The sequence below is a fragment of the Stegostoma tigrinum genome, unplaced genomic scaffold (assembly GCF_030684315.1).
Source record: "Stegostoma tigrinum isolate sSteTig4 unplaced genomic scaffold, sSteTig4.hap1 scaffold_104, whole genome shotgun sequence".
Taxonomy (NCBI): Eukaryota; Metazoa; Chordata; class Chondrichthyes; order Orectolobiformes; family Stegostomatidae; genus Stegostoma; species Stegostoma tigrinum.
In genome coordinates this window covers 796446-857500 of record NW_026728056.1, presented here as the reverse complement: position 1 = coordinate 857500, position 61055 = coordinate 796446, and the positions used below count along the sequence as shown (strand labels likewise).

General features: G+C 48.0%; 1 protein-coding gene across 4 annotated transcripts; it reads right to left on the bottom strand.

Moving 5' to 3' along the window:
- Positions 1-17908: 17908 nt before the first annotated feature.
- Positions 17909-40909, bottom strand: LOC132207578 (utrophin-like). 4 transcript variants are annotated; one of them, XR_009443592.1, is made up of 4 exons: positions 32565-32637; positions 26505-26773; positions 20548-21771; positions 17909-20438 (listed from the first exon to the last, which is right to left on the bottom strand). XR_009443592.1 is itself a non-coding variant. In XM_059643534.1 (3 exons), the coding sequence occupies exons 1-3, from the start codon at positions 34503-34505 to the stop codon at positions 21625-21627; spliced, it is 459 nt and encodes a 152-aa protein (XP_059499517.1). In that variant the 5' UTR covers positions 34506-34520; the 3' UTR covers positions 17909-21624. The 4 variants fall into 4 exon arrangements, 2 of the variants coding, with proteins under 2 accessions (XP_059499517.1, XP_059499516.1); XR_009443593.1 differs by lacking the exon at positions 32565-32637 and adding an exon at positions 40750-40909 and having other exon boundaries at positions 17909-21771; XM_059643534.1 differs by lacking the exon at positions 32565-32637 and adding an exon at positions 34463-34520 and having other exon boundaries at positions 17909-21771.
- Between the last annotated feature and the right edge of the window lie 20146 nt (positions 40910-61055).

The following is a 61055-nucleotide window of genomic DNA, read 5'->3' as shown; positions in this document are numbered from 1 at the left end:
TAACCTACACATCACTAAACACCTTGGGAAATTTAGCATGGCCAATCCACCGACCTTGCACATCTTTTGACTGTGGGAGGAAACTCGAGCACCCGGAGAAAACCCATGCAGGCACATGGAGAATGTGCAAACTCCACACAGAAAGTCATCAAAGGGTGGAATTGAGACAGCGGTGTTAACCAGAGCCACTGTGCTCTATATGATGCGAATTCAGCTGCAAGCATTTTTTTTCAAGAAAGGAAACTTACCATTGTCACAGGATGCGAGTGCTTTCAATTTTCTATCAGCTTTGAAAACTTTATCCATATCTGCCTTCACAAGGGCAAGGTGATGGCAATGGTGTGAGACTGGTTCGTATTCAGCAGCTTGCCATGCAAAAAAAAACGGCACTTTCAAGGCTTTTTTCCCTAGGGGCATAACAGAAAGACAGGAACATGAAAAAATCCTGAAATCTTTCTCCAATTTCAATCTCAGGGGGACCATCCATTCATCAAAATCCATAACCATTTGATTCACTTTAAATCAACTATAACACTAATTTCCAAAGCTTTGAAAACTCAATGTCCTGTTTTTCGAAGATGTCTGCATGTTCCATGTAAAATCATGAATTTTCCACTGCCGACCAGGCTTATCATTCGCTCACTATGATCTCTGACTCACTCTCTCGCCCTCTTTGATTTCTGTAATACCCGCCATCCCTACCCTCAGCGACCTGTGCTCATATGCTCGAGGCTTCTCCAATTTTCTGATGTTCCTGCTAATGCTTTAAGATCCTTGCACTGAATGTCAGCAATTTTTTCCAGAAGCCTCAATGACTACTGCCCAGCAGCTCTTCCATCCATATTTATGACTATGAAGTGTTTTGAGAGGTTGGTCATGGGTCACATCAACTCCAGCCTCCCACATTCCCTTGATCCACTGCAATTCACCTGCTGATGCAGCAGATCCATGGTAGGTGCCCTCTCCTTGGCTTTACACACATCTCTGGAATGTCCAGATAACAAGGGCATTTACGTCAAGCTCCTACTTATTGACCACATCTCCACCTTCAACACCCTAATTCCAAACAAAAACATCTCCAAGATTGAGAGTAGGATCAATTTCTTATATTTTTATGCCAATTATATGGCTGAATTAATTAAGTCGATTTAATTTTCAAACAAGTCTAGGTTCCTTTTTATTTTATCAGAGTCCAAATGTAAATTTATTCACATTAAAATTATTTGTTTGTTGAAGCCATCCATCTAAGTTCTTATGACACTTACAAAACATGATGAAGCAAGGACACCCAACATGCTGTCTCGATGATAACACGGGGTCGAGCTGAATGAGCACAGCAGGCCGAGCAGCATCAGAGGAGTCAGAAAGCTGACGTTTTTGGTCTTGATCTTTCGTCAGAAAATGGACGCTAAAGAATCTGAGATAAAAGGTGTCGAGCTGGATGATGCTGCTTGGCTTGTTGTGTTCATCCAGCTCTACACTTTGTTATCTCAGATTCCCCAGCATCGGCAGTTCCCGCTATCTATGTGGGCCTCCTCCTATGTGGGCGCTCCAGTTTCCTCCCACAGTCCAAAGATGTGCAGGCTAGGTGGATTGGCCATGCTAAATTGCCCGTAGTTTTCAGGGGTGTGTGGGTTAGAGGGGGATGGGTCTGGCTGGGATGCTTCAACGGGCGGTGTGGACTTACTGGGCTGAAGGGCCTGTTTCCACGCTGTAGGTAATCTCATCTCTGAGCATGTGCCTCTATCTCAGTTCTGTCACAATTGCATTGAGACTTACCCTTCGTATTGGCCCTCTAATAATGCGGCACTTCCTCAAGACTGACCATACAGAATTGAGTCGCTGCCTCAGCATTGACCGCTTGACAACGAGCCACTGGTTCTGAATAGAGCTGCAATACCTCAGTCCTGACCCTCCATTCATGGGGCATGCCTTGAATTCTGACACCTGCATAATGAGGCACTGCCTCTGACAGCAATGCACTCCCTCAGTTCTGACCCACTCAGTACTGAAGATCTAACAGTGCTTCAAAAAAATCAGTGTTGATCCTATGAGAATGAGGCAGGCAGTCAGTGCTGAGTCTCTGATAGAGCTGCATAAAGCTCATTCCTGATGAGTTAAACATGTGCATACCCTCAATTCTGACACTGAGGCACTGCCTCAGAATGGACCATCTGACACTGATGCAATACCTCAGTTCTGACCCTCTGACAGTTCTGCAACACCTCAATCCGCACCCTTCAATCAGTAGGCACTCCCTCAATTATGAGCCCTTTGTGGGTTCGTTCTGTGGCAATACCTCATTGCTGCAGTGTCAGTGCTGAGAGCGGGCCTTTTCATTCACTCATCAGTACCTAAGGCACTGGCTAATTGTCAGCAGCTCAGTTCTGAGGCAACGTCTCTTTGACAGAGTGTCAGCACCAAGGCAGACCCTCACTGTAATGGTGTCAGAATTAAAAGATTGTCATTTAGAGGGTCTAAGAAGTGGTGTTTCAGATCAGTCAGAGGGTCTATACTGAGGCATTTCAGATCAGTCAGAGGGTGCCTCATTTTAATGCACTAAGACTTGACAGAATGCCTCATTGTCAGAGGGTCAGAACCAAGTCAGTGCCTCATTATCAGACACAGTCCAAAGAGAGGACCTTGATGTCAGTAGATCTGTTATAAGGTGATACCTCATTGAAGGATCATTCTTGAGTGTGTGCCGCATTGTTCGTGGGTCAGTACGGAAGGAGTGCCTCAAAACTGAAGAGAGCCACGTAATTAGAGATTTGGTGCTGAGGTCAGTGCCTCATTGTTACACGGTTAGTTCTGAAGCAGGCTCACATTGCTAGAGGGTTAGTTCTGAGTGAGTATATTAGTTGCACACAGTAAATACTGAGTCAGTACCTCAATGCATTGGGTTCAGAGTTGATGGAGTACAACATGATCAGAAGTTCAGTCCTGAACGATTGCAGCTCTGTCAGAGGGTCAGAACTGAGGGGGCAGTGCTTTACTGTCAGTGGATCAGTTCTGACACAGTACCTCATTGCTGGAGGGTCAGATCTGAATGAGTACCACATTGTCAGAAGGCCAGTACTCAGTCAGTGCCTCAAACAGAGAGTACCCATGCCAATAAACAGTAAATTAAATCTTAAAACACAGAGGATCCTGCAAACAAACGCTAAAACAGAGAGCCTCCTGGAAATAAACTCAAAAACACAGAATGCTCTGCAAATAAACTCAAAAACGCAGATGGCACTGTAAATAAGACACAGAGCTCATTGTTTAAAAAAAACCCTGAAACAAAGATCCAACTGAAACAAAACCATGAAATGAAGATCCTCCTGTAAATAAATGCTAAAGCCCAGAGCTCACTGGAAATAAATCCTAAACTACACTGCTCATTGTTCATAAACCCTAAAGCAGAGAGCCTTCTGTAAATAAACCTTAGAATACAGCCTTTCTATGTAAACCTTAAATCACAGAGCTCTTTGTAAATAACCCGAAAACACAGGCCTCAATGTAAATAAACTCTAAAACAGAGACCACCCCACCCGGCCAGTGTCGAAGCACTGCAACACAGAGCCCCCGGTAAATAAGCCATAAAGCACAGATCTACCCTGTAAATTAAGTCAAAAACATACAGGACAGTGTAAAACACAGAGCCCCCTACAATTGTACACTCAAATACTCAGACCCCTTTAAAATGAACTCGAACACACATCCCCCAGGAAGTAGACAGGAAAAGACAGGGCTGAATAAAGCCGAAAACACAGCGCACCTCTTCATGCACCCGAATACTGAGCCGACCTGTAAACTATCTGTAAGACAGGGCCCTTCACAAATAAACCCTAAAAGACAGAGCTCGCGATAAATAAAGAGCGCCCTGTAAATAAACTCTAAAACACTGAGTAAAAACCCAAAGAACTGCGGATGTTGCAAATCAGAAAACAAATACAAAGTTGCTGCAAAAGCTCAGCAGGTCTGGCAGCATTTGTCAGCGGAAAAACAGAGCTAACCGGTTCCGGTTCGGTGACCCTTCCACAGAACCTCCCTCAGTTCTGCTGGGCTTTTCCAGAAACTTTGTTTTTGTTCCTGATTTGCAGCATCCGCAGTTATTTCAGTTTTCAATTCACCAGGCAGTCAGGAACATCAAATGGTTGTGTATCACACATTTACCAGTCAGACTCAAACACGCCGTACTCGTTCGCTCACGTGGTCTGAGAGAACAAGGTGTTGAGCCGGATGAACACAGCAGGCCAAGCAGCAGGAAGGCTGACGGTTCGGGCCTAGACCCTTCTTCAGAAAAGTGGTCACTTGTTAATCTTGTAATCTTTGCCCCTGAATATCCTGTGGTCTGCCCTGTTTACTCATATCGGTTAGCACTCAACAAGGCTTCCGGAGGCTGGCTGGTGTGTCTTTAGTGATACAGGGCCAATCGCCTTCAAATATCCTTTTGTGTGGTTTTTGTGTGACATTATATCATAAGCCTCTTTACTGTTGCACTAAAGGTCCTCTTTCCCAATGCACCCACAGCGCTCCATGTGACCACTATCGCGCTCTCATTCATTCATAACTTTACTGGCCACTCACTAGGGTCCTCTGTTTACTGTTAGCGCATTTCATTCATTCATTCATAAAATTGCGATCTTGCCATACTTTTCACTAATAAAGGGAGACTATAAATTAAAATGTTCCTTCCACGCATTACTGCCTTTTCACAGTTTGAACTCGTGTTGCTGACAGTGTCCAAACCTGTGTCTACATCAGAGTCAATCCCTGACTATGTGTTAATTTTCTAATCTATTCAGAACAATATCTTCCCATCCATCGTGTCACCCGAAACTATGAATAATTATAATATTAATCAGCCCTCAACAAACGTCTCCCAGGACTTGAATTGCTGGCGGGACATCAAACAAGTTTCTGCTTTACCACGTCTCTGTTAGATACATATTGAATAGGGCCCGCGATCACTTTCAGAAAGTTCCTACTCTCTCTCAAAACAGCTCTTCCGTGAAATTGAGTGAGAAGAATGAGAAGGTCGGCAATAGTGAAATCTCAAGTCCCGGCCGCGGTAATCAGGCCACTGACCTTTCTGCTGTCATCAACTGATTGTCAGCCCAATCACATCACATCGGGTTGATAATCTTTCTGGTGTCGTCTAATTTTTAAAAAATAAAAAGGATCCACACCAGTCATTGCCCTATTTCAAATACCTCAGTCCTGTCCCTGTAATAGCCCTCAATCCTGACCCGATTGGCCGTCAGACAACACTGCACGTCTACGGTACTGACCCTCTGACGATGAGGTACTCTCACAATGAGATGTTATTGTATAACGTCCCATTGATTTCGATACTTCTACAAATTAAAGTCTTTCATCTGCCTACGCACAGGGATGCAGGCACTGCCCTGAAGCTTCCTGCCCAGCTAGGAATTCAGTGTAAAACTTTTGTAACTCTTTGTCTTCCCACACATCGGTATGCAGACACTGTCTTAAGCTTCCTGACTGAATACAATTAGAATTAAACTGTGTCAAATAGGGTTCGGTGGGGAACATTTGTAAAGGTGTGAAACTTCTAAAGCATGCAATTTCTGTCGCTGACAAAGGGGCCAGGGCACTGAATTTGTGATTTCAAGTTGCCAGTGTGTCTGGCTGGCTGGAACAATCTGTCCGGATAACTACTTGAAATCGCCTCATGCCATCAGCAGCCACTTCAAGAGCAATCGATACTATATCCTGTGAAAATGGGAACTGCAGATGCTGGAGAATCCAAGATAATAAAATGCGAGGCTGGACGAACACAGCAAGTCCAGCAGCATCCTGAGATGTGCTGTGTTCATCCAGCCTCACGTTTTATTATCTTCGGGACTATATCCTGGTCTTTTATGTTCTTGATATAATAATTGTTTGGTATCCTGTCTTTGTCTGTTGTAGTAATTGTTTTATGTATCATGTCATTGTAAAATGTGTAATTATTTTATGTATCATGTATTTTGTAAAGTTTGAAGAGCGGGTCTGTCCGCTGCTCGGGGAGAATTACCTGCGAGACTCCGCGCTCTGTGCCGGGTTAAGTACTGTGATTCTCCACAGCTTGTACTTGCTTGGTAATAAAAGGATTCGTGTTTTTCTAAACAGGTCAGTGTCTTGTTATTGCAACAAATCCGTGAGGGTCTCCGAAAACGAACATGACAACAGTACTGATTCTCTGACAGTGAGGTCCTCCATCAGTACTGACCCTCTGACAGTGAGGTTCTCCCTCAGTACTGACCCTCTGACAGTGAGGTTCTCCCTCAGTACTGACCCTCTGACAGTGAGGTTCTCCCTCAGTAGTGACCCTCTGACAGTGAGGTACTCCCTCAGTACTGATTCTCTGACAGTGAGGTACTCCCTCAGTACTGACCGTCTGACAGTGAGGTACTCCCTCAGTACTGATTCTCTGACAGTGAGGTACCCCCTCAGTACTGACCCTCTGACAGTGAGGTGCTCTCTCACTCCAGTACTCTCACAGTGCTGCAATAACCATCATCCAATGGTACTCCCTCAAATCTGACTCTTTGACAAAGAGGCCCTGCCTCAGAACTGACTTGCTGACTGAGGTACTAACTCAATCCGACTAATTCGCAGTGCTGCAGTGGGAGCTGTGTTTTTTCATGTTGATTTACAGTGGGCCTTCTGTTTTAGGCTTTATTAACTGGATGTCCTGTGTTTTGGGGTTTGTTTGCAGTCGCCTCTGCGAGTTTATTTGCAGGAGGCTTAGTTGAAGGGAGGATTTGCTGGGGGCACTGTGTTTCAGGATTTATTTACTTGGAGCTCTATGTTTTACACTTTATTTACAGGGACTCTGGCTTTTATGGTTTCTTTTACATTTTATTTCCTGAATGACCCTTCTTAGGATTTATTTAAAGGGGTGTCTGTGCTTGAGAGCATACTTACAGGGTTAACAAGGTGTAGAGCTGGATAAACACAGCAGGCCAAGCAGCAGCAAAGGAGCAGTAAGGCTGGCGTTTTGGGCGAGACCCTTCTTCAGAAATGGTAGGGGGAGGGGGATCTGAAATAAATAGGGAGAGGGGGGAGGCAGACAGAAAATGGATAGAGGAGAAGATTGTTGGAGAGGAGACAGACAAGCCAAAGAGGCAGGGATGGAGCCAGTAAAGGTGAATGCAGGTGGGAGTTAGGGAGGAGATAGGTCAGTCCAGGGAGGATGGACAGGCCAAGGGGGCAGGATGAGGTTAGTAGGTAGGAGATGGGGCTGGGTTTTGAGGTGGGAGGAATGACAGGTTAGGGACCCTGTACCCCACTGGTGTCAATGTGACTTGACAAACTTCAAAATCTCCCCTCCCCTGACCGCATTCCAAAACCAGCCCAGCTGGTCCCTGCCTCCCTAACCTGTCCTTCCTCCCACCTATCCCGTCCTCCCACTTAATTTCTCCTCTATCCGCCTTCTATCGGCCTCTCCTCTCTCCCTATTTATTTCACAACCCCCTTCCCCTCCCCCATTTCTGAAGAAGGCTCTCGGCCCGAAACGTCAGCTTTCCTGCTCCTCTGGTGCTGCTTTTCCTGCTGCGTTCATCCAGCTCTTCACCTTGTGACCACAGTCACAATGATCTTTAATTGTAAACTAATCTGTCATATAATTTGATCTGTTAAGGTTACAATGGTTCCCGTGCCTCCTATGGAATACACAAATGCTCTCCCTCAGCTCTGTCTCTGGGAATGCAAAGCTGCTTTCTTCCACGCTACCCTCAGAGATAACACCAGCTTTAAACCTAAGCCTAGCCTCAGCCCTAATGTTCACACTTGCATAAACATGAAGCCTAGCCTCAGCCCTAAATCTTATTTACTGGGGGCTGTGCGTTTATGGTTATGTACTTTATGTACTTGAGCTCTGTGCTTTAGGTTTTATCTAATGTGGGTTCCGTGTTTAATAAGAACCAAAAGAACTGTGGATGCTGTAAATCAGGAACAAAAACAAAGTTGCTGGAAAAGCTCAGCAGGTCTGGCAGCATCTGTGGAGGAGAAAAACGAGTTAACTTTTCAGGTCCAGCAACCCTTCCTCAGAATGGAAGGGTACCCAGGCTCGAAAAGTTAACTCATTTTACTCCTCCACAGATGCTGCCAGACCTGCTGAGCTTTTCCAGCAACTTTGTTTCTGTGTTTAATAGTTTATTTACAGAAGGTTCTGTGTTCTAGGTTTTATTTACAGGAGGTTCTGTGTTTTCGGGCTTTTTACAAGGCACTCTGTGTTTTAGGAAAATTTACGAGCGGCTCTTTGTTCTGAGTTTCTTTTTTACAGTGATCTCCGCGTCTTCGGGAATATTTACAGTGAGCTCTGATTGAGAGCTTGTTTCCAGAGGGCACTGTGTTTTAGGGTTTATTTACAGCTAGCTTTGTGTTAGGGTTTATCTACAGGGAGCTCTCTGATTGAGGGTTTGTCGGTAGTGAGATCTGTGTTTAGGGTTTATTTACAGTGAGATCTGTGTTTTTAGAGTTTATTCACAGGGCTTTCTGTATTTCATGGTTTATTTACAGGGTTTTCTGTGTCTTTGGGTTTGTTTACAGTGATCTGTGTTTTAGGGTTTATTTACAGTGAACTCAGCGTTACAGGGCTTATCTTCAGGGCCCTCTCCATTTTGGGCTGATTTACACGGTACTCTGTGTTTTAGGGCATATTTACCGGAAACTCTGTGTTTTAGGTGTACATAGATATTCGAGGGTCAGTATGGAGGGAGTGCCAGGCATCAGCCCTCACCCTAGCCTCAGCCCAAACCCTAACCTTCACCATCGGCCTAACCCTAACCAGAACAGGAAAGAGCCTAAGGGGCCAAATTGTGGGTACGCACCCTTCAATGGAAGGAGAGGGGCACCTTCTTCCCCCTCTCCCCCAACTCGACCTACACCCCCACCCCCACACCCTATCCCATCCCCCATCCCAAAACCCTATTCACACTCCCCCTCTACTTTTTATTCTAAAGAGGAATCCAAAATTAGCGGTGTGCACCCATAATCCCTATTTCTGGGGGCGCGGGGGTGCTAGATAACCCCCAGATTAGGGTTGCGCCAAAATAAATGCAGCCTCTGGCACCCTGTCGCCGTGCCCCCCAACCCCGCAACCTGACCTTTATGATAAGGGGGTGGGTGCCTTCCGCCTTTAAAGGGTTGGTTTGTCGGGAGGGCGGGGATGGGGAACCGATGCTGCCTTTCGGGGACCGAGCCGGCAGATCGCAGCAAAGATGAGCACCACCACGGGCGGGCCGCCAGGGGGCTGCAGTCAGAAGAAACATCGCATGGGCCCAAGCTGTGCCTGCCTTTTTGTAGGTTGCATGGAACAGTCCCTCTTCCGTAGTTACACTGGCCCGAAACCCACCTCTTCCTCCATAACATTAACGACTGTATCGGCGCCGCCTCGTGCTCCCACCAGGAGCTTGAACAGTTCATCCACTTCACCAACACCTTCCACTCCAACCAGAAGTTCACCTGGACTATTTCTAATACCTGTTCACCTGGACTATTTCTAATACCTGTCTCACCTTCCTGGACCTCTCTGTTCCCATCTCCGGCAACCACCTCGAAACTGATATCTATTTCACCGACTCCCACAGCTACCTAGAATACATCTCCTCCCACCCACCTTCCTGCAAAAATAACACCCCCTGTTCTCAATTCCTTCACCTCCGCCACACCTGCTCCCAGGATGAGGGCATTCCACTCCAATACATCTCAGGTTTCCGAATATTTCAAGGACCGCAAATCCTCCCCCCGACCCCCACAGTGGTCGAGAACGCCCTTGACCGCGTCTCCCACATTTCCCGTAATTCATGCCCCTTCTCTGCAAGAACAACCAAAACACAATCCTCCTCATCCTCATGTACCACGACACCAACCTCTGGATCTAACGTATCATCCTCCAACCATCATCTGCAATCCGACTCCACCAAAGACATATCTCCCTCCCCCTCCTTATCTGCTTTCTGGAGGGACCACTGTCTCTGTGACTGCCTTGTCTGCTCCGCACTCCCCTCCAGCCCCAATACACCCGGCACATTTTTCCCTGCAACTGCAAGAAGTGCTACACCTGCTCCTACACCACTCCCCTCACTCCCCATCCCAGGCCCTAGGAACACTTTCCACCTCAAGCAGATGTTCACCTGCACATCTGCCAATGTGGTATACTGCATCCACCGTTCGCGTTGTGGCATCCTCTACATTGGGGAAACCAAGTGGAGGCTTGGGGACCGCTTTGCAGAATACCTACACTTGGTTCACACTCAACAAATGCGCCTCCCAGTTGCGAACTGTTTCAACTCCCCCTCCCATTCCTCAGACGACATGTCCATCTTGAGCCTCCTGCAGTGCCACAACGATGTCACCCGAAGGTCGCAGGAACAGCATCTCATATTCCGCTTGGGAACCCTGCGGCCCAATGGTGTCAATGTGGGCTTCATAAGCTTCAAAATCTCTCCTCCCGCTACCGCATCCCAAAACCAGCCCAGCTCGCCCTTGCCTCCCTACCCTTGTCCTTCTTCCTACCTCAAGCCCCAACCTCCGTCTCCTACCTACTAACCTCATCCCGCTCCCTTGACCTGTCCATCCTCCCTGGACTGACCCAGCTCCATCCTACATCCCCATCTACACTCACCTTTACTGGCTCCATCCCCACCTCTTTGACCTGTCTGTCTCCTCTCCACCTACCTTCTCCTCTATGCATCTTCCATCCATCTCCCCGTGTCTCCCTCGTTATCTCAGAACCTCCTTCCCCTTCCCAATTTCTGAAGAAACATCTAGGCCTGAAACATCAATCTTCCTGCTCCTCTGATGCTTGACCTGCTGTGTTCATCCACCTCTACACCTTGTTATCTCAGATTCTCCAGCATCTGCTGTTCCTACTATCTCTGCTAATGCAGAAAACTTGTTTGATATCCTGCAAGCTGTTCAAGTCCTGGGAGACGGTTGCTGAGGGCTGATTAATATTATGCTTCTTCAAACGATGACACGATGGTATTGTTCTGAATAGGTTAGAAAATTAACATGTACTCAGGGATAGACACTGATGTAGAGCCACGTTTTGCAGCTGTCGGCAAAATAAAGCCGTGAGGATTAAAACTGTGAAAGGGCTGTAAATGGGGTGGAAGGAGCATTTTAATTCAGTCTCCCTTTCATAGTGAAAGAGTAGGGGTAAATGGGTGTTTATCTGGCTGGCGGTCAGTGGCTAGTAGTGTGTCTCAGGGATCAGTGTTGGGACTGCAATTGTTTACAATTGATACAGATGATTTATAGTCGGGGATGAAGTGTGGTGTGTCAACATTTGCAGATGATACTAAGATGAGCGGTAGAGCAAAGTGTGCAGAAGAACTGAAGGCCTGCAGATGGTTATACAGTCTCAGTGAGTGGGCAATGGTCTGGCAGATGGAGTTCAATGTCAATAAATGTGAGGTCATCCATTTTGATAGGAATAACAACAAAGTAGGCTATGGTTCAAATGGTAAAAAAATTGCAGCATGTTCCTGTGCAAAGTGACTTGGGTGTCGTTGTGCAGGAATCGCTAAAAGTAATATTGCAGCAGGTAATTATAAAGGCAAATAGAATTTTGTCTGTCATTGCGAGAAGGATGGAGTTTAAAAACAGGGAGGCTATGCTGCAGCTGTATAGGGTCCTGATGAAGCCTCACCTGGACTACTGTGTGCAGTTTTGGTCTCCTGACTTGAGAAGGGATATACTCTCACTGGAGGGGGCACAGAGGAGACTGACTTGGTTGATTCTAGACTTGAGAGGGTTGGAATATGAGGAGAGACTGAGTTGGCTGGGATGATACTCATTGGAATTCAGAAGACTGAGGGGAGAGCTTATAGCAACACACAAGATTATGAAGGGAATAGATAAGGTGGAGACAGGGAGGTTGTTTCCACTGGCAGGTGAAACGAGGAGGAGGCGGGTATAGCTCAAAATAAAAGGAAGCAGATGTCAGACTGAGGACAGGAGGAACTTCTTCACCCAAAGGGTTGTCAATCTGTGGAATACCCTACCCAGTGAAGCAGTTGAAACTACCTCGCTGAATGTGTTTAAGGCAAGACCAGATCATGTTATGAACATGAAAGGAATTTAGGTTGATGGTGAGCGAGTGGGTGAGTGGAGCTGAGTCTCAAAAAGATCAGCCAGGATCTTATTGAACAGCGGGGCAGTCTCGAGGGGCCGGATGGCCTACTCCTGCTTAGTTCTGATGTTTTTCTATTATAATGTTATAGAGCCTCACAGAAAAAGGATATTTTAAAGCAATTGACCCTGCATTACTGAAGACGCGCCAGCCAGAGGTTCAGAGGAAGGATCACCTGACCCAAAACGTTAACTCTTTCTTTTCCCTCACAGATGCTGTCAGACTTGCTGAGCTCTTCCAGCAACTTTGGATATTTCCCTGATTTGCAGCATCCGCAGTTCTTCCGGTTTTTACTGTGTGCTTTGGTATTTATTTACAAGGGGCTCTTTACTTACAGCCAGCTCTGTCTTTTAGGGTTTATTTGTAAGGGGCCCTGTTTTACGGATAATATACAGGTCGGCTCGATGTTGGGGTGTATTGACACGTGCTCTGTGCCTTCGGCTTTATTGAGAAGGAGCCCGGTATTTCACCTTTTACTTCCTGGGGGATATGTGTTCGTGTTCGTTTAAAGGGGTCTCTGTATTTGAGCGTATAATTACAGGGGGTGAAGTTGATATTGTAGAAGTTTGTTTAAACAGGACTCTGTGTTTTGGGGTTATTTACAGTGAAGCCCGCTTTTTACGGATGATAGACAGGTGTTTGAGGGGCTCTGTGCAGGCGGCTCCGTGTGTGAGGGCGATGAGTGCGGCTGAAGCTTGGTTTAGTTTGGGCCTGAGGCTCTGCTGAGTGCCGGATTGGGCGAGCGTGAGGGCTGAGCTTTTCCAGCAATTTTGTTTTTGTTCCTGATTTTACGGTATCCACAGTTCCTTTTAGTTTTTACTTTTTTTTAGTGTTTATCTACAGGGGGGCTCTGAATGTCAGGGTTTATAAACTGGGGTTCCTGTGTTTTAGGCTTTATTTCACGGGTGCTGTTTGTTTTAGGAGGCTCTATTGTTTAGTGTTCATTTACAGGGGCATCTGTGTTTGGGGTTTATTCACAGTGAGCTTCGTGTTTTAGGGGTAATTTAGTGGGTTCTGTGTGTTCGGACTTCGATACGGGGGCTCTGTTTTCGGGTTTAGTTAAAGGGGCCTTTTTTTAAGGAGTTATTTACAGGGCGCTTTGTGTTTTAGGGTTGAATATCAGCGACCATCTCACAATGATCACTCCCACAGATCTGACCCGCCGACAGTCCTGCAATCTGTTAGTCCTGAGCATCTAATCATGTAGCACTCCCATCAATTCTGACCCTCTGATAAAGAGGCACTTTCTCAGACCAACACAGTGACAATGCCACAATTCCTCACTTCTGACAAAGTACTAACTTCTCACAGAGGTAATTTTTCAGTATTGAGCCTCCAATAGAAATGCAATACTTCCGTACTGACCTTCTGAATGGGTTGCTCACCATTAATTCTGAACCCGTTCCAATGAAGCTCCTCCTCTGTGTTCAGTCTCTCATAATAATGCACTCTGGCTGTTCTGATCCTCTGACAATGCTGCAATTATGTATGAATTATTATCTTGTATTATCAGTACAGGACTCCCTCAATGCTTCCTCCATTACACTGAGGTCTATCGTTTATATAGGCTCCAACAAACCTGCTCTTATTTAACGGGCCAGGCATTGCTTCACTTGTACAGATTTTGTCAAGTCCTGCTGATGCTTCTGGGAGGACTTTTTCTGACACCTCAGAATTGACCCCTGACAATGTTGCACTCCCCCCTCACTTATGACCGCACCTGAGCTGCAATACCTCGGGGCTAACCTCCTAATTATGTAGCACCCATGAATTCTCAGCCCCTAAAATGAGATACTGCCTCAGTATTGACCCTCTGTTACGAATGCACTAAGTCAGAACAACCCTCCAGCAATGTGACCCTGCCTCAGAACTGACACTGAGAATGAGGCACTCCTTCAGCACTGCATCTCTAATCATTGAGACATTACATTGAGACATTCCTTGTGTACTGACCCTTTGAACAATCAGGCATTCCCTCAGTACTGACAGTCTGACGATTGTGCACTCCCTCAGGACTGGACCTCTGATAATGAGGCACTCCCGTAGTACTGACCTCTCATAGACCTGTAACACCTCAGCCCTTATGCTCTGACAGTGTTTCAATACCTCAGTACTGACCCTCTGACAACGGGTCAGTGCCTCAGAACTGCCCCCCTGACAATAAGGGAAACCGTCATACTGACCCACTGCTTCTGAGGCCCTCCCTCCACACTGACCTCCCAGTGCAAAACTATTTCAGTACTGGCCCTTGAAATGTGAACAACTTCCTTAATTCTGTCCCCCTTAAATGGCAGCACTCTCTCAGCACTGACCCTTTGACAATAACGCACTCCCACATTTTTGACCCTGTGACAATGAGGCACTCCCTAACCCCTGATGCTCAGACAGCGCTTCAATATCTCAGTACTGATACTGTCACTGCCTCAGCACGGACCACTTGACAACGAGACACTGGTTAAGAACTGACCTGCTCACAGAGCTGCAATACCTCAGTGCTGACCCTCTCATCAAGGGACACTATCTGAATTCTGACAGCTGCATAATGAGGCACTGCCTCAGCGTTCACCCTCTGACAAACTCCTGACGACCCCCTGTAAAGACTGACAGTCTCCCTGGACGTCCTATAAATACTCACAGTCTCTCCTGGACTCACAATGAACACTGACACACGCCCCAGGGACTCTTTGTAAATACCCACACACACACACACACACACACACACACACACACACACACAGGGGCACCCTGTAAATATTGACACACACACACAGGGGCACCCTGTAAATATTGACACACACACACAACCTGTGACACCCTGTAAATATTGACACACGACCTGGCAATCCCCTGTCAAGACCAACAGAGTCCCCGGGGACACACTGTGAATATTGCCACATCTGTGTGACCCCCTGGAAATACTGACAAAGCCCCTGAAATCACCTGTAAAACTGACACACTCCGTGGGACCCCCTGTAAATATTGACACAGTCTCAGCAAATCCTGAAAATAGTGACAGTCCCTGGGACCCTCTGCAAAGACTGACGCATTTCCCGGGGCCCCCTTTAAATACTGAAAAATTCCCGCGACCTACAGGGGTTCAGGGACTGTGTCAGTATTGACAGGGGCTCTTGGTGAGAGTGTCAGTATTTACAGGGTGTTCCGGGGAATTTGAAATTATTTACAGGTGCTCCCGGGAGTGTGTCAGTAGTTACAGGCGGTCCCATGGAGGGTCAGTATTTACAGGGCGTCTCAGGGATTGTGTCAAGATTGACAGGGAGACTTGGGGAGAGCGTCAGTCGTTACAGGGGGGCCTGTGGACTTTGTTTTTTCAGCGGGTGTTGGGGAGAGCTACAGTATTTCAAGGTGGTCCCAGGGAGTGTGCCAGTGTTTACAGGGATTCCAGGGGAGTGTGTCAGTATGCACCGAGCCCCTAGAAATTCTGACACGCTCCGCAGGACTCCCTGTAAATACTGACATAGTACCTGAGAATCCCTGAAAATGCCACCACACTCCCAGGGACCCTCTGTAAACGCTGACACATTTCCCAGGGCCCGCTTTATACACTGAAAAATTCCCTCGGCCTCCTCTGTATACTGACACACATACCCGGACCTTTGTACGTATAGACACACTCTACGCAACTAACCACAAATACTGGGATATCCCGTAAATACCGACACACACCTCACGACACACTGTAACTACTGTCACATTCCCTGGAATCCGCTGTAAATACTGAGAAACTCCCTGGGGCTGCATGTAAATACGGACACATTTCCCAGGGACCCCTCTAAACACGAACACATTCCCCGGGACTTCACCTAAACACTGACACATTCCACGCAACCCCCGTGAACACTGATAAACTCCCAGGACCCCCTGGAAATAATTACACATTCCCCATTCCCCCTGGAAATACCGATACACAGCCCGGAACTCCCGTAAACACTGACACACTCCACCCCCTGTAACTACCGATACTCTCCCTGGGACACCCTGCAAATACTGATGCAATCACCAGGACCCCTGTAAATTCTGTCACACTCCTCGGGAAGCCCTCTAAATACTGACACATTCCCTAGACACCCTTTAAATACTGGCACCGTCCCAGAGAACCCCTAAAAAAACTGCCACACTCCCCAGGACCCTTTGTAAATACTGATATATTCCCCGAGACCAGCTGCAAATATTGACACATTCCTTGTCCCCGCTTTCAGTACTGAGAAACTCCCTGGGGCTCCCTGTATATAATGACACATTTCCCAGGGTCCCCTCTAAACACTGACACATTCCCCAGGAGCTCCTCCAAATCCTGACACACAGCCCCAGACCCCTGTACAGGCAAACTCCCTGCGACCCACTGTAAATCTTGACATACTCCCTGAGACCCCCTGGAAATACCGACACACCACCCCTCCCGGGACCCCCTGGAAATACCAAAACACTGTAGGGATCCTCTGGTTCTATTCTATGATGCCCTTGTCCTGTGAATGAATAAATAAAGAAACCTGGTGAAGCCGCCAAACAGCATAGCCAGCAAGTGATAGATACAGCAAAGTGATCCCACGATCAATGGATCAAATCTGAGCTCTGCAGTCCTGCCACAACTCGTCATTTACTGTGGTGCACAATTAAACAACTGATTGGACGTGAAGACTCCACACATATCCCCATCCTCAATGATGGAAGAGCCCAGCACATCAGTGCAAAAGATAAGGCTGAAGTCACCAGTCAGTGACACACACATCCAACAAATAATTGAAGAAACAAACTCCTATTAATTACAGTGATTTTTCACAGTCTCACAGCCAGCCATGCCTCATATACACACATCTTAGTGACAATATGGTGACCGTAACCAGACCCACAGTGAGCCTGGGCTCATCCACACTCCTCCCAGTCACATTTCTGATTTGAAAAATACACCTTTTTCACAAGAAATCTCTTTGTATATGTACAATGTCACAACTGCAGTTGCCTTCTGTCCAGCTGCATATCAAATAAACAAATAAAGCATTGGACTTTGGCTCCACCCAACAAACCAAAGACCTCTCTTAGACATACAACAAAACTATTTACATACATGTGAGACAAGGGGAGGGTCCGAGGACTGAATGGACCCCCATTTACCTTCAGCAGGAAAATCTCAGTGGTCCTTTCCGACTGTGCCTCGGCAGCAGCAGCCCCATCGTCCCAGTTATGCCCCAAGCTTTCAGTGCATCAGTGGTAGCAGGACGGCCAACCCCTCACTCTTTCCCAGTGGGGTCTACATGTTAATTACTCCGGGAAGCGTTTCTGTATGAGCCTGGCCTGATCTACACATCTCCCAGGAACTATATGGTAACTGTAAACAGTCTTAAAGTGAGCCCGATTGATTCACCCTCCTATCAGTGACTTGCCAATGATGATTGCCTGTTTCATAATCAGTCCAGTCTCATCTACTCTTCCTCTGAGTGAATCCTTTCTGTCCTCTTCCATTCAGCCCGTGCCTGGGAGAATGCAGCCAGATTCCCCTTCAGGCTGCATTTCATTCTCCTCACTGTCTCGGTGCTGCCACAGACATCACCTGTCTCTCCATTTCCCTCTGTAACAGTTCTTGTGAAACCCATCCCCCTCCCCGCCCCACCTTCCAGCTGCAATGTTGGAATATCACCACATTGGGCATTGCCATTAGTGCTCCAGCTCATTCAAATTTCTTCACAAAACAGAAACACAACTCATCAACAAGACTAAGTGGCAGGCAAATGAGATACATCATACATCTAAAAGCAGTTTGTTGTTCAAAAGTGGAACTAACTTTAATTTGTATGCGTATAATAGAATCAGGAAGAATAATACATATATAGCATGCAACTCATTTCACTGAACACATTTGTGCAAATAAATGATATCTCTGCAGTTCAAACAATTCCAACAGCATAACATTAGAGACAGAGCATTTGGAAATGATACAGAAATTTCAGATACGAATGATTTAAAGAGGAGGACAGATTAAGATGGGGGAAACTGAACAGGGTGTACACACAAAAATCCATTTCGCAATTGGAATGCCTCATTCAGGCAATTACATCTCTCTCCCTCAGTCTCAAATGGTCTTCTTCCCATTCGATTTTCTTCCACTCTCTGAGCCACCCCCAATAAGCAGTTCCCTTCCCTCCCCAGTTTAGCCTCATGCCTTCCTTTGCACTGGTATGTAATGGTACCTTTCTAGTACATGTTTGATTTTCGATGAACACACCGCACTGGTTTGTGACCAGGTCGGCCAGTTGAACCTCACAGAATATGAGTTGCCTGACTGGTCCACATTAACAGCCCAAATCAGGGAGCCCTGACTGACAGCTAAGTCGTGTGAGGGTCAGAGATGCTGACACCCTGGCAACTATCTCTGAATGAGGCAGTGCTAAAGTTGAAGACAGTTCATTTGTAAATAAAAGTTGAATTGGAGATCGACACTGGCCTCAGTGTATTTAAAATACATCTCCAGCACTGGGTTTGAATATTATAGTTATCCTTTTGTTATCAAACATCTCTGTGTGCAGTGCTCAGCAGGGTTATAACATGGAGATGTGGGAACAGGATTGTTTAGATTCCCTACAGTGTGGAAACAGGCCCTTTGGCCCAACAACTGCACACCAAACCTTGGAGCATCCCACCCAGACCCACGCCCCTGAACACTATGGGCAATTTAGCATGGCCAATCCACCTAGCGTGCACCTCTTTGGACTGTGGGAGGAGACCGGAGCACCTGGAAGAAACCCACGCAGACACAGGGTCAAGGTGCAAATTCCACACAAACAGTTGCCTGAGGCTGGAATTGAGCCTGAGTCCCCAGTGCTGTGAAGCTGCAGTGCTAATCACTGAGCCACCGTGCCGCCCCATATCGTGTTGCTTTTGCACAAACTTTGACAAAGAGGAAAGGCCACTGATAATGGCAAATGCTGGAGAATCCAAAATAACAAAGTGTGGAGCTGGATGAACACAGCAGGCCAAGCAGCATCTCAGGAGCACAAAAGCTGACATTTCAGGCCTAGACCCTTCATCAGAGAGGGGGATGGGAGAGGGAAGTGGAATAAATAGGGAGAGGGGGGGATGCGGACCGAAGATGGAGAGAAAACAAGATAGGTAGAGAGGAGAGTACAGGTGAGGAGGGAGGGAGGGGATAGGTCAGTCCAGGGAAGACGGACAAGTCAAGGAGGCAGGATGAGGTGGTCGGTCGGAAATGGAGGTGTGGCTTGAGGTGGGAGGAAGGGATGGGTGAGAGGAACAACAGGTTAGGGAGGTGGAGACAGGCTGGGCTGGTTTTGTGATGCAGTAGCGGGAGGGGAAGAACTGGGCTGGTTTTGGGATGCAGTTGGGGAGGGGGAGATTTTGAAGCTTGTGAAGTCCACATTGATACCATTGGGTTGCAGGGTTCCCAAGCGGATGAGGAGTTGCTGTCCTTGCAACCTTCGGGTGGCATTATTGTGGCACTGCAGGAGGCCCATGATGGACATGTCGTCTAAGGAATGGGAGGGGGAGTTAAAATGGTTCGCGACTGGGAGGTGCAGTTGTTTGTTGCGAACCGAGCGGAGGTGTTCTGCAAAGCGGTCCCCAAGCCTCCGCTTGGTTTCCTCAATGCAGAGCGGGTCAGGAGTGAGGGGGCAGGTCACTGTGAGGGGGGTCAGGACTGCAGGGGCAACTCACTCTGAGCGGGTCAGCACGGAGGGGTAGGTCGCTGTGAGTGGGTCAGGACTGCAGAGAGAAGTCGCTGTGAGCTGGTCAGGACTGCAGGGGCTCGTCACTGTGAGCGGGTCAGGACTGCAGGGGCGAGTCAGTGTGAGCGGGTCAGGTCGCTGCGAGAGGGTCAGGATGGAGGGGGCAATTCGCTGTGAGCATCCCATTTCACTCTGTCACGGCATCCCATTTCACTCTGTCACGGCATCCCATTTCACTCCGTCACGGCATCCCATTTCCCACAGCCACTGCATCCCATTTCACTCAGTCACTGCATCCATGCTGCGTGGTCCATGCTGTGTATAAATGTGGCATAAAATCCTTACTTGGAAGTTCATTTCCTCTTGTAATAACATGTGGCATCATTAGCATCCTTAATCACTTGCATTTAATCGGAAAGCCTGGTACAAACACCAGATAACATGACAGTCCTAACAGAATGCATTTTCCAATGATTTAAACATATAGTCATGTGTGTCTCAGTGAATAAAAATCCTCCTCATTTTACCCCAATTATATCTCATAATAAAGGGAGTATGTCTGAAAGTCGTCTCATCCGAAGGAAAACAGACTTGCTCCAGGAAAGCTGCTAAAATATATCAAGAAAAATATATATGAAATGATTCTAGAAATTTCTGCAACACAAAGATCAAAGGAAACAATAGTTTGATGAACACACTGTTAAGTGTTGCACTTACACATCACATTTTGGAAAACAAACCACACTGATTTTCTACTTCATAAAAAAAATTGTTCCAAGTCTTCATTATGCAGCACTGCAGTGAACTGAAAAGGTGTAGACTTTTAACCTGCATAGAAAGCATGTGCAGAAGATAAAACAAAAAAAAAGCCACTTCTGTCCTAAAAAGACAATATTATATTACAAAAGGCCAGGGAAGTTGGAGAATGCAGCATCATGCTTCCTGCAGAGATCAAGTTTTGTCTGTGTTGTAAAAAACAAAAGAACTGTGGGCACTGTAAATCAGCAACAAAAGCAGAAGTTGCTGGAAAAGCTCAGCAGGTCTGGCAGCATCAGTGAAGAGTGAGATCTGAGGAAGGGTCACAGGACGCGAAACATTAACTCTGACATTGTCTACGTCATAGTGAGTTATGTCTATTGCTTCAGCAAAATCGAACCAACTCTGAATGAAAATCAATGCTGAAGAAATATCCAAAACATCCGCTGTCCCCGTTGTGGCTTCCTCTACATTGGGGAAACAATGCAGAGGCTTGGGGACCGCTTTTCAGAACACCTACGCTCAGTTTGCAATAAACAACTGCACCTCCCAGTCACTAACCATTTCAACTCCCCCTCCCATTCCTGAGAGGACACGTCCAACCTGGGCCTCCTGCAGTGCCATAATGACGCCACCCGAAGGTTGCAGGAACAGCAACTCATATTCTGCTTGGGAACCCTGCAGCCCAATGGTATCAGTGTGGATTTCACAAGCTTCCAAATCTTCTGTCCTCCCACTGCATCCCGAAACCAGCCCAGCTCGTCCCCGCCTCCCTAACCTATTCTTCCTCTCACCCATCCCCCCTCCCACCTCATGCCGCACCCCTATTTCCCCTCATCCCGCTCCCTTGACCTGTCCCGCCTCCCCAGACTGACCTATCCCCTCCCTGCCTCCCTACCCATACTCTCCTCTCCACCTACCTTCTCCTCCATCCATCTTCCATCCGCCTCCCCCTCTCTCCCTATTTAATCCAGAACCCGCACCCCCTCCCCATTTTCTGAAGGTGGTTCTCGGCCCGAAACATCAGCTTTTGTGCTCCTAAGATGATGCTTGGCCTGCTGTCTTCGTCCAGTTCCACACGGTGTTATCTCGCATTCTCCAGCATCTGCAGTTCCCATTATCTCTCCAAAACAAAGGCTGCTGTCTTTCAAAACCCAATCTCAGATTTTGCAGATAGTCCTTACCCTGAAAAAATACCAAATATGTATAAAGAGGAAAACTGGAGGTGAAACCATTCAAAAAATTTTCATTAGCATAATAAATGTTCAAACTGTAAAAGCAGGTTAAGCACCTGTATATAAGGAAACTTTAAACAGACACTTACAGCCAACAAATGTGAGAAATATCTATTTCTTGCTGGATGACCAATTTTGCTGTTGGGAAAATAGGCCTAGGCTTAGCAATGTACATTCAAACAAGATAGCAACCTCTCAGAACTCAACACTCACAGTCGTAGAGTTCTGTTTTCACAGGTTGGAGTATAATAGCATCAAGCACAATACACCAAATCTTCTTTGGTACCTTTTCCTTCCATAAAACTGCTTTTAGTAGATGCGCACAGAATTCATTTTATACACGTTGAACAGTTGCTAAGTTCAAGATGCCAGTTCCAGCACTTGGACTTGCATCTGCTTCATCATCAAAACAGAGCAAAATAAAGACCCACTCTTTGTAAGTCACGTTTTCCATTTTTAGTGACAAGGTGAAGTGCAAGAACTGCTCACTTGATGTTAAAATCTCCTAAATATGTACCTATATATTTCAATTCTGTGAAATATGTGGAATGAGTTCGAGAGAAGGATTAATTTTCTTGTGCTGGGAGAGAGCTGGGACAGATAAAATAGGTTGAATGGCCTCCTCCCATGCTAAAAATGTCCATAACTGTTCTTGGCCCTGCTAAATTGAAGTGGCCATCCTTTCATTATGACTGTGAGACGCAGCATGTTACGATAGATGGCACAATGAAGAAATCCTTTGTTATTAATGAATTTTTCAGCACTAGGCATTCTTCCGAAGTCAAATGTTCAACATATGCCTGTTGCACTGACTTGGTTCCAAACAGTTATAATGTGGAGGTGCTGGTGTTGGACGAGGATGGACAAAGTCAGAGCTCACATGACATCAGGTTATAATCTGACAGGTTTATTTGAAATCACACAAGCTTTCGGAGTGCAGTCCCTTCATCAGGTGCGGTCAGGGAGGAAAACACACAGTCACACAATTGATAAGCAGACAGATCAAAACATCATACAACTGGTGTGAGTGGAGTGTCAGATAATAAGTCTTCATCCAGGATGTTTGTTTGTTTGCAGATATTTTGTTGAAGAAACACACAACTTGTAGTTACAGTCAGTGTGGTATCTTATAAATTCTTGCTTTTGAAATAAAGGTGAAAACTCTAAGACAGATTCTGAACACAAGCCTCTAAACTACAAGTCAGAGTCTGACCTGAGATGTCACCTTTTGTACATTCCTGTTGCGCTGCCTGATTATCATGACAACACAGCACTGACATGGACTTTATAAACGCTTTACTTGCCTCTAACACTCTTGGTCACCTGTATAGAGTTATTATCTGACACTCCACTCACGCCAATTCTATGATCTTTTGATCTCTCTGCTTATAAGCTCTCTCTCTCTGTGGTCACCTCACTAACTGCACCTGATGAAGGGGCTGCACTCCAAAAGCTTGTGTGATTTCAAATGAACCTGTTGGACGACAAGCTGGTGTTATGTGACTTCTGACTTCAAACAGTTATAGAATGTGTTTTCAATCCTACCGTGACTTGACAATAAGTCAACTTCTTAAAATTTATAAAATGAGAATGTCAAGTGAAGTATGTCTAACCTTGAGCATTTAAAAAAGGAAATATTACAACCATAGTATAGTCAGACAGTAAAGACAGAAGGAATGATTGAATCGACTGTGTCTGACACCACACAATTAATCCCCCTTATGGAAGAAAGGTTGGCTGTGTTCTCTTTCTTCAGGAACATCCAGCTAATACCACCTTACCACTGCTTGTTTTATTCATCTGGTGTTCCATCTAATTCCTTGCAGTCTTGGTCAAACCTTCATGTAATTTATTTAAATTTTCAATGAAATAAATTTAACTTTATATTCCACAATTTTAACATTTCCTTTTAAGGTTTGAACGGTTCAGTTCGTACAGTGCACATGTTGTGTTAATAATTGGAGAAGATGGTGGAAAAATCAAGATATATTGACAAGGAAACAAATGGCTAACTTCTGTTTCCTTGTCAGTAATGCCTTTTGAACAGAACATAAAGTTGCGCAACTATGTAGAGATAACAATTTAAAACTGGGAAGACTACTTTGTGGTCCCCACACCAATCTCTATTCACTACCTACTGATTGCATTACTCCGCCTTGGCAACAATGTAATATTACGCTTGTCTCAGCACAACCTTGGCATCTTGTTTATCCCATGATGAACGTCCAACAACACATTCATGCAATCCCTCAAGCTGTCTCTTTACACCTTTTCAATCCTGCCTACCTGTCTCTTGTCTTGGCTCATTAGCAGTGAAACCTTCATCTGGAACTACTTCACTTCTGGACCTGACAATTCCAATGCATTCCCTGTTGGAGTCCCACATTTGCCCATTGAAAACTTGACGTCGTCTAAAACTCCACTGCCCGAGTCTCACCTTGAACCAAATCCTATTCTCTGTACTTTCTACCTGACTGACACTATTAACGGTAATTTTATTAAATTCTCATTTTTGTTTACAAATCCTTCCTTGGCTATGCCTCTGGCTATTTTGGTAATCTCCACCAGTCCAACCATACTTCAGGATATCTGCACTCGTCTAATTATGTCCTCTTGCCCACTCTTGATTTCAAACGGCCCACTACTAGTTGCCAAACATTTAATTGTGTCGGCTTCAAACCCAACAAGAGACTTCCTGCACCTTCAGCGAGCAAACTCACATCCAGAACCTCAACCCAAGCAACAAATCCTCTCAAAACTCGTTAACTTCCTACACATCTTAGCCTCTGTACGTTTCCTCTTTTAAGGCACTTTTTAAAACAATCCTCTTTCATCAAGCTCTTGATCGTCAAAACTAAGAACTTGATAAGGCTCAGTTGTATTCTGGGATCGTGAATACTCCTTTCAGACGCCTTCAAAGTTTCCCTCCATTAAAGAGATTTTATAAGTGGTTGAAGTCATTGCCAAGCAGAGGGGGACGAATTGGGGAGTTACTTCAAAGAGCTATGATATGCCAAACGACCTCCTTCCACACTGGCCAACTCTGATTCGACAAAAACAAAAATGATTTTCAGACTTGGGAAGATCCCTCAAAAATGTCACAAGTAACCAGCTTATGGGCAGAGTCGAGCTGCTGAGATGATAGACCAGGATTTAGGGGTACCAGGAGTGATAATATGCTGAACACAATCAAATTTTGAGGTTGTAGAATGATGTGGTCTTCATCATTTTTGACACTTTGACCATTTTCCTTCCTTTCCACAGAACAAGTCAAATAGCGGCAGCACAATGTTGCATGGACGCTCGAGCCTGCTCCACCGTCAATGATGATTGTGGCTGGTCTTCCACATCAATTAAACTTTTGCTCATATCTCGTCCTCTGCTCAAAACATCGATCTATTCACGTGCAGTATCCCTCTCGCTAACTTAATGAGAATTCATTCCAATCACTGAACTCCGAACGCAGACCCACCCCAGGTCAAAAAATTCAGCTGAGATCAGGAACTGATCTCGCCTGTATGGCTGAGCTGGCTTTTAAAAAGTTTGCCAGTGAGAGAGTCTCAGTGAGAAACATTCATTAAAAAAAATAATTGCATGGATTGCTCTCCAATCCTAAACTCTATTCAAATTCAGTTGGCTGAACGGTTGGTTTTTGATGCAGACTGATGCCCTGCAGAGAGGGCTCAATTGCCATACCAGTGAGCTTACCACAAAGGGTCTTCGCCTCAACCGCTCTACTTGACTGAGGCGTGGTCATCTTCAGGTTAAATCATAACCAGTTGTCTCTCTCCAAGGAGTCGCCAAATGGCGTGCTAAGACTTTACATAGAACATAGAACATAGAACATAGAACATAGAACAGTACAGCACAGAACAGGCCCTTCAGCCCACAATGTTGTGCCGACCATTGATCCTCATGGATGCACCCTCAAATTTCTGTGACCATATGCATGTCCAGCAGTCTCTTAAATGACCCCAATGACCTTGCTTCCACAACTGCTGCTGGCAACGCATTCCATGCTCTCACAACTCTCTGCGTAAAGAACCTGCCTCTGACATCCCCTCTATACTTTCCACCAACCAGCTTAAAACTATGACCCCTCGTGCTAGCCATTTCTGCCCTGGGAAATAGTCTCTGGCTATCGACTCTATCTATGCCTCTCATTATCTTGTATACCTCAATTAGGTCCCCTCTCCTCCTCCTTTTCTCCAATGAAAAGAGACCGAGCTCAGTCAACCTCTCTTCATAAGATAAGCCCTCCAGTCCAGGCAGCATCCTGGTAAACCTCCTCTGAACCCTCTCCAAAGCATCCACATCTTTCCTATAATAGGGCGCCCAGAACTGGACGCAGTATTCCAAGTGCGGTCTAACCAAAGTTTTATAGAGCTGCAACAAGATCTCACGACTCTTAAACTCAATCCCCCTGTTAATGAAAGCCTTTAACCCTGATAACATGGCAACAAGCAGATAACTCAGCTGATGTCACTGACTAATAAAATCCTCAATTATACTGATATTCATGTTGTGATATCATCAGAAGGCATGCTCAACTAAGTTTTAATTTGCAAATTAAGTTAACAACCATTCAATCAATATTACTGAAGTACTCATATTACTGATCGTCTCCATACAACATTGTGGTTACATCTGTTCATAAGTGAAGTGTAATGTAATTGCACTTACTGTGGTTTTATCAATGTGATCCTGCAATGAGTCAATAAGCAGGTCACCCACAGGTTGCCAATCAGTGTGGACCCCCTCAGCTGTTATCACATGAGCCTCAAGATCATCCAGAGCTTTCTGCAGTTCTTGAAGTTTCTCCAACGCCTTTTCCACCTGTTTCTGCCAGTTGCTTGCACGGGTTTTCAATTGCTCCCAATTTTCCTTCACTTCTGTTGACTGTTTGCGGACAGCTTTGGCAATTCTCTGGGCTCTCTCTTCCGGGGTAGGTTCTGGAAATATGAAATGCAAATAATTTATCAACTATTCATGATTTTGATCGATAGATTTTCTTTCGAAACCCCTTTCCTTTAAAAGGTCTCTCTGGACTTTCTCCTGAAATTGGGATATATATTATAAGACTGAAGCACATCAATGATAAATTCTGTAATCAGCTAGCAGGTCGTCGAGTCATTAACAGATAATCACAGAGAACCAATACAAAGCCAAATAAAATTCCGCAGATATTTGAAATTTGTCACTACCAAGGAAGCTTTAAAAAAGGAAAAGGATTACTGACTAAATGGGTACAATTCTCAACAAAAGATTTGAAAAATCCTTTCAGTGTATCTTTCGTAGCTATGAGACAAACATCCAACACAAACCAACTTTCATCTTTCAGGACTGGCAAGTTAGAATGATAAACCCAAAGTCTACCCTGCACAGTTCTCTCTAGAACTCACTTAATGAGGTTGTTAAGAGATGTAGAGATACCAAAGTGCGCAGCTGGATGAACACAGCAGGCCAAGCAGCATCTTAGGTGCACCAAAACTGACATGTTGGGCCGAGACCTTTCATCAGAAAAGGGGGAGGGGGAGAGAGTTCTGAAATAAATAGCGAGAGAGGGGGAGGCGGATCAAAGATGGATAGAGGAGAAGTTAGGTGGAGAGGAGACAGACAACTTAAAGATGTGGGGATGGAGCCAGTCGAGGTGAGTGTAGGTGGGGAGGTAGGGAGGGGATAGGTCAGTCCGGGGAGGACGAACAGGTCTCGGGGGCGGGAAGAGGTTAGGAGGTAGGAAATGGGGGTGGGGTTTGAGGTTGCAGGATGGGATAGGTGGGCTGGTTTTGGATGCAGCCGAGGGGAGTGTGCAGCGGATCAGGGAGTCACCTGAGGGTGGTGGGAAAAACGTCTTTGGTGGTGGGGTCGGATTGCAGATGGCAGAAGGGTCGGAGGACGAGGCATTGAATCCGGAGGTTGGTGGGGTGGTACGCGAGGGCGAGGAGGGCACTGTTTTGGTAGTTATTATGGGGAGCGAGTGTGAGGGATGAGGTGTGGGAAATGCGGGTGACACGGTCGAGGGCGTTTTTGACCACTGAGGAGGGGGAAGTTCCGGTCCTTGAACAACCCTCAACAGTTTCTCTTTCAATTCCTCCCACTTCCAACAGACAAACGGGGTGGCCAGGGTAGCCACATGGGCCCAAGCGATGCCTGCCTCTTTGGAGGTTACATGGAACGCTCCCTCTTCCGTACCTACACTGGCCCTCAACCTCACCTCTTCCTCCGTTACATCGATGACCGGATCGGCACCGCTCATGTTGCCACAAGGGGCTCGAACAGTTCACCAACACCTTCCTCCCGAACTTGAAGTTCACCTGGACAATCTCTGATACCTCTCTCTCCATCCTGGACCTCTCTATTTCCAACCACTGAGAAACAAATATCCATTTCAACTCCACCAATTCCCACAGCTACCAAGAATACACCTCCTCCCACCATATTCCCGCAACAATTCATCCCCTATTCCCCATTCCTTTGCCTCTGCATCTGCACTCCCAGGATGAGGTATTCTATTCCTGTATATCTCAGATGTCCTCATTTTTCAAGGACCACAACTTGCCCCGCTCTGTGGTTGATAACGCCCTCGACCGTGTCTCCAACATTTCCTGCAACAAATCCCTCTCACCCCACCCCGCAACAACAACCAAAACAAAGTCTCCCTCGTCCTGACGTACCACCCCACCAACCTCCGGATACAACGCATCATCCTTCGAAACTTTCAGATTCTCTGGGAGGCTACGGAACAGGCGGCGGAGCCTTGGGCCTTGATCTTTGAGTCCTCATTGTCTACAGGTTTAGTACCAGAAGGCTGGAGGGTTGCACATGTTGAGTCCTTGTTCAAGAAGGGCAGTAGAGATGCCCCAGGTAATTACAAACCCAGTGAGCCTTACGTCTGTTGTAGGAAATGTTTTGGAAAGGATTATAAGAGATAGGATTTATAATCATCGAGCAAGCACCAATTTGATGGGAGATAGTCAACATGGATTTGTCAAGGGCAGGTCGTGTCTCACAAGCGTCATTGAGTAATTTTGGAAGGTGACCAAGCATGTGGATGAGGGTCGGGCAGTTGACGTGGTGTACGTGGACTTCAGTAAAGCCTTCGATAAGGTTCCACATGGTAGGCTATTGGAGAAAACATGGAGACATGGGATTGAGGGAGATTTAGCAGGTTGGATTAGAAACTGGCTTTGGCTAAGGCGGCAACCAGTGGTGCTTGATAGAAAATATTCAGCCTGGAGTCTGGTTCCTAGTGATGTGTCTCAAGGATCTATTTTGGGATCACTGCTGTTTGTCATTTTCATAAGTGACTTGGACGGAGGCATTGGTAGATGGGTTAGTAAGTTTGCAGCTGACACTAAAGTCAGTGGAGTGGTGGACAATGTGAAAGAATGTTGCAGGTTACCGGTAGACTTTGGATGAACTGCTGAATTGGGCGGAAAGGTGGCAGATGGAGTTCAATGCGGATAAATGTGAGGTGATTCACTTTGGGATGAATAATAAGAAGGCAGAATATTGGGTCAATGGAAAGATTCTTGGTTGTGTTGCTGTGCAGAGGGTGTCCATCTATGTCGATCCCTGAAAATTGCCATCCAGGTTGATAGTGCTGTGAAGAAGGCTTAGGTCTTTTAGGTTTTATTGGCAGAGGGATTGAGATCCAGAGCTGTGATGTCATGCTGCAACTGTCCAAAAAGCTGGTGCGGTCTCATTTGGAATATTGCGTACAGTTCTGGTCGCCCCATTACAGGAAGGATGCGGAAGCATTGGAAAAGGTGCAGAGGAGATGTTGCCTGGTCTGGAGCGAAGGTCTTCTGAAGAAAGGCTGAGGGACTTGGGTCTGTACTCATTGGAGAGAAGGTGGTTCAGAGGGGATTTAATAGAGACATACAAGATGACAAGTGGATGAGATCGGGTGGACAGTGAGGGTCTTTTTCCGAGGATGATGACATCAGCTTGTATGAGGGGGCACAGCGAAACAGTGAGGGATAATAGATTTGAGATAGATATCAGAGGCAGGTTCTTTACTCAGAGAGTGGTAAGGATGTGGAACCCCCTGCCTGCCAATGCAGTTAGCTCAGCCACATTAGGGGCATTTCAACAGTCCTTGGATAAGCATATGGATGATAATGGGATCGTGTCGGGGGGATGGGCTTAGATTAGTTCACTGGTCCATCCAGATCATCGCAATGGGCAAAAAAGCACACCGTTGTCTCTACTTCCCAGGAGGCGAAGGCAATTCCATGTGTCCACAAGGGCAACTTTCACTGATGTACCACAGAAAGCATCCTATCTGGATGCATATCACAGCACGGTTCCTCTAGCAAAACAATCCCTAATTATTATGCTCCTGCCTTTCTTCTTCCAGGCAGAATTGGTTCTGCTTTGTCATAACTATATTGGGAGAAAATCCACGCTCAGTCTAAGTTAATTCTTCCAACAATTCAGATACCATGGAAGACTGAGAAAATAGTGGGTGTGTGTGGGAGAGAGAGAAAGAGAGAGAGAGACAAAGCCAGAGGGGTTGCTGGGGGGTGGCGGGGGGGTGGGGGTGGGTGGGTGGAGACAGAGAGAGAGAGAGAGAGAGAGAGAGACAGAGAGAGCGCGAGAGAGACAGAGAGAGCGCGAGAGAGACAGAGAGAGCGCGAGAGAGACAGAGAGCGCGAGAGAGGCAGAGAGAGCGCGAGAGAGAGAGAGAGACAGCGAGAGAGAGAGAGAGAGAGAGAGAGAGAGAGACAGCGAGAGAGAGAGAGAGAGAGAGCTGGGCGATGAGGGAGAGAGGGAGAGACAGACAGACAGAATAGGTGACAGAATGTGAGTGTGTGAGCGCCTGCATCAGGCAGTGAGAGAGATGTTGCTGAGGTGGAGATAGTTGAGAGTGTCGATCACCAACAATCTCTCCTGGTCCACCCAGATCGTCACAATGGGCAAAAGCGCACACCAATGTCTCTATTTCCCCAGCAGGCTAAGGTAATTCGGTGTGTCCACAAGGTCAACTTTCATTTATGTACCAGAGAAAGCATCCTATCTGGATGCATGTCACGGCATGGTTTGGCAACAGCTCTTCCTAAGACCACAAGAAACTACAGAGTCATGAACACAGCATAGTCCATCATGCAAACCAGCCTTCCATTCGTTGATTCCACCTTTACTTCCTGCTGCCTCGGGAAAGAAACTGACATAATCAAAGGCCCTTCTCACCCGCCAATTACACTCTCTTCTCCCTTTTTCTGAAGGGAAGGTGTCAACAAGTTTGTATACATGTGTGAAAAGATTCAAGAACAGCTTCTTCACCGCTGTTATTCGACATCTGAATAGGACACTGAAAAGTTTAAATCTAATTTTGATCTCGCTCTCTGTGCATCTTCTCTGCAGCTGTCGCTATGTTCCATTTCACTAATGCGCCTTGTATGGTATGATCTGTCTATACTGCATGCAGAAGAAAACTTGTCACTGTACTTGGGCACATGTGACAATGACGACTCAAATCAAATTGACTGTGTGCAAGAGAGAGGTGAGTGTATGATTGTGTTCAAGAGTGCAAAGACAGTGCATGAAAGCGTGAGTGTGCGCATGACAGAATGTGTGTGCCAGTGACTGTGCTCAAGAGTGTGTGAAAGAGAGTTAGCACAAGAAGGGAAGTGTTACAGCATGCATGAGGGAGTGAGAGTGTCTCTAAGAGTGAGTGAGCTTGACAGCAAGCGAATTTGCAAGTGTAAGTGTGTGAGGGAGAGATTTGTGGTAGTGTGTGTGTACTTGAGAGTAACAGCATTGGCAAAAGATCCTGCGACAGTGCATGCAAGTGTGCCACAGAATGTGTGCAAGACCGTGTACGACTGTGTGGCGGTATGGACTATGAATGAGTGAGAATGTGACAGAGTGTGTTTGTGAGAGACTGTGTTCCTGACTTTTTTTTTTGTGTGTGTAGTGTGTTTGTGCATGAGGGACAGGATATGCATGTGCAACATCGTGTGACTGTCAACTTCTGTTTGTGCCTGTGAGTGAAGTGATGGGGGAGAACAGGGAGAGGAGAGATAAAGACTGAGAGAGAGAGGGAGCATGAGAGAGAGATGACATGAGGAATTAGAAATGATGAGTGGTCAATACCTGGAGGAAAAAAAGAACAGCGTCTGTGCGTTAAGAGAAGCCGCTGGATCTGATATGGAGGCTATTGTTTTATTGATTGTACTGAATGAAAAGCAAGTGTCACCTCTCAGTGTCAGGGGACAGGAGATGTGCATCAGAGAAGGAGATATAGTCAGCCTTGTTAGAGACAGCAGACAAGTTGCAAATGCATAGAAACTGACATGAAAGCTTTCTTGTCAATATGTAAAGAGGTGAGACAAATATGACGAGTTAATATTGTACCTTTGCGCTCAGTAAAATTATAGAATCATGAATCAGAGAATCCATACTGTGTGGAAACAGGTCCGTCAGCCCAACATGTCCACACTGCCCCTCACAGCATCCCACCCAGACCCATCCACCTATAACTCACCTAACCGACACATCACTGAACACCTTGGGAAATTTAGCATGGCCAATCCACCGACCTTGCACATCTTTTGACTGTGGGAGGAAACTCGAGCACCCGGAGAAAACCCATGCAGGCACATGGAGAATGTGCAAACTCCACACAGAAAGTCACCAAAGGGTGGAATTGACACAGCAGTGTTAACCAGAGCCACTGTGCTCTATATTATGCTCATTAAGCTGCAAGCATTTTTTTTTAAACGCAAGGAAACGTACCATCGTCACATAATCCAAGAGGTTTCAATCTTCTGTCAGCTTTGAGAACTTTATCCATATCCACAAGGACAAGGTGATGTTAATGGTGTGAGACCGGTTAGTATGCAGCAGCTCGTCATGCAAAAAAATTAACGGCACTTTCATTGCTTTTTTCCGAGGGGCGCAACAGAAAGACAAGAACATGAAAAAATCCTGAAATCTTTGTCCAATTTCAATCTCCAAGGGACCATCCATTCCTCAAAAGTCATAACCAAACTGAACATGGGCCTCCTGCAGTGCCACAAATGATGCCACCCGAAGGTTGCAGGAACAGCAACTCATATTCCGCTTGGGAACCCTGCAGCTCAATGGTATCAATGTGGATTTCACAAGCTTGAAAATCTCCTCTCCCCCCACTGCATCCCAAAACCAGCCCAGTTCGTCCCCGCCTCCCTAAACTGTTCTTCCTCTAACCTATCCCCTCCTCCCACCTCAAGACCCACCTCCATTTCCGACGTACTAAACTCATCCTGCCCTCTTGACCTGTCCGTCCCCCCCCCCGGGCTGACTTATCTGCTCCCTACCTCCCCACCTATACTCTCGTCTACAGTTTCCATCCCGGCCTTTTTAAGTCGCGTGTCTCCTCCCCACCGATCTTCTCCTCTGACCGTCTTCGATCCGCCTCCCCCTCGCTCCCTATTTATTTCAGAACCCTCTCCCTATTCCCCTTTTCTGATGAAGGGTCTCCACTCGAAACGTCAGCTTTTGTGCTCCTAAGATGCTGCTTGGCCTGCTGTGTTCATCCAGCTCCACACTTGATTCTCCGAGGGAGTGGTGGAGGCTGGGAAAATTACAACATTTGTGAGGCATCTGGAAGGGGATATAATGAGGGGGGTTCAGATGGCTGTGTCGCAAACGCAGGAAAATGGGACTGGATTAGTTAGGATATCTGGTTGACATGGACAAGTTGGACCAAAGGGTCCATTTCCATATTCTACAGCTCGATGACTCTGACTTTATTTGGTAAGTTGGATTCAGAATGGGCTGAGTTGGCAGGAAGCAGAAGGTTATGGTTGATCCATGTTTCGTGACTGAAAGTCTGTGTCCAGTGAGGCTCTCGAGGGATTATTGTTCGAGCGCTCACTGCTGTGCTATATCAGAATGATTTAGACTTAAATGTTTCAAGGGGTGATCACTAAGTTTGTGAAACATATGAAAATCGCTGAGATGGTAACTTGTGATGAGGAGAGCCCAGGATTGCAGGGTGATGAAAACAGGCCGGTCAGATTGATTTGTGTGGCAAATGGAAATTAATCTGAACACACACGAGGGGGTGCACTTGCGAACTACACACAAGGCGAGGGAATTCACCAAAATCCATCAACAGCATTTTCCAACTCACGACCACTTCCATTTAGAGGGACAAGGGCAAAAGTAAGATAGGATTCCCGTGTGACAACCCTGCATTTCGCTCTGTCATGACATTGAGAGTACCCACAGCACATCGGCAACAGCTGTTCAAGTACTAAGCTCCCACCACCTTCTCTCTACTCGCATAATTGAATTCTGTTAACTAAATCATAGAACTCTGTTTTTGGAACACTAATTGGGCCATCGTTATTAAATCGAAAATTATTGAAAATGCTTCAGAACTTGGAATTTGCCTGTGAAGGCAGGCTTTTGTTTTTAAAACTCTTCCATTCAAATTAAAATGCAACACACACTCACAACGCATTGCTGCAGCAGCCAGGACATTATATTTCAAATCCTAGAGTAAAAGAACGCTCCACAACCGATTGGAATCAGCTCAATGCTGCAGCCCAATGACTTGAATTTTTTGAAACAGCATAGCCTGGGTTAGAGATCGTTTCAAGTCTTGACAGACCACCAAAACTGCCTGCAACATCAAGTTAATGTACCTTGGCTCGTTCTAGAAATGTAACGCATCATCTTTGAATTCATTTCCGAAATGTTGACAGCACTGGGCCTAGTTGCCCTCGAGAAAGTCAGGATGAGCTAGCTTCTTGAAACACTGCAGTCAATTTTGTGTAACTAGATTCACAATCCTGTTAGGAAGTCAGTTTCATGATTTTAACCATGAAGGAACTGAGATATATTTCAGTTTCAGGATCATCAGTAGCTTGAATAGGAACACCCTGCTGCTGGGTCCCCATTTACCTCTCGTTCTTGTCCTTCGAGTTACCAAATATCATCGTTTAAGACGACATGGCCAATAGAAATAGGTCCTTTGACCTGATCCTCCATCCAATAGGATAATGGTTCATGTCACACTCTGCATACCCACTTTGCTGTCCTTTCACCGTTACCCTTGAACCCCCAAAACTTGCCAAGAATGCATTTATCTCAGTCCTATGCGTGCTTTCGGACTTTTCCATCATAGATATCTATTGGTCAGGAGTTCCAAAGACACTCAGCGCTCTGAAAGAAGAAATTCCTTCTTATCTCATTTGTAAACTGGTGCATCTTTATTTTGAGATAATGGGAACTGCAGATGCTGGAGAATCCAAGATAACAAAATGTGAGGCTGGATGAACACAGCAGGCCAAGCAGCATCTCAGGAGCACAAAAGCTGACGTTTCGGGCCTGGACCCTTCATCAGAGAGGGGGATGGGGTGAGGGTTCTGGAATAAATAGGGAGAGAGGGGGAGGCGGACCCAAGATGGAGAGAAAAGAAGATAGGTGGAGAGAGCATAGGTGGGGAGGTAGGGAAGGGATAGGTCAGTCCAGGGAAGACAGACAGGTCAAGGAGGTGGGATGAGGTTAGTAGGTAGATGGGGGTGCGGCTTGGGGTGGGAGGAAGGGATGGGTGAGAGGAAGAACAGGTCAGGGAGGCAGAGACAGGTTGCACTGGTTTTGGGATGCAGTGGGTGGAAGGGAAGAGCTGGGCTGGTTGTGTGGTGCAGTGGGGGGAGGGGACGAACTGTTGCGGACTGAGCGGAGGTGTTCTGCAAAGCGGTCTCCAAGCCGCCGCTTGGTTTCCCCCATGTAGAGGAAGCCACACCGGGTACAGTGGATGCAGTATACCACATTAAGCAGAGGTTCACCTGCACATCTGCCAATGTGGAATGTCATCTTGGGGCCTGGGATAGGGGTGAGGGAGGAAGTGTGGGGGCAAGTGTAGCATTTCCTGCGGTTGCAGGGGAAGGTGCCGTGTGTGGTGGGGTTGGAGGGCAGCGTGGAGCGAACAAGGGAGTCACGGAGAGAGTGGTCTCTCCGGAAAGCAGACAGGGGTGGGGATGGAAAAATGTCTTGGGTGGTGGGGTCAGATTGTAGATGGCGCAAGTGTCGGAGGATGATGCGTTGTATCCGGAGGTTGGTGGGGTGGTGTGTGAAAACGAGGGGGATCCTCTTGGGGCGGTTGTGGCGGGGGCGGGGTGTGAGGGATGTGTTGCGGGAAATGCGGGAGACGCGGTCAAGGGCGTTCTCGACCACTGTGGGGGTAAGTTGCGGTCCTTGAAGAACTTGGACATCTGGGATGTGCGGGAGTGGAATGCCTCATCGCGGGAGCAGAAGCGGCGGAGGCATTGGGAATAGGGGATGGAATTTTTGCAGGAGGGTGGGTGGGAGGAGGTGTATTCCAGGTAGCTGTGGGAGTCGGTGGGCTTGAAATGGACATCAGTTACAAGCTGGTTGCCTGAGATGGAGACTGAGAAGTCCAGGAAGGTGAGGGATGTGCTGGAGATGGCCCACGTGAACTGAAGGTTGGGGTGGAAGGTGTTGGTGAAGTGGATGAACCGTTCGAGCTCCTCTGGGGAGTAAGAGGCGGCGCCGATACAGTCATCAATGTAACGGGGGATGAGGTGGGGTTCGGGGCCTGTGTAGGTGTGGAAGAGGGACTTTTCCACCTTCGGTCCGCCTCCCCGTCTCTCTCTATTTATTCCAGAACCCTCACCCCATCCCCCTCTCTGATGAAGGGTCCAGGCCCGAAACGTCAGCTTTTGTGCTACTCAGATGCTGCTGGGCCTGCTGTGTTCATCCAGCCTCACATTTCATTATCTAACATCCTGGTAAATCTCTGTTTCTCTGTCATGCCTTGTCTTTCTAAATATTTTTGAGTCAACTCCAAATTTCGCCACAGTACATTCACCCCTTTCCTCAAAGTCATGAGTAAACAAGCTCAAGACCTGTGGTTCCTTCAGCGCTACCTCATTTCTTACCGACAAGCCAACCCTGTTATCTCTGTCCATTTTTATCAGTGCTCATGGGAACAGCAGATGCTGGAGAATCCACTTTAACAAAGTGTGGAGCTGTATGAACACAGCAGGCCAAGCAGCATCTCAGGAGCACAAATGCTGACGTTTACTGAAGTATAAGGGTCTCGGCCCGAAACGTCAGCTTTTGCGCTCCTGAGATGCTGCTTGGCCTGCTGTGTTCATCCAGCTCCACATTTGGTTATCTCTGACCATTTGCCTGTTCTTTCTATAGGACATGAATCATTGGATATTTAGTTCCCAACAACAATGTCTCTGTGATACCCAGAGCGATCAATCTGCACCACAAACTCATTCACTTTGTTTCATACACTCCCTGCAATTAAATACAAGATCCTCAGTCCGCCATTTTCGGCCACCGTTCTTATCTGCTGCACCTGAAGTCAGAGTCCTGACCATTTCCATACTTTTGGTCCTATGACTTGCTCTGGAAACTTTGCTAAGCACTTACCAGCTTCTAACTTTTTCCATAATTTTCCATGCAACTGAACTCACCCGCTCCACACTTTTTATTTTAACGCTCTACCCCCGAGACCTAGCTCTGTCTTTTGCCAGGATACTTGTCCCCATATGATGCTTGTCGAGCCTATGCCACCAGAACAACTCCCTCCTTCCCCATACCCATGCCAATGTCCCATGAATTCAAACACATTTCTGCCATGCCACCATTTGAACAATGCATTTACATCTTGAATTTTCTTCACACTGTGCCAAATTGCTCAGATAAGAATGCAGAGATTACTACATTTCTGGTTCTGCTTTCTCACCTCAGCGCTCATAATCCCTCAGCAGAACCTCTTTCCTCTTTCTTCCATATCAATGGTACCTGTGTGGACCACGATAGCTGGATTTCTACTCCTCCCACAGCAAGTTCCTTTGTAGTCGAGATGGAATATCCTGAACCTGGGCACCAGGCAGGCAACACTACTTTCGAGACTCTCGATCCTCATCACAACGAACAGTGTTCATTCCCCAAACTATACTACCTCTGATTATAACTACATTACACTTTTTATCCCCTCCTGAATGTCCCCCCTGTACCACAGTGCTACAGTCAGCTTACTCATCTTCCCGATACCCTGCACTCTCATCCACACACGAAGAAAGAATCTCAAAGCTGTTAGATAAGATCAAAGGCCAAGGTTCCATCTGCACTACATCCTGGATCCTTCCACCTGCCCTGTTCTTTGTCACACTCTCACGTCCCTGGCCACTGACCGAGTTTCAGCTAGTTAATCTAAGGTGTTTGACTGCCTCCTGAAGCACAGCATTCCCTGGTAACTCTCCCCCGCATGATTTGTTGATTGGTCAAAACTGAGGTTCTAGTTCATCAACCCTGAGCTGGAGTATGGGGTATGACCACTCCCCCGTCACGTAGGTATAAATCATCGTCTGGCCTGGCATCTCCATTTCAATTACTTCGATCTTAATTTGATTTAAAAACATTCTGGTCTTTTAGTTTGTAGCCTGTAAATATTTCTCCGACTTAGTTTCAATCTCAAAGTTCCCGATAATAGATTCTTAAGCCACTAGCTATCACCAAACAATGAGCCTGGTTCACCCTCTGGGTCCCTGATTCTGGCTTCAATTTACCCTGTTTCAAAATAAAATGCTTATGAACTAACAGGCAAAAAAAAACAAGCAAATGGCACCTCTTACACTCTGCACAGACATTGCCACCAAAATATACATTCACTCTAGATGCGATCTCTCCTTCCAGAACATGCAAAGCATACTGATCCCTAGCAATACACGACCTTCAAAACCTCAGCTCTCAGCTTATTACTTTTGAGTACATTCTCAAATGCTTTCTCCAAGTCCAAACACAACACATTTACTGGCTTTCCTCCATTAATTCTCCTTCCAAAACTGCCTCCAAAAACCAAAACAATTAGCCAGACATAATTTCTCTTTCATCAGGCTATGGTGATTCTGTTTGATTAGATTATGACTTTCCAAATGTCCTGCTACTATTTTCTTCATCGCTGATTGCCACATATTTCCAACAATAGATGTTAGGATGGTTCGGTTGTAGTTATCTTCTTTTTGCCTCTCTCCTTTTTAAATAGGGATGTCACATCAGCATTTTTCCAGCCCTCAGATGCTTCTCTCGAATCTAAAACTTTTTGGGAAATTACAATCAATGCATACACCGACTCTGAAGCTCATTGTTTAGAATCTTAGAAAGTCAACCATCACGGCAAAGAGTCTAATCTGCTTTTACTCCATCAGATTGTCTACTGCTATTTCTCTCATGGTACTGATGGTGTGGTAGTGATGTGTTTAATTCCTCCCTGTATTCTGTAGTAATAAGGGGATCCTTGAAGTATCTTCCACTGTAAAGACTACCCTTTTCTCATTGTCGTTGTTCCTGGATTTAAAAATTAACCTGGCCATCTCAGCCGAGCATATAATTAATGGCATTACCTCTAAAACCTTTTCTGCGAAAGTGTTCAATAGATTGCTACAACCTGAAAGAAGTAATTCTTCCCCTAAATTAATAGGCAACCAATTTGAAAATGTGGCCTCTGGTCGTAAAATCTTTCACAAATGGGAGTAATCTCTACAGATATACACCATCAAGCCTCTTAAGCATCTTAAATGTTGAAAAAATAAGATTTGTTTCAATCTTATAAACTCCAATGAATGTCGTCCCAGCCCGCCCAACATTCTTAAGCATAGCAATCCCCTCCGCCATTTCCGAAATCAACCCAGTCAACATGAGGTGTTCGGCCTATGCAGCATTCACTCTGTGGCCGTACACGACTTCTAAGTTACCATCCCGCTGCTACGACTCTACTTCTATTTACGATGCAGTCCTCTGTCCATCCGAACATACTGCCCTGGAACACATGGGCTCTTTTCTTTTGAGACACCTTATGAGCTGTACCTTATCAAATGCTTTGTTGAAATCTCAATGTACAACATCAACTGGTGGTCCTTCGTCAGTAATGTTTGTTTCCTTCTCAAAGCACTGTAGCAAGTTTGTCAAGTATTATTTCCCCTTTATAAAAGGATGTTAACTCTGTAGGATGTTATAGCACACTCAGTACCCTGTTATTTCATCTTTCATTGCCGGCATGAACATCTACCCAGGTTCACCTAAATTGGCAATACTGCCTTACTATTTTGTCGAAGTATCTTTGTAATAATGGTGTTATGTTCACAATCTTTCAATCCTCTGAGAATTTTCCACAATCTAAGGATTCTTGGAAGATTATCATCAGTGCCTCCATTGTAGCTGTCGCTGCATTGTTCAACATGAGAGGATACAACTCATCATACCCCTTAGATATTTTCTCTACTGATTGGAGTCATGTTTGGAATTCTGTGCAGTGACATTCACTTTTAACAGTTTGCTAAATACTACCACGAACAGAAATTGCGATCCAGCTGCAACTAAACTAAAGCTTTCAGCACGGAAGAAAGTCTTTCAATTCATTATGAACCTAATAACTCCTGAAAAGGGCAATACAATTTGCCTCAGTCCATAAATGTTCCTTCTCCAACATCCTGAGATGCATTATCTGTATTTCTTCAAATTTACCACAGAATCTGTTTCAATCACCCTTTCAGCAACACGCATGACAACAATTCGGCATTTTTACTCCCCCTGTAGCCTCCGTTGCACACGTGCATTGTTAGATGATTATTTATTTGTGTGCCTGCTTTTTTGCTCGAATGGAGAAAGGTAAATTTCTGTTCTTAAGTCATCAGAACTATTGCCTCCTCACTCTCATCTTCCTTGTTTTATCCTGTGCTGGAATATTTAATTTGTTGACATATCTGAAATATGTTGTTGAATGGATTGGGTTTTGTAACATTGCATTCCCCATAGACCACCTACCCATCCTGTTGCTTGTTCTAACAGTTATTATCTCGCAGAGTGGAAAATGCAGTTTGAAAGCAATGGAACGTTATCGATGAAGAAGTTGATGCATAAATTGCTGCGATCTTCCAAACTACAAACTCACCTTCAATTCTTTCTCGGTCAGAGCATTATGCCGGCGCAAATGAATCGTGTTCTCAATGGGACTTCCAAAACCATGGAATTGAATTTGCATATTGATTTCTTCTTCCCTCTTCAGAAATGCAAACTAGCATCGTGATGAAGCTTCCAAGGCGATGATTGTGTCCTTCGATGAACGGAAAAGTGACTCTGAGATTCATGGAAATATTTCACTACTTCTATAAACATGAAAGGCAAACATTCTCCCTGCATATGACCCAGTCTCATTTTATCGTATCTTTCTGATTTTACATGCCACGGGACAATCATTGCAGTGTAACAGAAATGTTGATCATGGAAATTTATCACTGTTTTCATAAATAATGGCAAATTTTCAACATCTTGCAATTGTATGAAGGCTCAGTCTCATCACACCTCGCCTGCTGCACAAAGACATTCTTACACTGCTTTGAATGTTAGGACTGAAACAAAACACAATCGTGATACAAATGCATCAACGCACTACTTTCAACAGGATCTGATATCCTTGCCAGGCACTGGAGGGGTTGAGGAGACTGGTGCGTGGATAAAGTCGTTCCTCTGTTCAAGCAGGAAAACAGGGACTTTCCAGGAAACTACAGACTGGTGAGTGTCTCATGTCTCAAAAGTATGGGCTAACAAGGGACAGCCAGCATGGTATTATGCGAGGCAGGTTATGTCTTACCAAGTCAGTTGAAGTTTTCAAGGAGGTGACAAGGGTGATCAATTCGGGTAGAACAGTTGATAACATATATACATGGATTTTACGAAGGTTTTCAATAAGGTCCCTCATGGTATGCTCATCCAGAAGATTAAGATCCATGAGATCCATGGTGACTTGGCCTGCCCATATAAGGCAGACGGTAGCGGTGGAAGGCTAACAAAGATAACACAGTATAGGGCTGGAGGAACACAGCAGGCCACGCAGCATCAACAATGTCAGCTTTCCTGTTCCTCTGATGCTGCCTGACCTGCTGCGTTCTTCCAGCATGTACAGTTCTTGCCGTCTCAGTGGTGGAAAGCTGTTTTTCTGGCTGCAGCTCAGTGACGAGTGGTGTTCCGCATCGATGTGATTTCTGCTGTTTGTGATATGTGTAAATGACTTGGTTGCAAATGTAGACGGGGGATTAGTAAGTTTGCAGATGATATAAGGACCAGTGGACTTGTGGACAGCATGGAAGGTTGTCAAAGGACACAGCAAGATACAGACCAATTGCAAACACGAGCGGAGAAATGGCCGATGGAATTTAATCTGGGCAGGCATGAGGTGTTGCATTTTAGGAGACCAAGTGTTAAGGAAAGGGATACACAGTTAATGGTAGGACCCCAAACAGCAGTGATGTCCAGAGGGATCTTGGGGTCCTAGACCATAACTCCCTGACAGTAGCCACACAAGTAGATAGGGTGGTCAAAAAGGCATATCGCATGCTTGCCTTTATTCATAGGGGAACTCAGTGCAAGAGTCAGGATGTCACATTGCAGCTTTACAAGACTTTGGTGAGACCACACAGAGTATTGCATTCAATTCTGGCCGCCACATTACACTAAGGACGTGCAGGCTTTGGACAGGGTGCAGAAGAGATTTACCAGCATGCTGACTGGAATAGAGGGTATGAACGAGAGGGACAAGCTGGAAAAACTCTTCGTTTTCTCTGGAGCAGTAGAAGCTGAGGGCAGGCTTGATAGAAGTCTATAAAATTAGGAGATACATAAATACAGCTAACGGTCAGAAAATTTCTCCCCCGGAGTTGAATGGCCACTATTAGGGGGCATGCATTTAAGCTGAGAGGGGGGAAGTTCAAAAGAGATGTGAGGGGCAAATATTTCACACTGAGCATGTTAAAAGTGTGGAATACATTGCCCGGGGTGGTAGTGGATGCAGATACGATGAAAGCATTTAAAAGGGAGTTATAGTTAAGTGCGCGAATAGGTAAGGAATGGAGGACTATGGATCAAGGACAGGCAGAAGGGATTATTTCATTTGTTGTCATGTTTGGCCCAACGGGCACATTCCTGTTGCTGTAGTGTTCCAAGTTTTATGCTCACTTGTATCATGATTGCAAAAAGTAGGATTGGGAAGAATTTTTGAGAAGCGTTTGTGAACATTATTTTCATGTCAGGACAAACGGGATATGGATCAGGTGACACAGCACAGACAGATTTTGGAGCCCATGATGAATCATAGGGACCTCACAAGCACCAATGATCAGAGGGATCTCAGGATCTTGATGTGCATGCCTGTTGATCCCCCAATGTAATGGACCAGGTTGTTGAAGTGGTTTGGAAGGCACATTGGATACTTGTCTTTATTAGACTTAATATTAAGTGATAGAGTTTCAGAATAGGCAGGGTATGTACAAAATGTTGGTTAGGCCCAACAGTGAAGTCAACGGTGAGAAAATACAGTGAGACTTGGACAACTATCAGGCTTGGCCTGATAAAGGTTAAGTTACATTTGCGCCATACAAGTGCTAAGCAGCAATCAGCTCCAACAAGAGAGAATATGACCATATCAAAAAAATTCCATGTCCTTACCCTCACATCATCCTTACATTATTTTTTTTTAAACATGCAAGTGCTATCCAAGCCATGCAAGGCTATGGGCCAGGTGTTGGAAATGAGGTTAGAACAATTCAGTGCTTGTCCTTGACTGTCACAGAATCCCTGAGCTCAAGAATGTATTTCTCCTGTATTGTAGACGACTCACGTGCTTGGCTATCCACTAAACCAAGGTTAACACTGATCTAAAACTAAACTGGGTCAGTTATACAACCAGCAGTAGCCAGGTCCATGGTACAAACCACCCTGCTGTGGGACAGGGTCAGGCAAATCCAAGTTAGCGGACGTGGTTGGAGACTCATTCGTTGGGGGCATAGATTCTGCAGCCACATTTGAGACACCAGGGCTGCGTGTTGCTTCCCTGCTGCCAAGGTCAAGGACATCTCTGATTGGTTGCCAGAAACTCTTAAGGGGGAGGGTGAGCAGCCAGAGGCCACTGTGCACGTTGGTACCAATGACATAGGCAGAAAGAGGGATGACATCCTGTGGACTGCGTACAAGGAGTTAGCAAAGAGGCTGAAAGGGAGGACCTCGAGGGTAATAATTTATGGGTTGCCATGAGTGCCACATGTTATAGAGTTAATTCATAGAAAGATAGGTGAGATGAATGCATGGTTAAGGAGCTGGCACAGGGGGCAGGATTTCCGGTTCATGGATAATTGGGACCATTTCTGATCAAGGGGTGACCTGTGTAAGAGGGATGGGAGGCAAGACGCTGTGAGTGGGTCAGGATTGAGGGGACAATTCATTGTGAGTTGGTTACGACGGAGGGGACAAGTGCCTGTGAGTAGGTCAGGAAGGAGGGGCAAGTCGCTGTGAGCAGGTCAGGACTGAGGGGGCAAGTCGCTATGGGCGGGTCAAGACTGAGGAGGGAAGTCACTGTGAGCGGGAAAGGACTGCAGGGGGCAAGTCGGTGTGAGCGCCACAGGGGGCGGGTCCCCGTGAGCGGGTCAGGGCTGCGGGGGCCGGTCCCCGTGAGCGGGTCAGGGCTGCGGGGGCCGGTCCCCGTGAGCGGGTCAGGGCTGCGGGGGCCGGTCCCCGTGAGCGGGTCAGGGCTGCGGGGGCCGGTCCCCGTGAGCGGGTCAGGGCTGCGGGGGCCGGTCCCCGTGAGCGGGTCAGGGCTGCGGGGGCCGGTCCCGGTGAGCGGGTCAGGGCTGCGGGGGCCAGTCCCGGTGAGCGGGTCAGGGCAGCGGGGGCCAGTCCCGGTGAGCGGGTCAGGGCAGCGGGGGCCAGTCCCGGTGAGCGGGTCAGGGCTGCGGGGGACAGTCCCCGTGAGCGGGTCAGGGCTGCGGGGGACAGTCCCTGTGAGCGGGTGAGGGCTGCGGGGACCAGTCCCTGTGAGCAAGAGAGGGCTGCGGGGGACAGTCCGTGAGCGGGTCAGGGCTGCGGAGGCCATTCCCTGTCAGCGGGTCAGGGCTGCGGTGGCAAATAGCTGTCAGCGGGTCAGGGCTGCAGGGTACAGACCCTGTGACCGGGTCAGGGCTGCGGGGGTCAGTCCCTGTGAGCGGGTCAGGGCTGTGGGGACCAGTCCCTGTGAGCAAGAGAGGGCTGCGGGGGACAGTCCCTGTCAGCGGTTCAGGGCTGCGGTGGGAAATCGCCGTCAGCGGGTCAGGGCTGCGGGGGCCAGTCCCCGTCAGCGGGTCAGGGCTGCGGGGGCCAGTCCCCGTGAGCGGGTCAGGGCTGCGGGGGCCAGTCCCCGTCAGCGGGTCAGGGCTGCGGGGGCCAGTCCCCGTCAGCGGGTCAGGGCTGCGGGGGCCAGTCCCCGTCAGCGGGTCAGGGCTGCGGGGGCCAGTCCCCGTCAGCGGGTCAGGGCTGCGGGGGCCAGTCCCCGTCAGCGGGTCAGGGCTGCGGGGGCCAGTCCCCGTCAGCGGGTCAGGGCTGCGGGGGCCAGTCCCCGTCAGCGGGTCAGGGCTGCGGGGGCCAGTCCCCGTGAGCGGGTCAGGGCTGCGGGGGCCAGTCCCCGTCAGCGGGTCAGGGCTGCGGGGGCCAGTCCCCGTCAGCGGGTCAGGGCTGCGGGGGCCAGTCCCCGTGAGCGGGTCAGGGCTGCGGGGGCCAGTCCCGGTGAGCGGGTCAGGGCAGCGGGGGCCAGTCCCCGTGAGCGGGTCAGGGCAGCGGGGGCCAGTCCCCGTGAGCGGGTCAGGGCTGCGGGGGACAGTCCCCGCGAGCGGGTCAGGGCTGCGGGGACCAGTCCCTGTGAGCGGGTCAGGGCTGCGGGGACCAGTCCCTGTGAGCGGGTCAGGGCTGCGGGGACCAGTCCCTGTGAGCAAGAGAGGGCTGCGGGGGACAGTCCCTGTGAGCGGGTCAGGGCTGCGGGGGACAGTCCGTGAACGGGTCAGGGCTGCGGAGGCCATTCCCTGTTAGCGGGTCAGGGCTGCGGTGGCAAATAGCTGTCAGCGGGTCAGGGCTGCAGGGTACAGAACCCTGTGACCGGGTCAGGGCTGCGGGGGCCAGTCCATGTGACCGGGTCAGGGCTGCGGGGGCCAGTCCCCGTGAGCGGGTCAGGGCTGCGGGGACCAGTCCCCGTGAGCGGGTCAGGGCTGCGGGGGACAGTCCCCCGTGAGCGGGTCAGGGCTGCGGGGGCCAGTCCCCGTGAGCGGGTCAGGGCTGCGGGGGCCAGTCCCGAGAGCGGGTCAGGGCTGCGGGGGCCAATCCCCGTGAGCGGGTCAGGGCTGCGGGGGCCAGTCCCTGTGAGCGGCTCAGGGCCGCGGGGGCCAGTGCCTGTGAGCGGGTCAGGGCTGCGGGGGCCAGTCCTGTGAGCATGTCAGGGCTGCGGTGGGAAATCGCCGTCAGCGGGTCAGGGCTGCGGGGGTCAGTCCCCGTCAGCGGGTCAGGGCTGCGGGGGTCAGTCCCCGTCAGCGGGTCAGGGCTGCGGGGGTCAGTCCCCGTCAGCGGGTCAGGGCTGTGGGGGTCAGTCCCCCGTCAGCGGGTCAGGGCTGCGGGGGTCAGTCCCCGTCAGCGGGTCAGGGCTGCGGGGGTCAGTCCCCGTCAGCGGGTCAGGGCTGCGGGAGACAGTCCCTGTGAGCGGTTCAGGGCTGCGGTGGCAAATAGCTGTCAGTGGGACAGGGCTGCGGGGGTCGGTCCCTGTGAGCGGGTCAAGGCTGCGGGGGCCGGTCCCTGTGTGCGGGTCAGGGCTGGGGGGGCCACGTCACTGTGAGCGGGTGCGGACAGTGGGCTCAAGTCTCTGTGAGCGGGTCAGGACGGAGGGGCAAGTCGCCGTGGACGGGTGAGGACTGCAGGGGCAAGAGGCTGTGAGGGGGTCAGGACAGCAGGGGCAAGAGGCTGGGAGCGGGTAATGACAAAGGAGGCAAGTCGCTGTCAGTTGCTAAGTACTGCAGGGGCAAGTGGCTGTGTGCGGGTGAGGACGGAGGGGGCAAGGGGCTGTGAGGAGGAGGGTGGGCAAAGGAGGAGGAGGGTGTGCAAGGAGGAGGAGGGTGAGGGAGCGTGGAGGCGGCGGAGGGTGTGGGGAAACGAGGAGTAGGAGGAAAGGTGGGGGGGAAAGGAGAAGGAAGGGTGGGGCGAAGGAGGAGGAGAGTGGGGCGGGGAGGTGGCGGAGCAGAGTGGGGCGGGAGGAGCAGGAGGAGAGTGGGGGGAAGGAAGTGGAGGAGTGTGGGGAGGAGAGGAGGAGGAGGGAGGGGGGGAGGGTGGGGAGGAGGAGGAGGGGGGGGAGGGTGGGGAGGAGAGGAGGGAGGAGGGGGGGGAGGGTGGGGGGAGTGCAGGAGGAGGAGGGTGGCAGGCGTGGGGGAGGAGGAGGGTTTGGGGGAGTGGGGGAGGAGGAGGGTGGGGGAGTGGAGGAGGAGGAGGGTGAGGGAGTGGAGGAGGAGGAGGTGGGGGAGTGGAGGAGGAGGAGGAGGAGGAGGAGGCGGGTGGGGGGAGTGGAGGAGGAGGAGGTGGAGGAGGAGGAGGAGGAAGAGGGTGGCTGGAGTGGAAGAGGAGGAGGAGGGTGGCGGGAGTGGAGGAGGAGGAGGGTGGGGGGACTGGAGGAGGAGGAGGGAGGGGGGAGTGGAGGAGGAGGAGGGTGGGGGAGTGGAGGAGGAGGAGGTGCAGGAGGAGGAGGAAGAGCGTGGCTGGAGTGGAAGAGGAGGAGGAGGGTGGCGGGAGTGGAGAGGAGGAGCGGGAGTGGAGGAGGGGGAGGGGTGTGGGAGTGGAGGAGGAGGAGGAGGAGGAGGAGGCGGGTGGGGGGAGTGGAGGAGGAGGAGGTGGAGGAGGAGGTGGAGGAAGAGGGTGGCTGGAGTGGAAGAGGAGGAGGAGGGTGGCGGGAGTGGAGGAGGAGGAGGGTGGGGGACTGGAGGAGGAGGAGGGTGGGGGGAGTGGGGGGGGAGGGTGGGGCGAGTAGAGGAGTGGAGGAGGAGGAGGAGGGGGGTAGAGGGTAAGGAGGAGGATGAGGAGGAGGGTGTTCGGGGGGGGAGGAGGAGGAGGGGGAGAGATAATGGGAATTGCAGATGCTGGAGAATCCACGCTAACAAAGTGTGGAGCTGGATGAACACAACAGGCCAAGCAGCATCTCAGGAGCACAAAAGCTGACGTTTCAGGCCCAGACCCTTTCTCAGAGACGGGGATGGGGTGGGGGTACTGGAATTAATAGGAGAGAGGGGGAGGCGGACCGAAGATGGAGAGAAAACAAGCTTCAAAATCTCCCTTCCCCACTGCATCCCCAAACCAGCTCAGCTCGTCCCCCTCCCCCCACTGCATCCCAAAACCAGCTCAGCTCGTCCCCTCCCCCCACTGCATCCCAAACCTGTTCTTCCTCTCACCCATCCCTCTGTCCCACCTCAATCCACACCTCCATTTCCTACCTCTACCTCATCCTGCCTCCTTGACCTGTCCATCTTCCTGGACTGACCTATCCACTCCCCACCTCACCTGTACTCTGCTCTCTACCCATCTTGTTTTCTCTCCATCTTCGGTCCGCCTCTCCCTCTCTCCCTATTTATTCCAGTTCCCTCACCCCATCCCCGTCTCTGATGAAGGGTCTGGGCCCGAAACGTCAGCTTTTTGCTCCTGAGATGCTGCTTGGCCTGCTATGTTCATCCAGCTCCACACATGGTTCACGTGGATTCTCCAGCACCTGCAGTTCCCCTTATCTCTCCTCCTCCTCCTCCTCAACTCCTCCATTGCCCCCCAGACCACTCCTCCTCCTCCACCCCAACCCTCATCCTACTCTGTGATAACAAAGGAGGAGCAAGAGGAGGGTTGGGGGGGGAATGAGGAGGAGGATAGGGGGTGGAAGGAGGAGGGTGGTAGGGGGAAGGAGGAGGGTTGGGGGGAAAGGAGGAGGAGGAGGAGGAGGGTGGGGGTGGAAGGAAGAGGAGGGTAAGGGGTGGAAGGAGGAGGAGGGTAGGGGAAAGGGGGGTTGGGGGAAAGGAAGGTGGTTGGGGGGAGAAAGGAAGAGGAGAGTGGTCGGGAAAGGAAGAGGAGGGTAGGGGGGGTGGAAGGAGGAGGAGGGTGGGGGGTGGAAGGAGGAGGAAGGTGGGGGTGGAAGGATGAGGAAGGTGGGGGGGTGGAAGGAGGAGGAGGGGAGGGGGTGGAAGGAGGAGGAAGGTGGGGGGGTGGAAGGAGGAGGAGGGTGGGGGGGGTGGAACGAGGAGGAGGGGAGGGGGTGGAAGGAGGAGGAGGGTGGGGGGGTGGAAGGAGGAGGATGGTAGGGGGTGGAAGGAGGAGGAGGGTAGGGGTGGAAGGAGGAGGAGGGTGGTGGGGGAAAGGGGGGTTGGGGGGAAAGGAGGGGGTTTGGGGGGAGAAAGGAGGGGGGTTTTGGGGGAGAAAGGAGGGGGGTTGGGGGGAGAAAGGAGGGGGGTTGGGGGGAGAAGAGGAGGGGGGGGTTGGGGGGGGAAGGAGGAGGGGCGTTGGGGGTGGAAGGAGGAGGAGGGTGGGGGGGTGGAAGGAGGAAGAGGGTGGGGGGGGTGGAAGGAGGAAGATGGTGGGGGGGTGGAAGGAGGAAGAGGGTGGGGGGGTGGAAGGAGGAAGAGGGTGGGGGGGTGATGGAGGAATAGAGGTGGGGGGGGTGGAAGGTGAAGAGGGTTGGGGGGGGAAGGAGGAAGGGGGGGTGGGGGGGGTAGAAGGGGGTGGGGGGGTGGAAGGAGGAAGGGGGTGGGGGGGGTGGAAGGAGGAAGAGGGTGCGAGGGTGGAAGGAGGAGGGTGTTGGGGGCAAGGAAGAGGGAGTGCGGGGGGAAGGAGGAAGAGGGTCGGGGGGGAGTAGGAGGAGGGTGGGGTGGTTGAGAGTGGGTCAGGACTGCAGGGGCCAGTCCCTGTGACCGGGTCAGGGCTGTGGGGGCCAGTCACTGTGAGCGTCTCAGGGCTGCAGGGGCAAAGTCGCTGTGAGCGTGACACGACTGCATAAGGGCCAGTCCCTGTCAGCGGGTCAGGGCAGCGGGGGCCAGTCCCTGTGAGCGCGACAGGGCTGCGGGGGGGCCAGTCCCTGTGAGTGCGACAGGGCTGCGGGGGGGCCAGTCCCTGTGAGCGGGTCTGGGCTGCAGGGACCAGTCCCTGGCAGCGCGACAGGACTGCAGGGGGCAAATCCCTGTGAGCGCGACAGGACTGAGGGAGCAAGTCCCTGTGAGCGGGTCAGGGCTGCGGAGGGCAAGTCGCTGAGAGCGCGAGAGGACTGCGGGGGGCAGATCGCTGAGAGCGCGAGAGGACTGCGGGGGGCAGATCGCTGAGAGCGCGAGAGGACTGCGGGGGGCAAGTCGCTGAGAGCGCGAGAGGACGGTGGGGGGCAAGTCGCTGTGAGCGCGAGGACTGCGGGGGGCAAGTCGCTGTGAGCGCAAGAGGACTGCGGAGGGCAAGTCGCTGTGAGCGCGATAGGACAGCGGGGGGCAAGTCGCTGTGAGCGGGTCAGGGCTGCGGAGGGCAAGTCGCTGCGAGCGCGAGAGGACTGCGGGGGGCAAGTCGCTGTGAGCGGGTCAGGGCTGCAGTGGCAAATCGCTGTCAGCGGGACAGGGCTGTGGAGGCCAGTCCCTGTGAGCGGGTCAGGGCTGCTGGGGCCAGTCCCCGTCAGCGGGACAGGGCTGCTGGGGCCAGTCCCTGTCAGCGGGTCAGGACAGCGGGGGACAGTCCCTGTGACCGGGTCAGGGGTGCGGGGGACAGTCCCTGTGAGCGGGTCAGGGCTGCGGGGGCCAGTGCGTGTGAGCATGTCAGTGCTGCGGTGGGAAATCGCTGTCAGTGGGACAGGGCTGCGGGGGCCAGTCCCTGTGAGCGGGTCAGGGCTGCGGGGGCCAGTCCCTGTGAGCGAGAGCCCGTTATGAAAGGATGTTAACTCTGTAGGATGTTATAGCACTCTCAGTACCCTGTTATTTCATCTTTCATTGCCGGCATGAACATCTACCCAGGTTGACCTAAATTGGCAATACTGGCTTGCTATTTTGTCGAAGTATTTTTCTCATCATGGTGTTATGTTCACAATCTTTCAATCCTCTGAGAATTTTCCACAATCTAAGGATTTTTGCGACATTATCATCAGTGCCTCCATTGTATCGGTAGCTGCATTGTTCAACATGAGAGGATACAACTCATCATACCCCTTGGATATTTTCTCTACTGATTGGAGTCATGTTTGGAATTCTGTGCAGTGACATTCATTTTAAACAGTTTGCTAAATACTACCAGGAACAGAAATTGTGATCCAGCTGCAACTAAGCGAGAGCTTTCAGCACAGAAGAAAGTATTTGAATTCATTATGACCCGAATAACTCCTGAAAAGGGCAATACAATTTGCCTCAGTCCATCATGTTCTTTCTCGAACATCCTGAGATGCATTATCCGTATTTCTTCAAATTTACCACAGATTCTGTTTCACTCACCCTTTCAGCAATACGCATGACAACATTTCGGCATTCTTAGTCCCCCTGTAGCCTCCGTTGCACGTGTGCATTGTTCGATGATTATTTGTTTGTGTGCCTGCTTTTTTGCTCAAATGGTTAAAGGTAAATTGGTGTTCTTTTGTCATCAGAGCTATTGCCTCCTCACTCTCATCTTCCTTGTTTTATCCCTCTGCTGGAATATTTAATTTGTCGACATATCTGAAATATGTTGTTGAATGGATTGGGTTTTGTAACATTGCATTCCCCATAGACCATCTAGCGATACTGTTGCTTGTTCTAACAGTTATTAACTTGCAGAGTGGAAAATGCAGTTTGAAAGCAATGGAACATTATTGATGAAGAAGTTGATGCATAAATTGCTGCGATCTTCCAAACGACAAACTCACCCTCAATTCTTTCTCGGTCAGAGCATTATGCCGGCGCAAATGAATCGTGTTCTCAATGGGACTTCCAAAACCATGGAATTGAATTTGCATATTGATTTCTTCTTCCCTCTTCAGAAATGCAATGTCGTATCGTGATGAAGCTTCCAAGGCAATGATTGTGTCCTTCAATGAAGGGAAAAGTGACTTTTAGATTCATGGAAATATTTCAGTACTTCCACATACATGAAATACAAACATTCTCCCTGCATGCTGACCCAAGTCCGCAAGACTAGGGCATGACCCAGTCTCATTTTATCGTATCTTTCTGATTTTACATGCCACGGGATAATCATTCAGGCGTAACAGAAATGTTGATCATGGAAATTTATCAGTGTTTTAATAAATAATGGCAAATTTTCAACATCTTGCAAGCGTATGAAGGCTCAATCTTGTGACACCTTGCCTGCTGCACAAAGACATTCTTACACTGCTTTGAATGTTAGGGCTCAAACAAAACACAATCATTACACAAATGCATCAACACACGGCTTTCAATAGGATCTGGCGCAGGCTTGGAGGGCCGAAGGGCCTGTTCCTGTGCTGTAATTTTCTTTGTTCTTTGACCACATAAAAAGGAAAACAGAGGTGTATAACAGTCATCAAGGGAACAAGAGTCCCTGTAGACGCACTAACGTTAACCAGGCCAACATCCCCAGCACTGAGGCACTGACCATCCTCAATCAGCTACAATGGGCTGGACACTTCATCTGTATGACTGACACGAGACTCTCCGCATGTTCGCATCCCAGCTTCAAAATAGCAGGCGAGACCCAGATGTGCAGAGGAAGCACTCGGTGATAAACTCAAGTCCTCAATGGTGAAGTGCAACATTCCTGCAGACACCTGGGAATCGCCGGCCTAAGACGGTCCAAAGCCTGAAGAGCACCTGGGAAGGCATCAAACACTTCGAGGCTTGCCTTTGGAAGCAGCGGAAGCCATGCAGCCACACCAACACCTCCCTCACCCCTTCCCACGACTGCCTTCTGCCCCGAGTGCAACAGAGCCGACGGGAGGTGCATCGGTCTGTACACCCGCCGATCAATTCAGCCTGAGAGTGGGAGAGTGTCATCCATATCTGCGAGAAACCACCATGATGATGATGTATAGTGTGCAGGGGCATCTCGTCATAGCAATTCAGAGAACAAATACAGGGCAACAGAACGCTGGTGACCAAGATTAGGATTAGGGAGAATCTCAAAATTTTCTACAAGTGTCTCAGAGGGAAAGAGAAAACCCAGGGAAAACCAGGTCTCATTCGGGATGAAGAGGCAAATCAATGGTTTGAACTGGAGGGCAATTGTCAGGTGTTAAATGAGAACTTCACATCAGCTTTTACATGTGAGAAGGAGCACACAATTCTCAAACAGAATTAACAGAGACTGGGGAGATGTTAGGTGTTTTGGTGAATTTAAAATTGGACAAATCCCAGGTTTGGATGAGGTGTATGCCAAGATGCCCAGGGAGATGAGAAAAAAAATTCCCCTCGCCCTCATACAGAGCTTTCAAAAGTACCAAAAGACTGGAGAACAGGTAACATAGTTCCACTTATCAAAATGCGTGACAAACATAAAGCAGAGTATTACAGACCGGTGAGTATCACATCAGTAGAGAGGAAAATATTGGAGAAAATTCTGAACGGCAGGCTTAATTTCCATTTCAAGAAGTGGGGTCTGATCAGCGATCGTCAGCATAGCTTTGTCAGAGGGAGGTCACGCCTCACAAACTTAGATGATTCTTTCAAAGAGGTGACAGAGTGTGCAGATGGGAGTTGATGTAGTGAAAATAGATTTCAGCAAAGACTTGGACAGGGTCCCAAATGGGAGCATGGCAAAGAAGGTAAAGCTCGGGGGCTCCAGGAAAATACAGCAAGTTGAATCCAAAGTTACAGATTGGTCAAATGGGCAGGTCAGTGGTAGATGGAATGTTAACCCTGATCAGTCGGGTAATGCAATTTGGACAAACTAACAAGGCAAGGAATCATTCAAAGAAATGCCAGGACACTAGGAAGATCAGAGGAATGGTGTGATCTTGGGGTGCTTGTCCACAGATTCCTGAACATGGAATGGCAGCTTAAAAGGACAGTTCAGAAAGCATATGGCTCAAGAGCTGTACAGGACTTTGGTTAGGCCCCAGCTGAAGTGCTCAGTGCAGTTCTGGTCTCTCCATTATAGAAAGGAGGTGTTTGCATTTGAGCATGAGTGGAGGACATTCATCAGGATGTTCTGAGGGGGTGAAGCATTTTACCTCTTGGAAGAGTCTGGATAAGTTTGCGTTAGCAATAACTGCTTCTGCTGGAGTCTGAGATCACACAGTGTGGAGCTGGAGGAACACGACAGGCCAGGCAGCATCACTGTTGCTGATCTCTGATTAAGGGTCTAGGCCTGAAACATCAGCTTTTGTGCTCCTGGAGATGCTGCTTGGCCTGCTGTGTTCAGCCAGCTCCACACTTTGTTCTCTTGGATTCTCCAGCATCTGCAGTTCCCATTGTCTCTAGCATCACTGTTTTATCTGGATAAGGTTGGATTGTTTTCTTTCGAGTAGAGAAGGTTGAAGGAGGTCCTGAAAAAATTGTTTAGATTAATATGGGTAGGGGCGAGGTAAAAAGAAGGTCCATAATGGGGTCGGTGGCGGGGAGCGGTGGTGGTAGAGGAAGAGATACGTACATTTAAGCTAAAAGCTCAGAAGGAATTTCAGGAAAGAAAAGACACCCAGAAGGTGCTGGGGGGAATTCATTGTCTGGGACTTCAGTTGAGGTGGATAATCTTTTCACATCAAAGAAGAAGGGTTGGCACAGCACTTAAAATGAAATAACATTCAAGGCAATGGGCCTATTGCTAGAACATGAGCCAAATGTCAACTTAGTGTGGCTTCAGTGGTGACAGACACAATGGAATGAAGTGCTTGTTCAATTCTGTAGAATTCTCTGATTCTGGAGCAGGGGACAGTGAGTGGACAGCACGGGACAGTTCACCTATCTTCTCCTTTATCCATCTTCTATCTGCCTCCCCACTTCTCCCTATTTTTTACAGAATCCCCTTCTCCTCCCCGGGTTTTGAAGAACGGTCTCGATCTGAAACGTCAGCTTTCTTGCTTCTCTGATGCTGCTCGGCCAGCTGTGTTCATCCAGTTCGACACCTTGCTCTCTCAGATTCTGCAGCATTGGCAAGTTCCTACTATCTCTTGAGGAAACTTACTTGTTTTTTCACCCAACCTGTGGTGAGAACGTGGAACGCACCGACTGTGTGGGTGGTAGAGGCAGAAACCATGATAACATTTAACAAGTCTTTGATTGGGCATTTGCGATGCCAAGGCATACAAGGCTCTGGGTCGAGTGCTGGGAAATGTGATGAGAATAGTTCGGGACTTGCATCTTGTGAGGGCACATACAATTTGCTGAAGGGTCTGTTCCATTGCCACAGCACTCTATTATGCTGTCCCTCAATGATCCTACGACAAGTAAGTGAAGGTTTACAGAAACAGGTACTTTTCAAGGACAATGCCAAAAGGAAAAGTGATGCACAGGCAAAGTGCATGTAAGAATTTAACCAAGGATTAACACCATTGAAGAACTGGAATTTGTGCCAATGCACCAAACGTGCAGATGAAAATGCAGTGCCCAGTTTGATTGCAAACTGCAACAACCACCAGTTAGTAACCTGATCCATGGAAATATCTGAATGCCTGTTGTTGTGATCTCAAGCATTTACCTGCATCGAGTGAAATCCACCACCATAGTTCTGTTGCATCGTTAGCCACCTCGCAATCCGTGTTGCATAGTCAGTATCATTCCTTGACAATGCTTGAAGCAAGGCATAAGCAGTGGTTTCCACAGTCATCGCAAAAGCCTGTGCTGCTTCATTTGGATACGGCTTCTCGTCCTCCAACAATGGAGGCTTTCCAGGAACCAACATCAGAATCTGTCATTTGAGAAAGGGATTAGCTGAGAATAAAGTTTACATCATATAGATTTTTGTTTGCATTTCAACAACACAACAATGGTTTTGCTGGTCAAGATCCAGCATTATCTCACCACTGATGTCTATAACATTCTCCATACTTCCCGCTCAGTGATGGGTCCTTTTGTTTGGGAAAAATAGGCACCTTCGAATGCAAATGAATCAAGATGAGCTTTAGTTTCTCATCAGGCTACATGGCAGTTGTTACAAGATGTTACGAACAAAAGATGGAGGAGCAGATGAAACCATTCACAGTATCAGTCTGGATGATCTTCTTGCCCTCATCCTGAGGTGGCATCACAGATCTTAACTTACACGCAATTCAAGTTATTTCACGCAATGACAAGACTGAACGTTCTGGATACTGCAAATGCCATGGCACCTGGCAGTATCCCACAAACTGTATTGGAACAATGTGCCCCAAGGTCACCACACCAACAGTAAATGTTTTCCAGTACATTTTTAAACACTTGCAACACTCACATTTCAGAGAAAGATGACCTATCACGCAATCGGCAGACAAATTGTCCTGACCAATTCTGACCTCAATGTATTCTCAATCATCAGCAAAGTAATGCAACATCTGGATGACAGTGCTGTCAAACAGTTGCACACTAAGGCTCAGTTTACTTTTCGTCATGCCCACACTTCTCGTAACCTCATTCAGGATTTACCACAAACATGATCAGAGATCCTGAGCTTGAAAAGGAAGGAAACTGCAATCTGTCATTTCCACCCTGGCAACTTCTGATTGAATGTGGTGTGAAGCAGAGGAATAGAAAATTCAGTCAGTGGCATTCACTGGATACCTGCACTGGTTGAAGTCATGTCTTCATTTGAACCAAAGTGGAGACATGAATGTTCATTGAATATTGTCCAGGTGTCCAGCAGAATTCATGACTTTTCCAACAGTGAAGTCAACGATGAGAAAATACAGTGAGACTTGGACAACGATCAGGCTTGGCCTGATAAAGGATAAGTAACATTTGCACCATACAAGTGCTAAGCAGCAATCAGCTCCAACAAGAGAGAATATGACCACATCACAAAATTCCATGTCCTTCCCCTCACATCATCCATACATTTTTTTTAAATGTACAAGTGTTATACAAGCCATGCAGGGCTATGGGCCAGGTGTTGGAAATGAGGTTAGAAAAATTCAGTGCTTGTCTTTGACTGTCACAGAATCCGTGAGCTTAAGAATTTAATGCTCCTGTACTGTAGACCACTGAGGTGCTTGGCTATCCACTTCATCATGGTTAACACTGATCTAAGACTAAACAGGGTCAGTTACATAATCAGCTGTAGCCAGGTCCGTGGTACAAACCGCCCTGCTGTGGAACAGGGTCAGGCAAATCCAAGTCAGTGATAGTGGTTGGAGACTCATTCGTTGGGGGCATAGTTTCTGTAGCCACATTTGAGACACCAGGGCTGTGTGTTGCTTCCCTGGTATCAAGGTCAAGGACATCTTTGAGTGGTTGCAAGAAATTCTTAAGCGGGAGGGTGAGCAGCCAAAGGCCACAGTGCGCATTGGTATCAATGACATAGGCAGAAAGAGGGATGAGATCCTGCGGACTGTGTACAAGGAGTAAGCAAAGAGGCTGAAAGGCAGGACCTAGAGGGTAATAATTTATGGGTTGCCACGAGTGCCACATGTTAGTGAGGTAAGTCAGAGAAAGATAGGTGAGATGAATGCATGGTGAAGGAGCTGGTACTGGGGGCAGGCTTTCAGGTTCATGGATAATTGCGACTGCTTCTTGGGCAAGGGGTGACCTGTGTAAGAGGGATGGGTTGCACCTAAACTGAACGGGAACAAACACCCTCACAGCAAGGTTTGTTAGTCCTACTTTGGATTCCAGTTCCCTCTCCCCATCCCCCTCTCTGATGAAGGGTCTAGGCCCGAAACATCAGCTTTTGTGCTCCTGAGATGCTGCTTGGCCTGCTGTGTTCATCCAGCCTCACATTTTATTATCTTGGAATTCTCCAGCATCTGCAGTTCCCATTATCTCCGAAGATTGAAAGACTGGCAGGCAGCTGGGAACAAGAGCAGCAGGTCAGCAAGTGCATGAATTGATGGCAGGTACATGTTAGGACCAATAAATCAGAAAAGAATGGCAGTCAGACACAGGTATATGAACATGATGGCACGAACAAGCTGAAGTATGTTTATTTCACTGCCAGGAGTATTACAGGTAAGGCAGATGAGCTTAGAGCCTGGATCAGTACATGGGACTCTGATGTTGAGGTTATTACAGGGGCTTGGTTGAGACAGACAAAGGACTGGCTGCTCAATGTTCCAGGGTTTCATTGTTTTAGACAAGATAGAGGGGAAGATAAAAGAAGGAGGTGCACTCCTAACCTGTGGGAAATGTTACATCTGCACCCAGAAAGGACATTCTGGAGGGCTTGCCCACTGAGGCAATAGAGGTAGCATTCAAAAGTAAGATCGACACAATCACTCTGATCAGATTAAACTAATAGCCTGCACCCCTGTTGCCACTGACACACTGAGGAACAAATATGTAGGCAGCCTGTGAAACGATGCACTAACTCAGAGTTGTCACAGTCAGTGAATTTCACCTCCACGGTATTGACTGGGACCCCCTGACAACAAGAGTTTAAATGAGGCTGAATTTGTTAAGTCTATCCAAGAGAGTTTCTTGACACAATATATGGATAGAAGATGGGCCATACTGGACTTTGTCCTGGTCAGGTAACTGGTGAGAAGGGTGGGAAAGCATTTTGGAAACAGTGATCACAACTCCTTCAATTTTAAGATTGCTATGAAGAAGGATAAGTCAGGACCTTGGGGGAGAGTAAATTATATCAATTTTAGGTAGGAGCTGGGGAGTGTTAATTGGGAGGAGCTGTCACATTTGCCATATGGGAATTGTTTAAAGGCCTGCTTATGAGTTTAGGATCAGGAAGGAGGAAGGACAAGGATGGCAAGGTAAAAGACCCTTGGATAATTGGGGAGGTTGTGAATTTAGTCAAATGGGCAAAAAACAGAAATATGTCAGGTTTAGGAAGCTAAAATCGAACAGGGCCGACACAAAGAAAGCAGAAAAAGAAAGGGCGATGAAATGACCTTGGCAAGGAGGGTTAAAGGAAATCCCAAGGCATTCTATGCATACATCAAAAACAAGAGGATAAATAGGGAGAAAGTAGGACCATTCAGGATAAAGGAGGGAACTTGTGTCCGGAAGCAGAGGATGTGGGCAAGATCCTAAATGAGTACTGTGCATCACTATTCACTCAGGCGAAGGGTGTGGAGGATAGTGGGATTTGTGTGGAGCATGCTCATATGACAACAGCATTTTGAAATCAAGAAAGAGCATTAAGGTGGATAAGTCCTCAGGACCCAATGGTATCTCCTCAAGGTTTTTGAGCAAGGTGAGAGAGGAGATTGTCGGGGCATTCAGCAATATCTTTGTATCCTTGGTAGCCACTGGAGGGGTACTGGAGGACTAGCAAGTAGCTAAATGTTGTTCTTCTGTTCAAGAAGGGAAATAGGGTCAATCCAGGAAACAATAGACGAGCGAGTTTCTCATCGTTCATTGGGAAGCTATTGGAGAGAATTCTTAGGGATTGTATTTATCTGTATTTGGAACAGCATGGCCCAATTAGGGACAGTCAGCATGGCTTTGTGCAGGCCAGGTCATGTCTTACTAACTTGATCGAATTTTTTGAGGAGGTAACTAATGTGATCATTGAAGGTAGAGTGGTGGATATTGTTGACATGGATGTTAGCAAGGCTTTCAACAAGGTGTCTCATGGTAGGATCATCCAGAAGATTAAGATCCATGGGGTCCGTGGTCACTTAGCTGCTTGGATTCACAACTGGCTTGCCCAGAGAAGTCAGAGGGTGGTGGTGGAAAGGTGCTTTTCAGGCTGCAGATCCAGGACTATTCTATTCTGCAGGGATCTGTACTGGGACCTCTGCTGTTGTGGTATATATAAAATGACTGAGGTGAAAATATAGATGGATGGGTTAGTAAGTTTGTAGGCGATAGAGTGATTGGTAAGAGGGGTAGTTAGGGTAGAAAGTCATAAAAGGATACAGAAGGATACAGATCCGTTGCAGAAATGGCAAGTGAATTTTAATCCATTAAGTGTGAAGTGCTCCACTTTGGGAAATTAAATGTTCAGGATAAATATACAGTTCATGGCAGGACCCTGAACAGCATTTGTGTATACAGGGATCTCGGGATTCAGTTCATAGCTCCCCGAAAGTGGCCACACAAGTTGATAGAGTGGTAAAGAAGACGCATGGCATGCTTGCCTTTATTAGTTGGGGAATCGAGCACAAGGATCAGGATGTCATGTTCCAGCTTTAGAACACTTTGGTTAGGCCTTAAGTATTGCACTCTGAAGAATTGTATCCAATTCTGGTCGTCATGTTACAGGAAGGGCGTGGAGGTTTTGAATAGGGTGCAAAAGAGGTTGCCTGGATTTGAGGGCTTGAGCTAGAAAGGAGAGGCTGGAAAGACTCAGGCTGTTTTCTCTGCAGTGGCAGAGGTTGAGGGAAAACTTGATAGAGTATTACAAATTTATGACATGCATAGGCAGATTCTGACTGTAACCCTTCTCCCAGATTTGAAATGTCTAAAACTGGGGGCATGTATTTAAGGTGAGAGGGGGTAAGTTCAAAGGAGATGTCAGAGACAATTCTTATATACAGAGAGTGGTAGGAGTCTGAAAAGCACTGCTGGGGTGGCTGTGGAAGCAGGTACAATAGGGCGTTTAAGACACTTTTATATACGTACATGAATATACAAGGAATGTAGGGATATGAATCAAGGACATTCAGAAGGCTTTAGCTAAATTTAGCATCATGTTTGGCACAACATTGCATGCCAAAGGGCCTGTTCCTCTGCTGAAGTGTTCTCGGATCTATGTTAATCAATGTGACTGGAACCGTAGATCAGAGACAATAGATTCTACAGCAAGTAACTCACTTTGGACTTCTCAACATCTGTCCACTGCCTATAAACTCCAAATCCGGGTGTCAATGAAATACTCTTCACTCAGCTGAACGAGTGCGACTCCGACAACACTATCGATAAACGACAGCAATGCAGTCAAATCATCCCATTGATTGCTCCCCCTTCTTACCTAAGGATACAGGAAAACAAGTAGGCCATTCAACCCTTCAAACACTTTCTACCATCCAATGAGATTATAACTTAATTGTGGCCTACCTCCATATTGCCTTTGGTCCATATCCCTCAATACTTTTTTTCCTTTTGGTCGAAGTGAAAATTTTACAATTAACAATGGATCGAGAATTAACTGTTGTTTGGAGATGGGGAGTTACAATGAGACAATGCACCAATTCATCAAACTCCTTCCACAGTACCTGATAATTGTGTGATCCCGACCACCCAAAAATATTTAAAGAGCAGCTCCAGAATCTGCATGTTCCCTGTCAAAATCAGCAGAATCCTGATCTGGAACTGTATGACTGTTACTTCATTTCCACTGAGTAAAAGCAATTAATCTCCTGTCCTCAGCAGTTCATTGATATATTCACACCAC

What these genes read in the sequence shown, in the direction of transcription:
- LOC132207578 (XM_059643533.1), bottom strand. Translation starts at nt 32,622, where the DNA reads ATGGATAAAGTTCTCAAAGCTGACAGAAGATTGAAACCTCTTGGATTA. An exon ending in TCTTGGATTATGTGACGATG is followed by an intron (nt 26,774 to 32,564) that starts GTACGTTTCCTT and finishes TCATATTTCCAG; the next exon opens with AACCTACCCCGGAAGAGAGA. An exon ending in ATCACATTGATAAAACCACA is followed by an intron (nt 21,772 to 26,504) that starts GTAAGTGCAATT and finishes GTATTTTTTCAG; the next exon opens with GGTAAGGACTATCTGCAAAA.